This window comes from Hemitrygon akajei, chromosome 11 (assembly GCF_048418815.1).
Source record: "Hemitrygon akajei chromosome 11, sHemAka1.3, whole genome shotgun sequence".
Classification (NCBI taxonomy): domain Eukaryota; kingdom Metazoa; phylum Chordata; class Chondrichthyes; order Myliobatiformes; family Dasyatidae; genus Hemitrygon; species Hemitrygon akajei.
This window is the reverse complement of record NC_133134.1, coordinates 127,826,954-127,887,901: the sequence shown is the minus strand read 5'-3', so window position 1 is coordinate 127,887,901 and position 60,948 is coordinate 127,826,954. Positions and strand designations below refer to the sequence as shown.

Genomic DNA, 60,948 nt, shown 5'->3' with positions numbered 1-60,948 from the left:
TGAATTTCCAACATCTGCAGATTTCCTCGTGTTTGCTCTTCATCCCAGTAATTCATTTTCTTTGTCATCTCACTAAATAAAGTAAAATCTTTATGCAAAAGAGATTTGGATTCTGTAAAGAATGGCTCAATATCATGCATCAAAAAAGTAATAAAATAGCCAGCTATCATAGAATAAACATTCATGCATTTTCTCCAAGTAACAATCTTATTTACTCTTCATCTCCTCTTTTTTGCAGTTGGCATATTCTATTGATGCCCTGAATAGAAGCATTTACCTGCATGATCACTGTTCACAGATTGAGTGTTCAGGTGAGATTTCACCTTCACAGGAGCTTGTACAGCAGTGTAATGGTAGAACAGTGGAAATGCTTGAATTTTTTTTTCCAGCCCCCAACCCACAGATAGTGAAATAAACTGGAGCTCTCTCAAAAGTACTAAAGAACAGCTAATATGAGGGAGCAAACATAACATTTTCTGTTTTAAAACAAAAATCACCATCAGGTCATAAGATTATTGGTGACTGTTTTGAATGTTCTAATTTAAGACTTAATTATTGCACACAAAGATAACAACACCTGTGATTGTGACAATGCTATTCTGCATTTATTCCCATATGCCAGAAAGAATCAAGTTTACATTCAGATGTACTAAAGAAAGTTGCTAAAACATTCATGAAAGACAGCATATTCAAGACAACATGATGTAACAAAAAATCCATTTATCATGTAAACCATTTAGATTCTGTAGATTCACAGTTACCCTTATATCAGTCCTCTACCCATGAAAGCACCATGAAACTGAAATCAAAATAGGCCAAAAGTGAAGCAGTCATTTCAAATCTTCCAAAGAAAACACTGCACTGAAATGGTAGTATACTCTTCCACATAGGCAATTAAATTTTACTCAGTCTTCTAAGTCCCAAACTATTCCATCTGTAAGCCAAAAGGCAGTGTCCATTTTGTTCAGCACTCCAGTTGTACATTCAGTGTTAAACTATAGCACGCAGAAAAGGTCAAGAGAATTTCATTAAAAAATGTTTCCAATCTGTCAACAAAAGAGAACAAACTTGGTCCATTTACTGGTTTCCAACTGCACAAGGCATCTACTTAAAGCCAGTTCTTGTTACAAAAATTGGTCATAGTCTACAAAAAAGTAACCAGCATGACCAAAACAAAACACAAAAAAATTAACACACACAAAACAAGTAAATTAGAAAGTGAGGTAGTTAACAAAATTACTTCAAGTTCTGGGGCCCACCCTCCCCACTTCCCTCATATGCTACATGTGGGTCTCCTTTGGCTAAATCACAAATGGTGCACCATCCACAAATCAAACAAGTTACCGGTACCTGGTTTTAACCAGGATATGATTAAATTAATCAAGAATGCACTCTTGTTTTACTCACAATTAAACAGAAGGAAAAGGCAAATTCAAATTTAAACAAGTTGGATATTTCTAAATTTAGAAATCATTTGCATTTTCCCCCTCCTACATATATGGGGGTATATATCATCCTTCGTAATGAACACAGGCAGCTGCCAATTCTTCCATATCAAATTACCAATTGGAAGGTTTATGTCAATGCGACTTTGTTTCTATGGAGTTTCACTTCTTGCCATATCCACCCAGCAAAAACTTACCAAGACCAAATAACTATTATTTTATCCAAGTCCATGCATTATTTTCATATAGAAATGAATATACACCTTCATTTAGAAATAATATTGATTAGCTTCAAAAGTTTCAGTCCTGGAAAGGATGTGTGTTTTTCTATAAAAATTTTGCCTTTGTCTTCTCCCAATGCCACAACTTATGCCAGATCCTTATTCTGTAGATGTCTACAAACCCTTGTGCCATTGGCATCTTTACTGGATAGCATACGCAAGTTAATTTTCTGGAGGGTATCACAGCCAAGCCCAATTCTTCCCTCCCTCACAATGAACAAGGTTACTGAAATATAGTGCCGTACTGATCAGGATTATTCTGCCACTCCAGTTTACACACAGTGAGGTGAATTGTACTACTGAAACTGTTCCTTCAGCTTGGAAAGAAAACATTATTCCTATCACTTAACTCTCCTCATGTTGCTCAGTTCCAAAAATACCAAAATCTCTCTAGCCAAGTGTCAGAGAATTTGTTCAACTGGTTATTATAGTCTTGGACTAGTAATCCAAAGAAACACAAGGAAGCTTAATTCACCAAATACATAATCCTATAAACACATCTTTTTTCTAATATTTTATTTAAAACAAGAGTTCATTCAAGATTTTTTGATGGATCAGTTGTCAAATTGTAGACAGGTGGCACCAAATGACATTCTAGAACAGTTACCCGCATAAATGGTTAATGTATAAACAGCAAAATACAAATACACACATTCTCAAAGACATATCTATAGTAGTTTATGGAAACAATTCATTTCAATTTCTACTAATTTCAAAACTATTACTAGTTGCAGAACTTATTTCAATCTTTGGATTCATAAGGAATTTGCAGTAAAAATTCATGAGAAAGAGGCTGTACACTTCAAATATTGTAAACTTAAGTCATATTGTAAACGCTTCACTTTGCAAGACCCGCTTTTTTTTTTAAAAAGATAAATCCCAGAGAGTTTCATATACTAAATTTGCAAAGCAATGATTGTACTCATAACACAAATTCAGGGAGGTACCCAGCAGTTTTGTTAGAGACAGCTACAGTAAAAAAACTATTTTACATATTTGAGGATTATATGAAAATAGTAGCCATATTGAGGTCTGTGGTTGTTATTTTTCATAAAACCTAAATCTAAACCCTACTCTACTCTGCACATTTGCTAGAATGTCTTTATTAATTAACAGCTATTTTGCTTTCTTCCACAAAATGTGGAAAGTGAGGTGCTGAAACACTTTCAGAGCTAGGTTTTTCCTCATCAGCAATTGCTGGGTTGATGCCAGACTGGGATGGATCCATTTTGGAAACTGCAGTGCTGGTGCTTTCAGCAGAACCACTTCCCACACTAACTGTGATGGGAGGGATGCCACCATTCTGAATCACTGAGATCTCATTGGTTTTCAGAGCTAAGCCGTTAGTAAGCACAGTGGTGTATTGGTTCCAAACGGATGGTTCAATATTCATTGATGGGGCCATTAGATCCTTCGGGAACATCTCAGAAATCTTCTTTGGGTCATTGCCGATCAGTATCATAGGACTATCCAGTGAAAGTCGTCTCCCACGTCTAGCTGAATTATTCCACATGTGAGTTCCAACGTGGACCTGCAAAACAAAAGTGCATCTTAGTTATTAAGTGACTAATTTGTACAAGCTAGTTGCAAAGTTCCAGCAGCAGTTACTTTCTAATTAGAATCAAGGCGTGTTAAATACTTAGCTGTTGACTCTGCATCTAACAGGATGCGATTTTCCCTCCTTCTAATAAGCATGCATTAAAGATGTTTATCTAATGACAGATTCCCATATTTGTTCAAAATGGCAGACTTGAGAACAGTTCTCGTCAATGGTATGAACTTTCCTCAATTTACTGAAGTTCAGTTCATGACAATGGGAAAAGAGGGAGATCACAACACAATTGAGAGTTAGCTCTTCACCCAACACGAATTTATTTCTGTACTCTTTGCTGCAGAGTGTATCAACTGTAAAAACTGCAATATTTACCCCTCTACTGGAGCAATAAAGCAAATTTTACCACCTCTGTATTGAGATCAGTTAATTCACCACAGACCAGAGATCAAACCTGTTGTAACTTGTGTCCATGCTGCCCAGTACCACCTTAGGTAGCACATTTACCCAAAAATATTGTTGAAAATTTGCCCAAAATTATTTTTTTAAAAACATTTCATCAAGATGCAGATTAACTTTGCCCGAATTATATCTGTTTTGATAAAATGCTGGGACCATAAGCACAATCTGTTGTACAAGGTAAAATCTGTCAGCAAATTCTATGGTATGCACATGTTCAGTTAAATTCAGTGATCCAGTTATTGATAAAAATATCCTGCTTCTTGCAGGGCTGAGCCAATAGACTCAACACTGCAAAACATCGTAATGATGTGAAATCATTGATTTGATATTTTGGGTACTTGCTTCAAGCTGTCCACTAGCTCTGCCATAAAACTGGCAACTGTCAACTCAGGAGGAAGTGAATTTTTAAACAGCATAACTGTCAAAGGAAAAAAAAAACAAACTACCTGGGGAAATAAAATTTTAGAATGAATTCATTCTTTGGTTCAAGAAATAAAAAATTAATTAAGCCTCTATCTTTGTAATTTTTATGTAAGGTTCCTCTATGATTTACAATTAATTTATGCTTCCTAATTTATAGTTCTAGTTTAGATTCCATGCCTCTTAAAGTGACTAGTTGAAGAGCCTTGCTGTTTCTTGTCCAGATGCCAAAGGTCCCCTGCAGAAGCTGCTGGACTGGATGCCAGATTAGTACAGATCAGCCCCAGAAACCAGAGCAATCTATGTGGAGAGGCGTCAACCAGGTGAACGACAAGCAATGTTTCTTTGCTACTGACCAGAAAATCCAGGCCATTACTTAAGACTTTTAACATGCACTGAAGCATTTTTCTTCAATCTGAACAAGTTACCTTGAGATTTCCTTTCGTTGTAAAAGCTCTTCCACAGATGGTGCATGCAAATGGCTTTTCACCAGTGTGCGTGCGTTCGTGAATCTGGAGAGCACTTGCTGAGGAGAAGCTCTTTCCACAAGTAGGACAGTTGTGTTGTTTAGGTGTGCGACGGGGTGGAGGTGCCAATATAGGTGGCATGATTGAAGCCACAGTTGATGGGGTAAGAAACTGTGCAGTAGTTCCTGCTGGTCGTTCTCCATGGTCGCTTACTTCCACTTTAATCAGACAAGGAGGAGCCCTGATAAAGGAACCTGCAGGAACTTGAACAGCACCTAAAAACATACAACAGTTTTTCACTGTTTAGTCTAACATGGGTTGTAAGTTATACATGGTGGATCCCTTACTGTAGCCAATCTTTGGTTATTATGCTAAATTTTCCCTATCTTAGGCCAGAACAATAACGCTTCAGCAATAGCTAGGAGAAATAGAAGAAAATAGCCAATTAGAAATATACATGCATTGACCCAAAAATGTTAATTTATTTCTGTCCCCAGATTATGCCTAACCTGTTGAATATTTAAAGTAGCGTTCATTTTCATTTCAGAATTACCAGAACCTGCTTTATGGAATCATAAACCATCCCAAGTTATCTAGAACCAATGTTTCTAAAACAAAAAAAAGACAACACTAATGTACAAATTTAAAGATCCAACTCAGTTGTGCAATTCAAGCTCATTTGAACAGTACAAGAAAAGTTCCCTGTTTCTCTATAAGATATGGCCTACTTTATAATTGCAGGTTAACCATTAAATTAGCAAGAACATGTAAGCATTCTACAACCCAATTGAATAATTGTACTCAAATTATTTTTACCCATTTTCCAGAGCATCTGTATAATTATGAGATAAGGTATTTTTTCAACTTCTACCCTCTTTTAAAATCGGTTTACTAAAAGCAGGGAAATCACAGTCAGCCATACTGATTTTCTTGTTATTAAAAGGGCAGATCTCATCATTCAAAAACTAAGTTTAATAATATTTGGGTAGCAATGTGAAAGATGGTTCACCCAACCACAGTGCCATACACACAGTCTTTAATTCTGGGTCATTACTTTATTCTGAAAATGGGAGTGGAAATCAGGAAGGTGCATATCATCACAAACAGATGGCCAACATCGTGCTATGGGCAGAGATAATTGTAGCAACAAGTTAATGGAAACCGCCCTGAAAACTAAACTCTATAATATGATTAAGAAAAGCAATATGCCCAATATCCCTTTCTGGACCAAAACTGATCAATAAGATCCTCTGATCCGGTAGAAAATAAAGAACACGTTGCTTAAATAACCCAGAACAGTGAAGTTCACAACTAACTTTGCAATTGAGTTTAGTCACAGGGATCAAATTTTAAGTAAAAACTTTCCTGGTGCATGCTGTGACAAAATTGCTACTTTACCAATCAGCTTCTGAAAAGCTGCTTGAGTCATGTCACAATCTAAACAGCAAAAACTGTCCCAATTGCAATTTATTTAAAGAACTGGCTGGTGGTGTATTATCTAACCAGTATTAGTTTAAGTATTTACAACTTTTCCAAAAAAAAAGTTGCTCCGCCTGTACATCAAAAGGAGGTTTAAACCAGTGACACAGTATTTGAAGCAATTAAACTGTGCAGAAACAGCAAACTTGATGGTGGTAGATCAATGAGAAGTACTGGGAAGCATTGTAAGGAAGATTTAGGAAGCAAATGGCAACTAACTTTGAGAGGAGGATATCAATACTGGCCAATTTGCTGTTAAGATTTGAATTCTATAGGTATAATTAGAAACAAGTTCTTTTAAAATGACCCCCCCCTCCAGAAATGGATAAGGATCTTCCAAAATGATATCTGTAAAAAAAAACTGCAACGTTTAACCTGCCTTTTTTTGACAACTTAATAGATGAGCAGTGATAGAAATGTTATCAATGGTGATGCATAAAGTGTAGATGCAAATAACTATGCCCAATTCTGCGCTGGTCTATATGTTATGTCCTATAAATAGTGTATGATACAGGTGCAGACAATTTCTTGCCTGGCTTGTGTCATATGTCCTATAAATACTATAACTCCTGGGGGCAGAAGAGGTAGAATCATTGTTGGTGAAGCCAAGAAACTGCAAAGGTGAATAGACCCTGACGGAAGTTAAAAACAGACCTCCAAAAAGTAGCTAAGTTGAAGGCTACAAATTAAAGAGGGAGATAGGAAAGGACTGTACAATAGTAATGGGGGATTTTAATATAGAAACATAGAAAACCTACAGCACAACACCACAAAGCTGCACCGAACATGTCCTTATCTGAGAAATTACCTAGGGTTACCCATAGCCCTCTATTTTTCTGAGCTCCATGTACCTGATTCCCCACACTGCCAAGAGTCTTGCCATTTATAAAGCGGGCATCGGAGGAGTGGGTGACGGAGTAGAGGGAGACAGAGTAGGAAGGCTTTGGCGATAAAGGGTCAAGGCGAGTTAGGTTATCTGTGTAGAATACAGACAGGGAGTATGTATGTGAGGCCAGTTTTCTGTGCTCGGTGTCAGACATGGGAGGTCCTGGAGTCTCCCAGCCTCCCAGACGACCACATCTGCACCAGGTGTGTTGAGCTGCAGCTCCTTAGGGACCATGTCAGGGAACTAGAGATGTAGCTCGATGGCCTTCATCTGGTCAGGGAGAATGAGGAGGTGATAGCGAGCAGCTATAGGCAGGTAGTCATTCCAGGTCCTGGGGAGACAGATAAGTGGGTATCAGTCAGGAGAGGGAAGGGCAAGAGGCAGATGCTAGAGAGCACCCCAGTGGCTGTCCCTCTTAACAAGAAGTACTCCTGTTCTGAGTACTGTAGGGGGAGACAGCCTACCTGGAGGAAAGAACAGTGGTTGTGCCTCTGGCAGAGTCTGGCCCCGTGACTCAGAAGGGTAGGGAAAGGAAGAGGATGGCAGCAGTGATAGGGGACTCTATAGTTAGGGGTCAGACAGGCGATTCTGTGGACACAGGAAAGAAGCACAAATGGTAGTTTGCCTCCCAGGTGCCAGGGTCCGGGATGTTTCCGATTGTGTCCATGATAACCTGAGGTGGGAAGGAGAACAACCAGAGGTCGTGGTACATATTGGTACCGATAACATAAGTAGGAAAAGGGAGGAGCTCCTGAAAACAGACTATAGGGAGTCAGGAAGGAAGTTGAGAAGCAGGACCTCAAAAACAGTAGTATTCTCAGGATTACTGCCTGTGTCGTGTGACAGTGAGTATAGGAATAGAATGAGGTGGAGGAAAATGCATGGCTGAGGGATTGGAGCAGGGTTAGGGATTCAGATCTCTGGATCATTGGGACCTCTTTTGGGGCAGGCATGACCTGTACAGAAAGGACGGGTTGCACTTGAATCCCAGGGGGACCAATATCCTGGCAGGGAGATTTGCTAAGACTATTGGGGAGAGTTTAAACAAGAATTGCTGGGGGGTGGGAATCGAACTGATGTGACGGAGTAAAGGGAGGTTGGCTTACAAATAGAGAAAGTGTGAAAGGGAGGATAGGCAGGTGATAGAGAAGGTACGCACTCAGACCGATGGCTTGAGATGTGTCCATTTTAATGCGAGGAGTATTATGAACAAAGCAGATGAGCTTAGAGCGTGGATCAACACTTGGAGCAATGATTTTGTGGCCATTACGGAGACTTGGATGGTGCAGGGGCAGGAATGGCTACTTCAACTGCCAGGCTTTAGATGTTTCAGAAAGGACAGGCAGGGAGGCAAAAGAGGTGGGGGCGTAGCATTGTTGATCAAGGATAGTGTCACAGCTGCAGAAAAGGAGGAAGTACTTCAGCCCTGGGAAAAAGCCTGACTATCCACACGATCAATTCCTCTCATTATCTCGTACACCTCTATCAGGTCACCTCTCATCCTCCGTCGCTCCAAGGAGAAAAGGCTGAGTTCACTCAACCTATTCTCATAAGGCATACTCCCCAATCCAGGCAACATCCTTGTAAATCTCCTCTGCACCCTTTCTATGGTTTCCACATCCTTCCTGTAGTGAGGTGACCAGAACTGAGCACAGTATTCAAGTGGGGTCTGACCAGGGTCCTATATAGCTGCAACATTACCTCTTGGCTCTGAAACTCAATCCCACGATTGATGAAATTCAATGCAACATATGCCTTCTTAACCACAGAGTCAACCTGCGTAGCAGTTTTGAGTGTCCTATGGACTCGGACCCCAAGATCCCTCTGATCCTCCACACTGCCAAGAGTCTTACCATTAATGCTGTACATCATATTTGACCTACCAAAATGAACCACCTCACACTTTACCTGGGTTGAACTCCATCTGCCACTTCTCAGCCCAGTTCTGCATCCTATCAATGTCCCGCTGCAACCTCTGACAGCCCTCCACACTATCCACAACACCCCCAACCTTTGTGTCATCAGCAAATTTACTAACCCATCCCTCCACTTCCTCATCCAGGTCATTTATAAAAATCACAAAGAGAAGGGGTCCCAGAACAGATCCCTGAGGCACACCACTGGTCACCGACCTCCATGCAGAATATGACCCATCTACAACCACTCATTGCCTTCTGTGGGCAAGTCTGGATCCACAAAGCAAGGTCCCCTTGGACATGACCCCATGCCTCCTTACTTTCTCAATAACCCTTGCATGGGGAACCTTATCAAATGCCTTGCTGAAATCCATATACACTACATCTTCTGCTCTACCTTCATCGGTGTGTTTAGTCACATCCTCAATCAGGCTCGTAAGGCACGACCTGCCTTTCACAAAGCCACGCTGACTGTTCCTAATCATACTACACCTCTCCAAATGTTCATAAATCCTGCCTCTCAGGATCTTCTCCATCAACTTACCAACCAGTGAAGTAAGTCTCACTGGTCTATAATTTCCTGGGCTATCTCTACTCCCCTTCTTGAATAAGGGAACAGCATCCACAACCATCCAATCCTTCAGAACCACTCCCGTCCCCATTGATGATGCAAAGATAATCGCCAGAGGATCAGCAATCTCCCCCCTCGCCTCCACAGTAACCTGGGATACATCTCGTCCAGTCCCGGTGACTTATCCAACTTGATGCTTTCCGAACACTCCAGCACATCCTCTTCCGTAATATCTACATGCTCAAGCTTTTCAGTCTGCTGCAAGTCATCCCTACAATTGCCAAGATCCTTTTCTGCAGTGAATACTGAAGCAAAGTATTCATTCAGTACCTCTGCTATCTTCTCTGGCTCCATACACTTTTTCCACTGTCACACTTGATTGGTCCTATTCTCTCACATCTTATCCTCTTACTCTTCACATAGAATGCCTTGGGGTTTACCTGAATCCTGTCCGCCAAGGCCTCCTCATGGCCCCTTCTGGCTCTCCTAATTTCTTTCTTAAGCTCCTTCCTGCTAGCCTTATTTTCTAGATCTCGATCATTACCCTAGTGTTTGTTTTTTTAAAACCTTTCCTAAGCTCTTCTTTTCTTGAAAAGATTTTCAACAGCCTTTGTACACCACAGTTCCTGTACCCTACCATCCTTTCCCTGTTTCTTTGGAATGCACCTCCACGCAAATATCCCCTGAACATCTGCCACATTTCTTCCATACATTTCCGAGAACATCTGTTCCCAATTTAGGCTTCCAAATTCCTGCCTGATAGTCTCACATTTCCCCTTACTCCAATTAAATGCTTTTCCTAACTTGTCTGTTCCTGTCCTTCTCCAAAGCTAAGGTAAAGAAAATAGAATTATGACCACTATCTCCAAAATACTCTCCCACTGAGCGATCTGACACTTGACCAGGTTCATTTCCCAATACCAGATCAAGTACAGCCTCTCCTCTTGTAGGCTTATCTACAGATTGTGTCAGGAAACCTTCCTGTACACACCTAACAAACTACACCTCATCTAAACCCTTCACTCTAGGAAGATGCCAATCAATATAGGGGAAATTAAAATCTCTCACCACGACAACCTTGTTATTATTACACCTTTGCAGAATCTGTCTCTCCAGCTGTTCCTCGATGTCCCTGTTACTATTGGGTGGTCTATATTAAAAAAAAACACGTGGTAGATTTATTGAACCTTCCTGTTCCCAACTTCCACCCACAGAAACTCTGTAGACAATCCCTCCATGTTTCCCTCCTTCTCTACAGCCGCGACACTCTCTCTGATTTAGTATGCCACACCCCCACCTCTTTTGCCTCCTTCCCTGTCCTTTCTGAAACATCTAAAGCCTGGCACTCTAAGTAACCATTCCTGCCCCTGAGCCATCCAAGTCTCTGTAATGGCCATCATATCATATCCCCAAGTACTGATCCACGCTCTAAACTCATCCGTTTTGTTCATAATACTCCTTGCATTAAAATAGACACATCTCAAACCATCGGTATGAGCACGTCCCTTTTCTATCACCTGCCTACCCTCCCTCTCGCGCTGTCTCCAAGCTTTTTCCATTTATGAGCCAACCACCTTCACCTCCATCTCTTTTGGTTTAGTTCCCAACCCCAGCAATTAGTTTAAATTCTCCCAAATAGCCTTAGCAAGCCTCCCTGCCAGGATAATGGTCCCACTGGGATTCAAGAGCAACCCAACAATGCAGGTAGATTGGGAAAATCAGGGTGATGGTGGGTTCAAAGAGGGGATATTTACAGAATACCTACAAGATGGTTATTTAGAGCAGCTCATGTTTGAGCCCATGAGGAGAATCAGTTATTCTGGATTTGATGTAGTGCAATGAACAGAACTGATTAGAGAGTTTCAAGTAATGGAACCCTTCATGGGCAATGATCATAATATGATTGAATTCACCCCTGCAAAGAGAAGCTAATGTCAGATGTATCAGTAATGGTGTGCAGTACTGAGGCATGAGAGAGGAGCTAGCCAAAATTGATTGCAAGGGGACACTAGCAGGGACGGCAGCAGAATAGCAACGGCTGAAGTTTCTGGGAGCAATTTGAAAGGTGCACGATAAATGCATCCCAAAGAAGTAGTATTCTAAAAGCAGAACGCAACCATGGCTGACAAGAGGAGTCACAGTCAAAGCCAAAGCCAAGATAAAAACCAAAGAGAGGGCATATAATAGAGCAAAAATTAGTGGGAAGTTAGAGCATGGGAATCTTTTAAAAACTAAAAGAAGGTAACTAAAAAAAACCTTAATGATGGAAAAGGTGGAATATGAAGGCAAACTAGCCAATAACATTAAAGAGGATACCTAAAGTTTCTTCATGTATATATGAAGAGTAAAAGAGGTGAGAGGTGAGTAGATATCGGACCACTGGAAAATTATGCTCAAGAAGTAGTAATGGGGGACAAGGAAATGGTGGATGAATGGAAGTACTTTGCATCAGTCTTCCCTGAGGAAGACACTAGCAGTATGCTGAACGTTTCAGTGTCAGGAGCAGAAGTGAGTGAAGCTGCCATTACTAGGGAGCAGGTACTCAGGAACTGAAAGGTATCAAGATAGATAAATCACCTGATCTAGATGGTCTACACCCCAGCGTTCTGAAAGACGTAGCTGAGGTGGTTGTGGGTGCATATTTTGTCATGGTTTTGGAGGACTGGAATGGAGAGAGGCAAAAGAAATGTAACTATGGGCCAATTAGTATGACCTCAATAGTTGGGAAGATGTTGGAGACGATTACTAAGAATGTCTCAGGGTATTTGGAGGCACATGATAAAATAGGCCTTAGTCAGTATTCTTTCCTCAAGGGAAAATCTTGCCTGACAAATCTCTTGGAATTCTTTGAAGAAATAGCAAGCAGGATAGTCAAAGGAGAAATCAGTTGATGTTGTGTACTTTGATTTTCAGAAGGCCTTTGACAAGTTGCCACACGAGGCTGATTACCATGTAAATAGTCATGATATGATATTACAGGAAAGATACCAGCATGGATAAAAGATTGGCTGATTTGGTTTCTGGTTGGCTGCCAGTGACTAGTGTTTTTCCACAGGGGTCTGTGTTGGGGACTGTTTATTTTCTCATTATATGTCAATCATTTGGATGATGAAATTGATGGCTTTGTGGCCATATTTGCTGATGATATGAAGATAGGTGGAGGGACAGGTTGTGTTGAGGAAGCAGACAGGCTACAGAAGGACTTAGACAAATTATGAGAACGGGCAAAGAAGTGACAGATGGAATACAGTGCCTGGAATTGTATGATCATTCTCCTTGGTAGAAATAAGAGAAATGGTAGACCATTTTCTAAATGGAGAGGAAAAAAATCAATAATCTGATTGGAAAAGGACTTGGAAGTACTCATGGAGGATTCCCTAAAGGTTGAGTCGGTGGTGAGGAAGGCAAATGCGATGTTAGCATTCACTTCAAGAGGACTAGAACTTAAAAGCAAGGATGTCAAGCTGAGGCTTTATAAGGCACTGATGAGGCCTCACTTGGAGAATTGTGAGCAGGTTTGGGCCCCTTTATCTTGGAAAGGATGTACTGACATTGGAGAGGGTGCAAAAGAGGTTCACAAAAATGATTCTGAGATCGACAGGCTTACTATACAAGGAGCATTTGATGGCCTTGGGCCTGTATTCACTGGAATTCAGAAGAATGGGGGGGGGGGGCAGGTAGGGAATCTCATCAAAACCTATTGAAAACTGAAAGGCCCCAGAGTGGATATAGAGAGGCTACTTCCTATGGCAAGGAGTCTAAAACAAGAGGGATGTCCATTTAGAATAGACATTAAGATGAATTTCTTTACCCAGCAGATGGTGAACCTGTGGAATTCATTTTCACTTGTGGTTGTGGAGGCCAAATCATTGTGTATATTTAAAGCAGAGGGTGATAAGATTCTTCATTAGTCAGGGCATGAAGGGTTACAGGGAGAAGGCAGGAGACTGGAGCTGAAAGGGAAATGGACCAGCCACAATAAAGTGATGGAGAAGACTCAAAAGGCCAAATGACATAATTTTGCTCCTATATCTAATGGTCTAAAATATCTATCATGAGAGTACACAATTGTAACCCCACCCCTAGTGGACCAACAAGTATCATTCTGAATTTGAGTTACATGAGGAAATTGTAAAAATGTTGTAGTTAAAAGAGAAAGTTTAACACACAAACTTCAAAAAGATGTTTGGTAAATTTTGGCTTGTGGCATTACCAAGTCATGTGTAAAATCTGCACTCCAAAGATTTAAATATTTAAGCACAAGTACTATCCTGCTATAGTCAGAATCACTTGGGCAAGACTTCAGTGGCTTCTACTTCAAACTCTGCAAGAAGTAGGTTTCGATATTTTATCCTTCAACTAATTCAAAGAGTTAGTCAATATACCCACAAATTGAATTAATTGTGATAATATGAATGAGAGGATCAAATATATCCAAGTTTTACTGATAACTGGCTAAGAGGCAGTGAATTATGATAACTGTGCAGAGAGGTCAAGGGTATATACAGGCTAAACAAATACATAAACAAAGATATGACAGACAGGACATTATATGAAAGATGGTGGTATTCAGAAGGAAACTTGGTGTATTTACACATGAATCACTGAAAGACAGCCTGCTGGTACAGCAAGCAACTAAGGCAGCAAATGGTCATTCATTACAATAGGATCTGAACACACAGCTTAGATTGCTGACTTATGTTACCCTTTGAATTATTAGGCCCCTTCTAGCCTTGTTGCAAATAACACATCTCTCCATACACAAACTCTAAGTGAATGCCACTGGCATCCTCAACCTGGGAATGCATCCTGCATACCACGTGTACAAGAGTAGTGTCGTTTTACTGTCTGACAACAGCATTTCTAGAGTACACATCTGCTCTCCTCACTTGCTTGCACTATACAGCTGTAGCAAAAGGTTCATCAGGTTTATTCCTGGACTGATAGCTTTGTCTTACATACATTATTGATAGCTTAGAAGAAAAAAAGGAAAATCTCAAAACATGCAACATTTTTCCTGAACTGGACAGGGAAATTGCAGAGATGATATTTCTCCATCTCTACTAGAAGCGATAACTTCAAAATAGGTAACTGGTCATTCAGGACAAAGATGGAAAGAAAATCACTTTATCCAGAGGGTACTGATCTTTGGAATTCTCCATCCACAGGGGCTGTGCAGTGGAAAAATGTAATTATGTTCATATTGATGGCAGGTCAGGCATGATCCCACTCCTGCTTCTAATGTCGACATGCACAAATCAGCTACTCTTTTCATTCAAATACAACAATAAATGCATGTTTAAAATAGTTTGCAACACCCTGAAATTGGGGAAAGTAGTCATTTTGTTTCAATAATTCGGGAGTATGCTTAGAGATTGCCTAAAAAGTGTGAAGTCAATGGTGATAAATACAAGACCCTGTCTATTGAACCGCATCCCTCACAATGGAAGATTACCAATGTCTTCAGGATGATGCAAACCAAATAGATAATAGAACTTGAGAGAGATCATATTAGGCAGAGATTATATCGCTCAGAGTTTACATATAGTTATGCCCAAATGAGAAGTGCTGTTTTCCTGGAAAATGCTTCATTAAGTAAAATTCACAAAAATGCTTTAATGCATTTGTATATTTTGGTGCATTGTATTCCAATGGGCAGAAAGCAACACTATTTGCTAGAGTGAAAAATAAGATTCACAAACTGAAGTCACACACCCCAAAGGGGTTAGAGTAACAACACGAAGTTCAATGAATGATTGCATACTTGAAGATCAGTTGTTTGACAAAAAAAATCCGAGTTCAAAATCAGAAATGACAACAGTGAAAACATTTCGTTTGTGCCTTTCATGAGCGTGGGACTCCAACACAATTTTAAAAGTCAAATATCTTTGTAGTGTTAAATTTGTACAAATTATTCATTTAGTTACAATTAAAATGTTGTTTCCATTTTGTGGATTTTACTTTAAAAGAACAGGGTCAAGACCAGGAAGGAGTTGTGAAAAAGATATCCACCTCTAGTTATGAAAACACCTGGGGGGGGGGGGGGGGGGGAAGATGATCCAATGAGGAATTTAACAGGGCAAAATGTGTTTTCCAGGGCAGAATGAACTAAAGGGACCACCAAGTTGCCAGCTCCATTTCTATGGCGTACATTTCTATGAATTTTAGATTCCAAGAACCAGTTCAAGAAAAGCTGAAGGGTTCAGTTATAGATACACTATCAACTGAATGCATCATTCTCCAAGATACAACACAGAACGGAGCTTACAATATTGGAATGCATATAAATTACTACTGATCATTCATTGTCGTCAACATTTATGAGCAAAGTTTAAGCAGTGGTTAACAATTGTTCCCTCCACCCCCCCAATCTTGAGGGTGGTCCTCAATATCAGGACTATTTTTGCTATTGACCTACATAAATGACCTGCACATGTGGACGGGAACCACAATTTCTAAATGCCTGGATGACACAGAACTTGATAGCATTGCAAACTAAGAAATAATTGCAGCAGGATAAAAGAGCCTGGTGGAGTGGCAGATACATAGCAGATGGTATTTAATGTGGAAAACAGAGAGATGCTGCATTTTGACAATATAAAATAAAACTGCTTAAAACAGGTGTGAGGGGGAATAAGTATAAGAGTTCACATGTGATTGGAAGCAGTGTCACAGGTTGAGAAAATGATAAGGCTTACACAATTTGCATTTTATCTATAGAGGCACAGAATATAAAAATCAAGCTATTATGCTAAAACTTTATGAAAAACTGGTCTGGAATTTTCTGTTTATTTCTGGTCACCTCATTAGAGGAAGGATAAGATGACATTGGAGAATCCCAGAAAAGGTTTAAAGAGAATGGATCCAGGGTTGAGGACTTAGTTACAAGGAGAAATTGGGAAGGCTAGGACTGTTTCCTATAGAAATGTCTGAAGGGAGATTCAATACAAGTATGTAAACTGATCAAGTTTCTGGACAAGGTGGGTACTGGGAAATTACTTCCATTGGGGGGGTGGTTGAGAAGTTACAGATTATACAGTGAAAGATAATTAATAGTGATTTGATGAATGTTTTAGAAATAGCCTGAGATTTGATACTACAAGGCACTACTTGCAGCTGAAATACTGACATTCAAGAGGGAGAAAGGTAAATGCACTGTGAAGAAACTAAATGAGAGGCTAAGGAGAAGGGGCTAAGCAGTGTAATAATGGCTTAGCAAGGAGCTGATCCAGGTTTGAGGGCCAAATGCTACAACTGTTCTATGGTTATATTTGCATAGTGCCATTGCTGAACATATCAAAGCTGTTCTGCTCCCAAGGTCATTGATTTACATAGCTATTAAATGCTACAAGGGAAAAGATATACAAACGTACAGAACTAACTGGATACATTGATGAATCTAGATCAAGAGCAATGATCAAGCAGGGCATGATGTTTTGTGAGATGAATATCGAGGACACCAAAATCATCTTTTGAAATCTGCAAAATCAAGCAACAATTTTCCAAAGTCTTTTTTTAAAAAGCAAACCAATTTACATCATCAAATATCCAAAGAAAAGTTCTTCAGCCGAAACTATAATATATACAGAAGAGGGATGATAATCCAATTGTCTCTCAAAAGGGAAACAAAAAAATGATTTGAAAAACTCTTGCATTTTTTTTAAAGTGACTGCCTGTACAAACATGTATACTGTTCAATTGGTTATCATTGCATCTTTCAGGCCATCAATGCATTGTACATCCCCCAATTTAAATTTCTGTTGCACTATTCAAATAATTAATACATTTCCACTCCACTACTGCAGTTCAATGTAATCACCATGAGCACATACTACTAAAACCAAACATTCTATTGTGTCCTTTTATCAAATAGGATGATAATCTATAGGACACAGCAGTTAAATAGGAGGTTCAACCAGTTTTGGGTCAGAAGAGCAATTCAGTAGACATTAAACTTGCTGGGGATACTTAAAACATGAACAGGTGTACTTTAATAATGGAGTTCAAATTAACATTCAAAGTTATTAAAATTTGGGCAGAAAATTAATTGGAAAAAGGGACTTAGTGCTTTACCGGCGTACATGACAAATAAATTCTTCTCAGGCTTCCAACATAGGTACAAGTATCGAATATAACCTGTATAATTGATACCTGTAACCCCACTGGAAGCCTAAGAGCTTATTAGAAAATTAATTGTTATTCTATTAGAAAAAGTGCCAGCACTTTTCCCAAACAAAGTGGAGATGACTGGATAACTTCCATCAATTGTAGTTGACTGCTTAAGTGACATGACACATTTTATCTTGGACTTCCTCACTTGCATTTTGGACGTCTCCACTTTCTTTCCAGTCCTGAGAAAAGGTCTCTGACCATAACGTTGACTGTTTACACTTTTCCATAGATGCTGCCTGACCTGCTGAGTTCCTCCAGTATTTGTATGTGTTGCTTATGATACATTTTATGTCTATAATCATAAGACAATCATAATAACAATCTTTCATTCACTGAAAGTATCTGACATTTGTTACAAATCTTGTTCTACAATATAGCACTACCCTGACACTCAATACCTTCAGTTTCCTTGCAGTTCAGAGTGCATTGACGTGCCCACGACCATCTCTCTGATCAAATGCTGTTTAAATAGACACCTTATTTTGAAAAGTTCTCAGGTTCAATCTCTGGTCTCAAAACCACTGATCTCAGCTTGACCAGTGCTAAAGACAGTTTTAAAGCTGCTCCATAACTTCTTGAAATTGGTGGTCAAAAGGGAACTAAAATCATTTTCCTCTTCAGCAATAATACAGAAATAGTCCTGGATTAGTTACTGGACAACAATCACTGCCCAAGAAGCAGACAGTAGCAAGAGGAAATAGAACAATAGTTTTCTTCTTCCTCTTTATTTGACAGAAGGGTGGGAGTCCAGTCATCACTTGTCTTACACCACGAAACCACTTCACTTATCTCATCAGATCTCAGCATAAAGTCACAGCATACTTTAAAAGTGCTGAGATTCACTTACACAAGTTTTATTTCTGTACAAAAGGTTCCTGTTTACAATTACCAAGGCCTATTCAAATGAGCACCCAATTATAAGCTACAATGTTAATGGAGCAGAGTCACAAATAATAGACTGGAAACCATACCAAGATTAAATAGCAAAGTTTAAACTACATATATTCTTTCCATACTTACTGCAATCCCCATTGGTAAACGGAACATTAGTGACTTCTTCCTTAACTTTCCGATGAATATTGGCAGATGTTAAATCTAGCGCAGCATCATTTGTCAGTTCAGATGTCTCAACAGGCTCAGTTTTTGTTGCTACATTTTCATTAGGGAATCCTGGCGACTTGGACACGTGGCTGCCATTAAAGCTGTTAGCAGGAGACAAAGCTTGAAACAATGCTGATTCGGCTGCACCTGGGCTCTGATTATTCTGGTGTTCTTGATCTACTACCGAAAGAGAATCATTAGCCATTCCTTCACTTTCAGGAGAGCCATTCTCACTGGATTTTAAACTGCTCTGCCGCTGCAAGCTTACATTAGAATTAGAGTTAATCATTTTCATCTGACTTTCCAAAGCAGCTATATTGGAGAAAACCAGCAGAGGAGAGTTGGCCGGTAAGTCACTGTAAGGCAAAACTGGTTTTGAATACTCACTTGCTGGCACCTTTGCACTTTTCTCCCCATCCAACTCAGATTCATCCATATTTTCATCAGTAAAACTGCTGTCAAGTTCAGCATTTTCATCAGCTAAAGTTGGCTCTGGATCAGAACCATCATAGTAGCCTTCAGGCAGAGGGGTGTTTGGGATTTGACCTCCCATGTGCATTCTAATGTGCTGCTGAAGAACAACAGCATTAGTGAACCGCTTGTGGCAAATCGGGCACGAGTGCTGTACCCGCAAAGGAGGTTTTGCCCTATGAACTCCATAGTGAGTCTTGAGGTTGCCTTTTGTGGAAAAAGCTCTGCCACAAACTTTACACTTGAAAGGCCTTTCCCCAGTGTGGGTACGATAATGCATTTTCAGTGAACTCTGGCAACTTAGAATACGATGGCAAACAGCACATTCATTTGGGTCAGCTGATGTTTTGTCTATATTTTCCACTAACTGTTGAAGCTTGGATGTCTCAGATGTTTGGCTGTTATCAAGTACATTACCAAAAGGTTGCTTGGGCTTTGAGGTTTCAGACATTATGGAAGTAGGTGGATTGCCATTCTCATTTGCAGACTTCGCTTCAGCATTCGACTCATAACTGCTGATATTCGATGACAAAGATGCAGTTTCACTTACTGCTGGAGATCGCCTTCGCAGAAAATCACTTGCTGGTGCTTTATCTGAAGTGTCCTCAAAAGCAGTCGACAGATTCAATCCAATGGAATTGGGCAACGTTTGCAAGACAGGTTTGGTGTCTGCCCAATTCGCAGAAGTATCAACAGGTATAGACATACCATATGGAATCCCACTGCTGGTTGGAACATTGTCCAAATGTTCAGGAACAGGATACGGATTCATTCGGATATGTGGGTACTTTTCTTTGTGTCGCTGGAAATGAACCTTCAGATTGCCTTTAGTTGTAAAACGATTGCCGCAGATGTTGCATTTGTAAGGTCGCTCACCTGTGTGAGAACGGATGTGAATCTGCAGGGCACTGTCATTTCCAAACACTTTGCCACAGAACTTGCACTTGTGTTTGAAAAAGGACTCTTCAGAATTAGACTTTGTTTCAAAAACGGCAACATTTGGAGGCTTGCCTTTCTGATTTCGTGCTGCTGAGGCTGCAGATAGTCCAATCAGCGGGCTGTGAATAGTTGCTGTATTTGGGGACCGAGGTAGCAGGGGATTTGGAAATCTTGCAACCGAGCTGGTAAGGTTGCTGTGCTTAAGCCTGGCTGGATTTTCAGAGCACAAGATGGAATCAGGCTTGGAAGTCAGCGAAGTCAGAGTGCTCGTTGTTTGGAGAGACGCCGACTCAGAGGAATGGTGCAAGCCTTTGCTAAAATGAGTTGAACCAACAGAGGAATGAGGTACCTGTACTGGCTTAAAACCTTCTATCGAGTAGCTTTGGCTACCGACTTTCTGCCCAATTAAAGCAGCAGCAGCAGAAAGCTGCTGTGAAAGGTGTGCCCCCAGTGCCTTAAGGGGGTCTGCAGCTGCAACGATAGATGGATGAAGAGAATGAGGTGCCATCGTTGCCACCTGGATGCGGATTTGCTCGGTTAACTGTATCTGTTGGAGCTGTTGCTGCTGCAGGCAGACCAACTGCTCTAGCAAGATTGGAATGACATTGACGCTTGCAGTCGCATTTGAGTTGCTGGCAGAAGCGTCGTCCGGAACGTGCTGAGTCACTGCAACCTTAGTGTTGTGAATAGTCTCCAATGTGACATTAGTGTTTGGTATCTTAGACTGGGAAACATAGCTAACATCAGAGGCTGGATGTAAACTTGTAGCAGCATTAGAGGCACATGGTTTTTGAGATTCTACATTATCAACATTCATTTCAGCAGTTTCACTCTCCTCACGCATTCTTTCTTCGGGGCTATCGTTGCTTTTAGATTGATTGTTCATTTGGCCATTCGGAAAGTTGTCTGGACAAGACTCTGGGCAGTCCTTAGGAGGCATTTCCTTCTCGCCTTCATTCATAATCAAAACTGGTGGGTTTTTAGTGCAATTTTTCCTGTGCTCAAGGAACTTGGAAAGATCAAAGAACTCAGCACAACATTTCTTACAGATGTTGGTTTCTTCAGTCCTGCATTTCTTTGCGCTCGTTTCCCCAACTCCGTCGTTTTGACATACTTGAGAACCTGCAAAGTAATAACAGAACAGTAACTGCTTAGTATCAACAAACACCCATCATTCTTATAAACAGACTTCGCATTGCATCCTTTAGACCATTTCCCCTCACCACCACGCTGGTAATGAAACGAGCCCTCCAGTTAACAGAATTATTAGATTTAACATTACTTCTACAACTGCCAACTTTGACAAAAATAGAGAATATCAATTAAGAAAGTGCAGCATCTCTCAATTGCTTAATCAACTGAACTCGATGTTTGCCCGGAGGCTCAGGTATAGGGCCAAATCAGAAAGGTTGGTTACGGGCTGAATCAAGGCGGCAGGGTCCAGACACCAGAGTGGATCGGGACTATTGAACCCGATGTTTTTGGACAGAGATTTAAGCACAGGGCTGAATCAAGGCAGTGGAGTCCTGGCCCCAGAGCGTATCAAAGAGGTTGCACCTGATGCTTGGACATCGACTTAGGTGCTGGGCCAGGTTGAAAAGGCCAGGGTGTCGGAGCATCAAGGCGAGGGACAAGCTGGTTCAGATCGCTGTTCCGTCACTCAGCTTTGCACTGAACTATGAGATGCTCTTTGCGGACTTCAGTTCAGAACGCTATTTGCTTGCGGTTATTGTATGCAACAATGTTTTTTCCCTCTGCACACTGGGTGCTCAATGTACACATTTTATGGTTGTCTGTTGGGAGACAAATCTCAAGGTTGTATAATGTGTACATACTTTGACAGTAGGTGCAATTTGATGGAAAATATACAATTAAAATGCAAGTGCAAACCATAATGAGTTATCATTTCATTTAGTCTGTTTCATTTTGGAAGTGATAAAGTTAGTCATCTGCCTTCCAGTACTATGATAAGCTACTCACAGATACCAAGAGCAGGATTCCCAAAAAGACTACAGTCTCCTATCTACAAATACCAGTCACCTATTGCCCAGTTAAATCACACATACAATCAGTGAACATTGATTTAATCAGTGCTCTTAAATAAAAACTACATTATTATTTCTATGATCAGTCAAGTCGATTCTATTCATTTACAATCACAGTGAAATCTTTGGAGCTGTTCTGTGAACTTCACGTAGCTTAATATTTCATTAAACACAATGGGCAGAGTGGGTGGAACGATTTCCTCCAATCGTGTTTTCTTTAAACCTGCTGCAAATGGCATTCTTCCTTCAATTTCCTCACTATTCTCCCCATATCAGATCAATTATGGTTAACAAATGCAGGCAAACTAAAAACAAAACTCCATTTAATCAGGTGACTAGATTCAGGCAGTAACCAACTTCTAAAATAAATTCAAACACCGTTTCTCAGGATTTATTTCCAATTTTGATACTGTAAAAAAAGAATCCTTCTGTATTGTACAAATCCTGACTTCAGAGTTCAATTACAGTCGGCCCTCCTTATCCGCGGATTCCGTATGCGCGGATCGGGAAAACCTGGACGTTCTCTCTCCAGCACTCGTTGCTTGAGCATGTACAGACTATTTTTTCTTGTCATTATTCCCTAAACAACAGTATAACAATTATTTACATGGCATTTACATTGTATTAGGTATTATAAGTAATCTAGAAATGACTTAAAAGTACAGGCAGTCCCCGGGTTATGAATGAGTTCCATTCCTGAGTCCGTCTTTAAGTCGGATTTGAAGTCGGAACAGGTACATCCAGTGTTATTTAGCATCAGTTAGTCAAACGTTTTTCATAGTAGAAAGGTAAAAAGGTACTATATATGCATATAAAACACTTAAGAAACATATTAAACCACTGCCTTGCTTAGTAATAATTGTAGCTTTCATCGGGGCAGGGCCTTTCACATTCTCCATTCAACTTGTTCCGATTGTTGACTGACTGTAGCCTAATGCTTTTCCAATGACTGATGGCATTTCACCTCTTTCCGATCGCTTTATTACTTCCACCTTATTTTCAATCGCGATCGTGATTATTTTTGTGAACAAAAACACTGCGAATTCAGAGCTGCGCCGCCAGGTCTTAATATCCACCGCACGGAGACACGTTAAATAAAGTCCAGGTTCCGCTGGGTCCTAAAGACCACCACACTGATACATGTTAAATAAGGGACGAGCATCCGCCAATTTTGGTATCCGCCGGGGGTCCTGGAACCAATTCCCCGCGGATAAAGGAGGGCCAACTGTACTCAAGTAGATAGTATCAAAGCCAGTTGGATACTACTTATTATGTTTAACAAGCCATGCCATTACTCATACTTACAAACTACATCTTCTTTGGAATTTTAACTGCAAATTTAGAATTTCAAACAACTTCTGAATCTGTTAACAGGACAGTTTCCAGTATGACCAAATGCAATTCAGTTCTTTCCACCCCTTCTCTTTAAATGCTCCCAACTGTTCAACATTATACACAATCTCTCCATTTTATCTGAGACATCAAGATTGTGTCAACAGAAGTTCAATCCCAATGAGAAAAGATCCCAGGACAAAAGATCTTACAAACTCCCAGGATTCCCACAATTCTGTTGCATATACCTAGATGTGATGTGGCACATATATTAGAGGTAAATAAGATTCAGTCTGCATTGAAGTACAAAATCCTATGAAGTAAAAATGCATTTTTAAAAACTAAACTTGTAGAATGTGTTTTCTCTTAAAACAGATGATTACTTCGTTTACAGCATTTAACCATGGCCTGGAATTTCATCATAAGGAAGACAACATGCCTTTAAATGGAAGAAACTAAAATTAAACCATAAACAAATCAGTTTAATTACTGCCAGTTAAATCCATTAGGAAATGCCTGAAGGGATTGTCAGCAACACTAAATCACCATGCTAAATAATCACTAAACATCTGTGTATTTAAGATTAGAAACAGGATAATCAAAATGCCCATAGCTTTGTGCTCTCTTCTCACCTTCTTCCCCCCTTCAAACACACAAGTAGTGCCTTTAATTTTAAAAGTTGTGTAACCATATTACCTTGACGAGGTTTAGCTAACTGTAGAACAAACATTCTTTTACTGGTAAATGTGCAATATCCATTTTTTTTAAATCATTAGTTTACTATGTTACACTGCAGTTTGATCTATCGTCAAATCCTTGATCAAATCACATGAACAAAAGACCACAAGGTTGAAAGTGAAGTAATGGAAATAAATTAGTTGACAGGAACAGTTTAATGAGACCCAGGTTATAATGAATATGTGCGCTTGGCAGCAATGACAGGTGAATAAACAAGCACAAAAATTAAGCAACACAAAAAAAGGATGAAGGCCCTGTTTTTATACAATTCAAGCCTCTTCTTGCAAAGAATTTTGAATGCACAAATTTTTCATGAGCTATTTTAACTCTAGAGGGAGCTCCAACACATTGCAGTCCTTAAACTTGCATAGCTAATGAAAAACAGTAAGTGCAACAAAAAAAATGCTGGGCATTCTTGAAAGCAAATTAAACAATAAGTAGTATAATCCTGCAGCAGCATCAGACCCCAAAATAAAGAAAATGCAAGCCATATTCCTGAATACAAAATTAAGATAACCAATGCTTTGAAGAAAAATGTACCCACTGACCATTATTAGCAGCTTAGATGTTACCTAATAATGATGTACAATTAGTCCAGCTTTTTACACCATATAAACTTCAATTCATGCAAAACTTTTGTCATATATATCCTAACTTCCACTAAGTGCCATTTTATCAATACCTCATATATTCACTGGTCTACCCTCCCACAAATTTAAAATCACCTTCACTGGAGGCAAGAAAACACAGACGCTAGAATCGGAGGCAAAATAAAAACTAAGAAACCTGCTGAGCTCCCCCAGTTTTTTTGGCTTAAAATCTTCATTCTCATTTCCAATTCCCTCCGTAGCCCACCCACCCCACCTCATCTCAATCACTCCTGTCAGCTTGAAAACACAGCATGGTATGCATCCACGCTGCTCCTTTGCTGGCTGGCTGCACATCCTTACTTTCACAGCCCCTGCAATGATTGAATAGGCCCCCCAAGTTATAGAATTTCTTCTTCAAACCTCAGCACTGGTGGTCTCCTTTTAAAAGGTGCTCCTTAAAACCCTCCAAAGTTTCTGACCATCTTTGCGGGTCTGTATCAAGTTTTATTTGATAACACTCCAATCATCTTGGGAAGCCTTATCCTATCGAAAGACCATACAAGCAAAACTTTTTAAATTAATGAAAATAACGGGGAATTCGTCACTTCTTCCAAGGTTGCAAAATTCAAAAGTAAATGTATATATGTCCTCATGAACTACCTTGAGATTTATTATCTTGCACGAATTCACAGTAAATCAAAGAAATACAACAAATCAATGACAAACTACAAAGACTAACAAACTAACAACCAATGTGCAAAAGACAAGCTGTGAGAATACTAAATAATAAACAAATAATACTGAGAACATGATTTCTAGAGTCCTTGAAAGTGAGTCCATAGTTTGTGGAATCAGTTCAGAGTTGAGATGAGTGAGTCAATGAGATGAGACAGTAATAACCCAAATGGTGGGGATATTTAATGATGGATGCTGCTTTCCTGTGCCTGTGCTCTTTGTAAGTGTGCTTAATGGTGAGGAGTGGACTGGACTGCATTCATCACTTGTCTGTAGGCTTTTCCAGTTCTAGGCATTGGTGTTTCCATACCAGGCCATAGTGCAACCAGTCAGGTTATTCTCCACCGTTTATCTATAGAAGTGTGCTAAAGTTTAAGATGACATGCTGAATCAACACAAACTACCCCATTCAATTTCACACTCAAATCCATGAAGTACAGTATTTAAGGCAGGTTCCTTGAACAGAAAGTGAATCAGAAGACTAAGCAAATCAGATCATTCACCAACTAGACGGTGGGAGGGGAAAAAAAAGTGGTAGATTCCAATCTGGCTCTGAATGACGCAACACAATCACGACACAAAACTCTCTAGAGCAGGGTTTAACTGGTGCCCGCAAGAGGTTGCAAGGGGTTCCGTGAGAGATCATGATTTTTAAAAAAAGAGAGAAATAAACAATTTTTTTTAAAAAAAACTTCACGTAGTGTGCAAGGCTAGTGCCTGCACTGGTGGGCAGTGACCGAGCAGCCCTGTTAGCAATTTTGTTAGAGGTCTCTCGGCCCAGTATGGCAGTGCGCAGTAGGACCACGTTCATTTGGTTTATTTTATTCCTAGTTTGTGACACAAGATGGGGAGGTCTTTGATAATTGGTGAGCACTGTATCACACAGAGGAGAGGACAGCAAGTTGACAGGGAGTGTGAAATTCGTTTTCCAAGCATTGACTGGACTCACCCAACTTGGGCTGAGACGTTCAGCCTCTCCATCCCGAACTATCTCAACTAACTTCCCCTCACGCACCGCTAACTGACTTATGGGAGCAAACAAACTACAAGTGTAGTAGAAAATTGGACGGAAGATTTCATTTTAAAGGAAAATTTATTTATTTATACATGCCACAGTTCAGCTGCTGGCCTGCCACTTTGCTGTTGTTGTGAATGTTACAAGAAGGTCGATTTCGTAGATTAGAAGTGAATTGCATTGTGAAGTTTTCAGTTTTTTGTGGTTTTCTTGTTCAGATCATTATTACGCCATTCCTTTCATTATACTTTATTAACCCCTGTGTTTTACAGACATGTCTGGCTGTCCAGTGTCTGACAGTACAATCTTCTGTGTCATTTCATTGCACTAGTGCAACAACAGACATTAAAAAAGCCCATCATTACAATGAAAGCTACTGATCAATGGGTTATACACGGACTAGTGATCCAAGTCATTCTATTCCAATGTGCCTAGCCTGTGGCAAACCACTTGCAAATGTAGCAATGGCTCCAGCCAAACTGAAAAGACACTTAACTACAAATCACAGCCATATAGCCATAGAAGTGCTATTTATTTTAAATGACTATTGGGAATCTCAAAACAGAGTAAAGCTTTTGTTAATGATTTCACAGTCAGTAAAAAGATTGAGGAAGCAAGTTATTTAAGAAGCAGTACTTATTACCCAGAAAAGGGGGGGGGGGGGAGAAAATCACAGTTGGTGAGAACCTAGTAATGTAATATAGTGGGTAAAATTCTAGGACAAGATGCAGTACAAGAAATGCAGTATGATGTTGATGATGAAGTGATGACATGTCACATGATGAAGAGGTTTTGTGTGATAGTCTGAAAAACAATAGCTTCTCTATCCAGGTTGATGAGTCAATAAATTTTACCTATAAATGTCATGTTGTAGCATTTGCAGAATGGTGAAATTAAAGAAAACGTTGCTTGTTTCCGGTAGCTGTTTGCAACAGAAAAAGGCCAAGATATATTAAATGCTGTGTCTTCATATCTGAAAGCAAAAGGTCTGCCTTGGAGGAGCTGTGTGGCTTTGGTTTATGGTTTTTAGTAACTTTACCACTCAGCATTGTCAATACATTTTCATGTTGTAAATAGTATTAATTAAAATCAATTTACAATCTGTATTTAAATCTACCAAGTCAACCTTTAGAAAAATTAAATCCCATTTGTCTTAAGCCAGTTATTTAACAGAAATTTATTATGTTTGCCCTATGAGATTTTTTTTTAAGAGAAATAAAGATTAATTTCCAAGAATGGTAAACTAAGCTGAACTACCCATTTACCCCCCCCCACCCCCCAAGAAAGGTTGGCTAAAATTTCATTCTCTACTCAAAAGTGCATTGACAATTATTTTTGGATTATTATATCTACAACTTACTGATCATGCTAACATATGGTGAGCTGTAGTGATCATTAATGGAGAATGTGTGGAGCAGGTTAAGACCTACAAGTATCTGGGAGTACAGTTAGACGAGAAGCTAGACTGGACTGCCAACACAGATGCCTTGTGCAGGAAGGCACAGAGTCGACTGTACTTCCTAAGAAGGTTGGCGTCATTCAATGTCTGTAGTGAGATGCTGAAGATGTTCTATAGGTCAGTTGTGGAGAGCGCCCTCTTCTTTGTGGTGGCGTGTTGGGGAGGAAGCATTAAGAAGAGGGACGCCTCTCGTCTTAATAAGCTGGTAAGGAAGGCGGGCTCTGTCGTGGGCAAAGTACTGGAGGGTTTAACATCGGTAGCTGAGCAAAGGGCGCTGAGTAGGCTACGGTCAATTATGGATAACTTTGAACATCCTCTACATAGCACCATCCAGAGACAGAGAAGCAGTTTCAGCGACAGGTTACTATCGATGCAATGCTCCTCAGACAGGATGAAGAGGTCAATACTCCCCAATGCCATTAGGCTTTACAATTCTACCGCCAGGACTTAAGAACTTTTTAAAAGCTATTATTAATGCTTTTTGAGATAGTGATTTAGATGCATATCATATTTTTTACTGAGTTATTGTATGTAATTAGTTTTGCTACAACAAGTGTATGGGACATTGGAAAAAAAGTTGAATTTCCCCATGGGGATGAATAAAGTATCTATCTATCTATCTATCTACAAGTTTTTTTTATATAAATGCAGCGGTTCACTGAGATCTGAAAATTATTTCAAGGGTTCCTCCAGGACAAAACGGTGGAGAAAGGCTGCTCTACAGTCAGGAATTCAATGACTACCATCACACCAGGTAAAACACAACTGTATAACTCAGATATGAGAAAAGAGTAAGAAAGTTATGTATTAGTGTCCTTGAAAATGTCTTCTTCAAAAAAAATTCAAGAGAAATTGTAAAACAAACATTTAAATAATGCGCAAGATTAAACACACTCAACATCTCAAGAGTGCTTCATCACTCTGAAAAGGTCACACAACCAAATATCAATTGCTTGTGTGCAATTGTGTGCAGATGCCAATCAGATGCCAGAGTGCATGTTCATCAGATGCCAACAGCAAGGGCTCCCAATCTTTTTTTATGCCATGGACACCTACCATTAACTGAGAAATCTATAGACTCCAAGTTGGGAGCCCTTGACTTTAGAAGAATGGTGAAGAAAGCCATTGTATTACAATTTCCAACTCCAATTCTAAATGCAAATCCAATCAATCAAATCAAAAATATAATTTTAAAAATTTAATTAACTATAATACACAAGTGGATTTCTATTTACATAGAAGTGGCAGGATAGAGGAGTTGAATGTTTCACAATAGATAAAGTATCGGAAGTCCAGCTTTTTGTCAAATTTTGAAAAAATGCTACTGACTCAAGACATTGAATTATTTATGCTTCATTTATGTTGAAAAAACAACCATAAACTCTTCAGACCTGCAGAGATATTATTTCATTTCCATGCACAATGTCAGTGAGCAAAAGCAAGTTGAAACAATCAGACAAGTTTTAGTCACTACAGGCAGTGCCCAGGTTACAAAGCGGTCCCATTGCTGAGATCTGTTTATAACACAAACTGTCTGCAAGTCGGAAATGAACAAAAACAGTGTGTGGGAAAGAGTCACAGAAACAGCTGTGATGGGGGAAAACAAGCAGCCATGGGAACAGTGGCCAGCAAATGTCTTCACGGACTCAGTCAGTGAGCTAGTGAGTCTCCTCAACATCCACAGCCTTAGAAGTTGCAGCTCACGGAGGAGTGCTTCCCCCTCCCCCCAAAAGCATGGACGAGGTGAGGCATACATTCCCACTGGCAGATGCCTGCACCCCCAAAGAAAATCCATCTCCCCCCCCCCCCAGTCACTTTAACGCTTGGTAATGTGTACGGAGCTTTGGCAAATCATGTATTGCTATGCATCACTGCAGCTCATCACTTTCAAGATCAAGATACTTGAACAATAACTGTAGCTAAGTAACCACAGAAGAGCATGGAGAGGCCGCTCAGCTGTTAGAGCAGATCTACCTCAGTTCACCTTTTCAACAGTCTCCATTGCACTTCATATCCATTTTTTTGCTTGTAAATCTTTAATATACTTTATATACATTATATATATATATACACACACACACATACATACACACATACACACACCCACAGCTTTCAGATTCACATAATGCTAGCTACTCATTAATAAGAAAGGGTAAATATCTTCTAAGCAGTCAGCCTCCAGTTCAAGGCTTCAACCCCAACTCTCATCTCCCTAGCCAATTAAGTAATCCCCTCAGAATCACCTATTTATTTAAATACTGGATGAGATTAAGTAACCTCTGGAGAAATCCTTCAATAGATGCTTCCTGACCTGCTGGGTTCCTTCAGCATCTTGTAGGTCATTCTCTTTCCACACATACTACATGATGATCACACCATCATTATTCCCAACTGTGGATCCCACAAGAGCCAGAACTCAGCTACAAGTGTGGACAGGTGTGCGTAAAGAGATGCGGGGGTGGGGGGGGGGGGGGAATGGGCTGTCTGTGTGCAGGCAAAAAGAGGTCAGGGAGCCAGTAAAGAGCAAGAGGGAGAACTCCAGGTGTGAGGTTTCAAGAGGATGTGAAACAAGGAAGGAGGCAGTGGATACAATCTACTCTAGGTCCAAGCTTGCATGTGAGTGAGAGCAAATATGCATAGCACAATATACATGATTGAATACAGCTACTGAATTAACAGTGCTTAAAACAGCTTTCATATTGAAGGTTTCCATTTGCCAAGATAGCTGCTCTACCTATAAAACTGAAGGATCACTGCTTTGGGGAGAAAAACAAACTTCTTCTCTTATAATACCCTGATACCATGTCAGCAATACCCAACACGAATTCTACAAGACTTTTTTACTTTTGAATTCCAATCCCATTACAATTCAAAAGGTTAACATTATTGTTTTTCCTATTTCTAGAGATATTTCATGTTACCTTGATTCATCTACAAGATCATCCAACTGCATCAATATTTCAATCTTACTTTTTGAAGAAGCATTTTTCCCCCAATAATCAAGATGCAAATCTTGCCATTACATTTCATCAGCCACGTTTTAAATTACTCATTTCATCCATTAACGTTCTTGTGTATTTTGGTCAGTCTTACCACATAGAAACAGGCCCTTTGACCCATCAGGTCTCTAGCAACCATCAAGCACTCATATACATTTATCCTTTTTTATTCTCTCCACAGGCCCATCAATTCTCTCTAGACTCTACCACTCACCCCCAGTAGTAGGAGCCTACCTACAATGCAGTTTAATCATCTTTGGGATGTGAAAGGAAACCAGAGCACCCAAGTGGAATCTGAGAGGACATGGGGAGAAAGAACATCTAAAACTGCAGGAAGACAATATCAGAAATCAAGATCAAAACTGTGTCATGGGAAATGAGAGACATCTGATCTACCAGCTGCACCACCTTGAGCATCAATTTGCTGTTAATAAAGCCAAATGTACACCTCATTCTACGCCATTTTGAATAGAGAGGTCCAAGTAACACATAATCAGTGTCCCTGTAGTTACCATCTGCCAACTCAAGCCCCCCCCCCCCATTTATTCCTATTGTTTATCGTCGAACTGCTGGGATTGGGTGCAAAATCCCATTTTGTTCACTCAGGGGCAAGGAGGGAAATATGTCTCCCTTGCTCAGTGTACTCACATGCAACTCCAAATCCACCAACATCACTGACTCTTAAAGCCAACAACACCCCATATTCTGTTTGCGAAATAAAATATTTTTAAAAATCTGTAATAATATCAATCCCATGAACTCTGGAGTTTTAAGTGACATCTGAATCATACAATTTAAAAACTCCTGAATCATCAAAATAACATGTTCATAGCTCACTTACATGTTCAAAAGTATCATTTATAATTTCTTATTTTAAGATCTACATCAACATCCTTATTTTTAGAATTTAGTATTTCCCCCAACTAATAAGAGGCTGACTGGTTTATAGTTCCAATCCCCCCCCCACCCCCATCTTTAATTGTAGCATTATACTTCTCTTCCAATCCATGCAGAATATTTTAAAATCTTGGGCATTTTGGAGAATCATAAACTAATATACTCTGCAACTACGCCTCACTCAAAATACTCCAGCATGTATTGTAAATGATAGAGGGATTTTTGAGATCAGTTTGTTTTCTAAAGCCATTACACTTTGAGGTTATTTTAATGAGAATGCGAAACTTGCTAAAACGAAATTCAAGTTTCTAATTCTCATTGCAAGGACAAAAACATAAGTAATGGGAAATATGACATAACATCTATATTCTTCATTTACCAGTACAAAATATCTTCTTCAAAAATGGATTGTGTTTTCTTTTGCTAACCTTTTCCATACAAATTGGAAGTTTTTATTTTATTTTCCTCCTCACTAAATGTCTGGTCATCTTTTGCCAAATTCTAAAAATTCTCAAGCTTGCCTTTTAACTAATTAGAAACTTTGTATTATCTTAACTTTGATAATACCTGTTCTTTTACAATATTTCCTAGCTGTACATGCATACTCAGTACTAATTATGATTTTCTTAGATGTCTGCTATTAGCTACTAGATGGTACATTAATAGTTTCCAAGTTTATCTTAATCACAATCACTATACCCCCTACATTAGATAATTTATCCAGATGTATGACTTGCTTCAGACCAAGAAGAGAAAAATCAGTCAAACCCATTACACAATACTTCATCAAAAATACCCTCTTCCTTGGCTGGTTTACTTATTTAGAAAACTCTCCTCATTTACCAGACTGGAATCAAAGAAGAAAATGTGACTTCCCTGTAATTAGTGCATTTTAATTTGAACCAAACCTTTAAACTCCCTCAAAAAGAACGTCATTATGGTTTTCCCTTCACATGCTTCTGTCTACATCATCCAAGATAACTGATCACTACTATTTATTTAGAAATAAAGCATGGAACAGGCCCTTCAAGCCACACCACCAAGCAACCCCCAATTTAACTCTAGCCTAAACATGGGATAATTTACAAAGACCAATAACTGATGTGTCTTTGGACTGCTGGTAGGTCTTTGGCTCCAATGGTACTATATTTAAACATGGTACAATGCAGACAATACACCCTTTGGAACTCTCAGTCCACTGTTGCCAAACACCAACTACAATATCCGCCATAACACATCTGTTCCTGCTCCCATCAACTTGCGTGGCCTACTCTACTGATCAATATGCTCATTTACTCTGTAAACTTTGCTCTTATCCAAGCAGTAGGCAAGAATCTTGGGAAATGGTGAAACCAATGATTCCTACATCTGGACTTGCTTTGACATTTAACCTCACAGTCACAAATTTGTAATCCCCATTAAGCCACATTACCAAATACAGGCAACATGAAAACAAATGAAGTGCCATTTACTTCAAATGTTAGCAGAAACAATATCTTAAAGTACATGGTGCTCATACTTCCTATTTCAATAAATAATTAAGACACTCAATGAGATCTGAAATACATTGGTTAACATTCACAAACATCATGAGACAAAGGGACTGCATGAATAATACTGAACAGAAAACAGTTAACCAATCCAGAAACATGGTCATAAGCTTTTAAAAGAGGGCTCCAAACCATTCAGAAAAAAGTACTCAAAAAGCTAGTCATTGTTTATCTCTCAGCCTGAATGTTCACACTTTCTTCTCAGAGAGCAGACGTCTTCTACTCCCCTAAACTAAGAAGCCTAATTTAATTCTTCTCTAGCCTTCCTCAAAAAAGATCCTCCTTCTTGGCATCCGATTGATCAGGAATCTCTTAAGTTCACATATACAAGGCCTTCTACAACAAAAGAGAAACACAGAGGCATTGCCAGAAATTCCTAAGAATCTTGCAGCCCATCCCATTGGTGCCAATTCTTTAGGAGCTCTTTAATAAAAATTGCAGTCATTGTCAATGTAAGGAGGGAGGGCCCCTACTGTCTCAAACTGGCATCAGGTGGGTCCTTGAACTTGCATCATGCAAGAACAGTCTTTGCCTTTTGGTATTCACTCTTCCTGGTCAGAGGTGAACTGTATGATGACATCATCAGTTACTCCTTTAAGGAGTTATATCCAGCAGTTCCCAACAATGTCTCTACAAAACAACTTTCCTTTCAATTGGGTGGTGTGCAGGTGGATCTTAAAATGGTACGGGGTGTGTGTATTTTATCAGCCTCTGTACAGCTAATTACAGACAAGACTGACACACGTCCATAAAAATGTTGTAGGTTGCTGATCCAAGATCTAAACATGGTGCATAATTGCTTCCTGGTGCAAAAGTTTATTTCACTTTTTTTTAAAAAGTTCTTTTTTGAAAAAAAACAATTGCTCATTATCAAATTAGACCCATTTAGACCCCATTGAGCATTGTACCCCAATTCTTCTCTCCACAAATTTGCTACCAATTGAAGGAAATTACTTTGTTCACATTGTTTAATTGAAAAGGTGTTTTATTTTTAAAAATATAAATGAGCGCCAAAATGTCCTTAAAAGTTCAAGGATGCATTTTTCCATTAACATATTGTGAACTTACTAGTTTTACGTGAGGACCACAGAAAACAATGTGCTGTCCTTTATTGCATACACATGCAGAAGGCCAACTACCAAGAACATGTCTTTGTATCTCAAACATTCTATCAAACCAGTGTGATTGGAAAAGACATTCATGAAATCTCTTAATAACACAAAACACCAATTATATGTCTGCCAAGTACAAAAGAAACACAAAATTAACCCTTGCCAGCTCTTCTGGCTTTATTTTAATGAAGTTCAGCGACAAGATATTATTCCAACACCAATCTAATGCCCAATTGCATCTTTATGGAGTAAACCCTCAACAATGGAAGAAACGCAACACATCTTGGCATTAAATAAACCTGCCAGGTTGTGACTGCACCACTGTTAAACAGAGGACGACCATGCCAGGCCATGGGGCTTTGAATTTTACATGCTCAGTAACTAGATTATATCATTCATTTTCACTGAAGATTCACCATAAACTCGCATCAAAAAATTAGGATAAAAACTTTCATCAGAAAAGAGATCTAAAAATTTCTCCAGCAAAGAATTAAATCCTGTGAAGGCAATGCAGTGCACACCATGTCAAAGACATTTCTAGAGTGCCATTGGTGGAGCTTGGAAGATTTCCACCCATTCACTGTTTATAGTGATATTGATTGAGCACGCTCTCCAATTTCTCTCATGCAGTATTTGCAAAACCACCATTCATAGTACTGGTCGACCTTCACTAATCCAGCACCACTGGGACCTGCGGAGTGCCGGATTAGTGAAAATGCCGAACTACAGAAGGATCACATTAAGCATTAGCTAACCGCCTCATCATACCTTTAAAATATCATGCAAATCAGTGCTAGTTAGATGATAATGAAACAGAAATACTAAATGAGCAGCAAGTGAAATTTTAATAAAGTAACACACTGTACAGGCACAGATAAAATAAAGGGTACAGGTAAATGTACAGGAATTAACTTATACAGAACAGTTGAGCACTTCCGCTTCTAAAGTGAGATGTTTAATATGCCTTCAGGCAAAGTTACATGTCTGCAAGTGTGGGGTTGTCAGGATCATCAACATCTTCATGTTGAAAAATGAGTGAAGCATCAGGAACTGGTGCAGAAACGCGCACAACAGTTTCTTCAAAGACTGTTGATGTTGGTGGCAGCACATCTGGATAAGCAGAAGCAGAAGTTGGAGAAAGGAGGCCTTCTATACGTCACCTTTCATGCGACCACCAGGCGGTCAGGGATCTGGCGCTGGGCTCTTCCCTCTTCACTCACAGTTACTGAGGGAATCCTCGTTAGTTTCTTTTCCTCTGCTTAGTAATATGCTTAAATACAGCGGGTCACCATGTCTGATCTGAGGTCATAGGCAGAAGAGAACGGAGCATTGGCTGGGCGACGACGGAGGGCAGAGCATGACTGCCAGAAGGCGGGTGAGAAAGCCGACCGACCCAGCGCATGCCAGCTCCCCCGCCACAGGCGGGTGAGACGGGCCAGTGCCGGGCGGCCACACCTCACACAAATGATACTAATAAATGCAGGGAAACAAGCAGGAATCACCGGTGTGCTTACAAGAGTGCACCAACATGTGAACAGATCTAGCGCAACCAAAACAATGTGCAGCAGATTGGTATGGTGGCCCAGGAAATTTGATATCTCCTCTGTACCTACTCCCCAGCACCTTAAACTTGTGTCCTCTTGTGGCAACCATTTCAGCCCTGGGAAAAAGCCTCTGTCTATCCACACGATCAATGCCTCTCATCATCTGATACACCTCTATCAGGTTACCTCTCATCCTCCTTCGCTCTAAGGAGAAAAGGCCGAGTTCACTCAACCTATTCTCATAAGATGTGCTCCCCACTCCAGGCAACATCCTTGTAAATCTCCTCTGCACACTTTCTATGGCTTCCACATCCTTTCTGCAGTGAGGTGACCAGAAAGGAGCACAGTATTCCAAGTGGGGTCTGACCAGGGTCCTATACATCTGCAACATTACCTCTCGGCCTCTAAATTCAATTCCACGATTGATGAAGGCCAATACACCATACGCTTTCTTAACCAGAGTCAACCTGCACAGCTGCTTTGAGCGTCCTATGGATTCAGACCACAAGATCCCTCTGATCCCCAAACTGCCCAGAATCTTACCATTAATACTATATTCTGCCATCATACTTGACCTACCAAAATGAACCACCTCACACATCTGGGTTAAACTCCATCTGCCACTTCTCAGCCCAGTTTTGCATACTATCAATATCCCTCTAACCTCTGACAGCCCTCCACACTATCCACAACACCTCCAACCTTTGTATCATCAGCAAATTTACTAACCTGTCCCTCCACTTCCTCATCCAGGTCATTTATAAAAATCATGAAGAGTAAGGGTCCCAGAACAGATCCCTGAGGCACACCACTGTTCACCGACCTCCATGCAGAATATGACCCATCTACAACTACTCTTTGCCTTCTGTGGGCAAGCCAGTTCTGGGTCCACAAAGCAATGTCCCCTTGGATCCCATTCCTCCTCATTTTCTCAATAAGCCTTGCATGGAGTACCATGTTGGCGAATAGTGTTGGTGTCTTGTACAAGAATCACTAAAGATTCAGCAAACAATTAAGGCGGCAAATGGTATGCTGTCCTTTATTGTGGGAGTACAGACAGATTGCTCCAATTATATATAGCCCCAGTGAGATCACATCTGGAATGCCTGCCCAGCAAAGGAAGAAAATTTTCAATAGCCAAAATGTACAAAAGGTTCATTAAAAGATTGGATCTCTTTAGCAATTATTTTATGAGAAGTGATAAAACAGGTTGGGGCCGCCCATAAGCTCTAGGAGTTTAGCAAAATGAGTAGAGAGAGAAAATTGTTAAAAGTAAAACAGAAAAGCTTGAAACACTCAATGGGTAAGTCAGCATCCATGAAAAAGAAAATTTCAAGTCCAGGCCCTTTGTCAAATCTGGATTTTCATAATTCTTAAAAACAAATTGACAGGGTAGGTATTTTGTATTTCTAAGGCAGGGAGGTCCAGTGATTAATCTCTCAAAATAAGGGTGAATAGCCATTCAGAACAGAGCTGAGAAGTTATTCGTTCTCATGGAGTGCAATGAATTATTGGAACACATTGGAAAGGGCAGTAGAATCCAACTTTCTTGCTCTTTTCCATAGATGAGGCCTGAACTGCTGAGTTCCTCCAGCATTTTGTGTGTATTGCTTTGGATTTCCAGCATCTACAGATTTTCTTGTGTTTGCAGAATCCAACTTCCTCAGTACATTCAAAACAGCAATTATAAGATTATATTTGATTGGGGGGGGGGGGGGGGGGAGAATGGAAGAGGGTTATGGAGTTTGTGACCCAGATCAGCCATGACCTTACTGAGTGGTGCAGCCGGCACAAAAAAAAATGACATGCCTCTGCGCATGCTTAACCTCTCCCACCCACCCCCAGATCTCTTTTGTCCTCAAGCCCTCACCTTTTTCTCTGCCTTTGAAAATACTCTCCTTCCTAACTTTTGTTTTAAGAAATACTTCCAAACTAACCCCAAGGCCCTTCAATAGTGCCTAAAAGCTGATTTATACTTGTGCATACGGGCCACGCCGCAGCCTACACCGTAACCCTGATTTTCTCTTCTGCGTCGCTCTACGCTGTAGTGAGCATGCGTTGAGGCGCGCCAAAACACTAGTTGGCGGCGCGGTTTCTATGCCACTGTGTTGAGTTTCTTTGTGAGAGACATGGACGAGGAAATGCATTTCAAACATTTTCGCATGTCGGCAGGTAGCTTTGACGATTTGGTTCATCTATTTCGTATCGGCGTACATACTGCATTCAAATGTGGTAGAGAAGAAGTAACCAAAATGCGTAGGAGGAAATGCGATGCTACCGAGTGGACCAATCACAGTTGCTGCAGTCTGTAACTTTTCTGGAGACGTGCACTTTACTGCATAGGGTACGCAACACGTACGGCGTAGATGCAACACACAAGTATAAATCAGCCTTATGTGCAGTCACTGTTGTAATGAAATAATTTTAAACAAAGATCATAAGCAAAGTGAGGCAATTAGCTAAGTGAATCAGCCACTATTTTTGCTAAGAGAGCAGTAAGCAAAATATTTGACAGATCTTGAATTTCTGAGAAACTACACCTCTGCTATAATGATTCTGAGTCTATGCCAGTTATAACACAGTAATCTTACCCATCACATTGCCCTGCTCTTTCTCCATTGCCCAATTTATTCGAAAGCTATTGATTGATTCGGTTTTTATCACCTTCACTGGCAGAGAATTTGAGTAAAAAGATTACCCCGCTTCCCCGTTGTATCTTCTATTCAATATTTTTCAATCTTTCCCAAAGTCTGAACTATCTACCGTATGAGCTTTAATGTTAAATTCACTCTCAATATTCGTTGCTCCAAATGGAAAAATCACCAATTTCTCCTTTAACCTTAAAGTACAGAGCTCCCAAAGCTCTGCTATTACAACTTGCATATTAGCAGATACATTCAATTACACTTGGTCACAGATTAAATCCTGATCTTTACAGACCACAACAGTAGACTCCATTGCAAAACTACCTTTAGGACATCCTAACATTGTTAAAGGCACAATAAAATGGAATTATTTTTCTTAGAACCGCTGACACTGCATCAACCTTGCAAAAACATCTCTGAACCACTCAAGATTAAATGTGCTTGTTTAACTCTTTATTAATTCCATGTCATGCCAGCCATACTGCCGTAAAATACAAGGTTCATTTTCAACAGAGATTACAATATCCATAATCTTCTGCAGGCTCAGTGATTACATTAAATGACACAAGATGGCTTGAAGTTATCCACTGCTTTCTGTCAAGTAAATGATGATAACATTAACTTTAGTTTCTCTGCCTTATCCTAGTGAAAGGAAAACCATAATCAGGCATCATCACTGCCCACTGATGCTAAATAAATTGCCCTGGACATGCACATACATTGACATAGCAAGAGCAGAAAGACAAACTACTCTCCTGCTTTTTGCATTCATATTTAAAATATATACCATCTTGACCAAAAAAAAACCTATGTATGTTCCAGAGAACTTCTGGAACTGAATGCAGCAATGCCCTCAATAGTGTCACAAAAAAATTAACACACCATAACAAGGAAGCAAGAGAGAAAAATTTTACAAGACTTCTCCAAAATGAAGTCACGGACATTGTACAATTATACCCATACAATTGCCAGAATGGAAAGGTATAAACAAAATTTTCTAGCTATATTTTAATTGAGAAACATGCCATTTAGACACACGAGAGATATTCCAGTCATGGCACTAACAGCACTCCTTCCCCACCCTAAGTGCCGACCCACTCTGCAAAACTGTACCATTCAATAGCAGTTAGCACATAGCTGTTCACTTCACTCATGCACAACACTAAAGCTGACCAGTAAAACCCACTTCCTGTTAACCTCTTGTAACAAGATACCCTATTCAAGTCCTTAGTTCCCCAATATATACACTTACAGAGCCAAGAGGAAAGCAGCTGAACTCCATAAGCAAGTTAAAAGCCTAAGAAACAGTTGTCTTTGTCTCATTAGTGAGGCTCTCTGAATTTCCTGTACAGATTGTAATCAGTGTTCTTGCCCTCACTAGAGGCTGCTGTTCACATCCTTGTTAGCTCCGATTTCTTAGATAAGGTCAAATAAATTAAAGCTGTTCATTGATTTGGAAACAGTTTAAGTAGAACAAATATTGTGGTCTTTTACAGTAAACTCAACTAGTACATGGTGAACAGCAGCAGGTTTCTCAATCGAAATCTCATTTACAAGCAAGATGCATCAAATACTGAAGCAATTAAAACCTGGAGCTTAGAAAGCTGTATTTCATGATGACAAATTGTGCAAGTACCGTAAAACAATGATCCAAAACCTTTGAAATGCCATTATCTGAAACACTGGAAATACACGTGCAGATATTTTAGGCATGATTCTGACAAGTTTAATATTTTGCTCAGTATCCATAGCTACAATGATTATCTATAAGAATAGCTTTATGAAACATACAGTAAAATGCATCATTTGGATCAATGACCAACACAATCCAAGGATGTGGTGGGAGCAGCCTGCAAGTTTCACAATGCTTCCAGCACCAGCATTGCATGCCCACAGCTTACTAATCCTAAACATGCCAGTCCTTGTAAAGTGGAGCAGCTAGAAGAAACCTGTGCCACCGCGGGGAGAATGTACAAACTCCTCACATGCAGCAGCGGGAAGTGAACACTAATCGCTGGTGCTGTAATGCATTACACTACCTTCATTCTGCTTTAGCAATTGCTAAGCAAGCTTACTTTACAGTTATTGCAAGCTTAAACTTCACTTGCAATTACAATTAGACAACCAAATGGATTCAAGTAAACCAGAAGCAGAGAACACTTGCAGCCATCATAAATAACGTTTTTCTTTTTATGGATGAGAGCAGCAGACACAGCATAGCACTGACTAGTGTTTCATGCTCTTACTTCACGGAGAGGCCAAACAGCCTCTAATAATACAGGTTGCTTTCAGAAATGCAAGCCTGCCTGGCTTTAAACAATTAAGCAATAGTGCAACTTTCCAATAACAAGCAAAATAACACAACTACGGCTTAACAATTAAAAATCCAGAATGTATTATCTCTGCCTAACATCAATGTTTAATCAGAACACTGAGGGTGGAGAACAACAAATCAAAAAGACATTCAAAAGAAAACTTCATTGTTCCAACTTCATTCTTTTATCTAGATCCTAGAATTTCAAGAATGTAATCTCCAAGCATCCTGTAATCCAATAAATGTTGGGAATGCACCAAACTCAGCAGGGATTTGAGATCCAAGTGCTGCCAAATGGTATTAAGACAAAAAGCACTAACTGATTTCAACCCAGCCGATGCGAAGATAAGGGCAGCATTATACTTAGTCAACCAACAGAACAATTAAAAAGTTGTTCAAATTAACAGTTTAAATACCATGCACCTACACTTCATGTGGAAACAGAACACTCTAGGGAAAAATTATTTGCAGGGCTGGAGGAAGTTAAACGTTTCATACACAGCAGCACATAACCTTGATAACATTCAAGCTTTTAAATTATTAACAAAAGCATCAACTCCTCAAGCATTTCTAGTTGCTTATAGCTTGTAAACAGTATTTCTGAAAACATTATCGTTGACAAAAATGGTCCTTCAATTAAATCTCATGGAATCAAAATGCCAAAAAATCAAATTCCAGATGGAAGTGCCAGCACCCCCCCACCCCCCATGTGAGACTTTGTCACCATCTTCCCCAGTTTAGACTAATTTATGTTTATGATAGCTGTCATATAACCTATATTATTTTACATCAGGCAAATCATGACATTTGATTCAACAGAATTATATTCAACTTCTCTTGCGTTATCATGCAACTCCCCTTCAGCTTTTTAAATACTTGTTCTCTTTTTAAAAGAGTCAAATGAATACAGAAAATACATATCACAGTTGAAAAAGCCATGGCGTACAAGATAAACATTTAGCTCCAGTGCCCAAATCAGACCAAATGCATTTTCTATCTTGAAGCTTTAAGTTTCATACTGTCGCTAAAATACTCCTTAAAAATCAACGCTGCCAGTATTTAAATATCACAAAGTAAATTTGCACTTACATCCCATTTATTCAATCAGTGCAAGAAGTGCTAACGTTTAGAACACTGTTAACTTAAGGAAGCAAAATTAAAAGATTAAGACACAGTTGAAAAGCAAAGTTAATCTCAAACAGTGACTAGATCACCTGCTGGGTTGGAGAATGCTGAAAGCCCTCCAGTAAACATGTGTTCTACTTGTACATGACTTGCACAATAACTGCAACTATTAAGATTAACACAGGAGGGCACCCAAGTCAAGCAAACAGCACCGAAGTGTCCAGAAGTATGAAGACCACAAAATTAAAAAATACAACTGATACACTTTTACAACAAATTCCACTCATTTTTAAATCAACACCTCAATGGAACTGGATGCAATAAGGTGACATCTCGACTTAGTTTCTAGCCGCAGTAGGAAAACATTATAGACTATTCCTCATGAAATCTTCACATGCATGCTGTGTGGAAACTGGAAGCTCCTTGGACTGCAACAAATTGCATATTTGGGGAGGATACTCTTTTCTGCTCCTGTCCCAAAACTAGAAGTACTTCCTTTCTATGACCATTACTTCGATCGCAAAAATTTGAGCAGCAGAACACAAGGTAAATTAACAAACGGTAATGACAATCATTAACAGCCTTAATGTTGTTAATATGTTCCAAAGCACTTTACATGGGGAAAAATGTTGATATCGTTCCATGAAAAGACAGGACAGATGGTCACAAACACAGGCAGAAGTTTAAAAAACCTCCTTAAATGGAGGCAACGACATGTTGCATTCCAGTACATACGTGCCCTCACAGCTAAAGACACAGCTGTCAATGGTGGAAAGGTATGGCTCAAGATGCTAGAATCTGTGTGATATCAGGGGTTGTGGGGCTACAAAAGATTAGAGATAGGAAGTGGATTTTAAAGTAAAGCCAAAAATTAAAAATAAACAATTCCCTTGCTGGCAACAGCTTGATAAGAGATCAGGGTGATGGATGAACAGGACTAACAAGTTTGGATTTTGGTAGCAAAGGTTTTGCTGAACATCTTGGATTTGCTTACCTTCTCTGTTGGTGAAGTTACTCCAGCAGAGATGGTCCATAGCTGCTAGTGGGGTCTAGTCTTCTACTTTATTCAAACGTAGCATTATTCATACGTGAGTGGATGAAGAGAGGGAGGGTCACGAGCCATTTATCCACAAGATGCGTATCCATCCATATTTAGAGCAAAACTTATGAAAAACACCAGGTCAAAAAAAAACTCTATAATTTTAGCGCCTTTTAACATAGCACTGATAACAGCACTGACCAAGAGTCAAGCTTGGGACTTTCTGGTCAGTATAGTGCAGCTGATGAAACATAGCATGTATTGTGTTAAGGTTGTTTTTGTATTGTCAGTCAGCTAGTTCTGCCAGCTCCTGATGCATGGGCCTCACAGTGAGAGGCAAACAAAGTAAAATCTATCATGGCTATGACTGGCAGGAGAGAAACAGCCTCTCCACCAGTCAGGTTTGATAGTGAACGTAGCTAGTTCATGTGAGGTTGCTACTGTTAGCTCTTATCCAGATAAAAAAAAAGATGCACAATTCAGTAAGAGTGGCTGTGAATTATTTGATGCAAATAAAACCAATGACAAACCACAGTTACTACAATGCCATTTCTATAATAGCACAAAAATATTATTAACTGTACCGAAAGTCACAAGAGTACAACAAAAACATGCATTTTTAAAAATTACTCTTTAAGAATTAAGTTAGGATTAATCAATAAAAAACCAACATTTTAATGTTTTACTCAAAATATTTCACGTTTCAGAAAAGCTTGAAGGTCAGCTGTTGCATACTGTTATTCAACACAAGGCAATCAGTTACTTTTTAAGCTCAAAACAATTTGGAACCCTCCCTTTGTAGAAACTTACTTTAAAATGTGGCTCAAGTTAATTTTTAAATAATTAAGAGAACTATTTTCCCTTTTAAAGAAAACGTCTGATAGATACTGAACAACCTGGCAGAATACTTCTGAAAAAAGGAATTGAAAACAATGAAACCCCATCCCATCTCCAACTTTTGTTCTAAGGAAAAGTACTACTCACAAAAGATTAACGAAGCGAAAATAAAATTGGATGTTCCTGGTAACCACATCTAATATAAATGTATATCCACCAATAAGCTTTAGTTGGTAAACAACATATTCATAGTCATGCTTAACACTACCATGGTGTTAACAGTAAACTAAACAACGCAAAACCCTGCTGCCAAGGTCAATTGCTTGGGAGCCCTAATTGTTAGCTTGACATCAACTTGCCACCCAGCCGGCCTAAGAAGGCAAAGGTTACATCAGCAGTTTCTTGAAGATGTTGGTGCTCTTGCAGAAATCTGCTGTACTGTATGTCATTGAAAGGAAAACAAAGGCATGCACAAGATTTGCCTACTACTCTGCTTCAGCAGAAAGCAGGCCTATCAAACTACAATTCCTCATTTTTGTGGCAACAGCTGAATACTAATTCTCCTTCCATATGCAGACAATATTAAAATACAAACTATACATATCCTTTGAAAGGAAATCTTTTGCACACTCTTTTGGGAATTGTCAGTTGTAACAATTTATAGGCTCTGCATTGACCAATTCGTTTTATAGACCATTCTGTGTACATCTCCATGGCAATTTGGGGTTGAAATATACATAGGAAGCTATTGGGATTGGTTTGGAACTTAAAGATCGTTCATGCCACACATAAAAAAAAGACATGAACAAGCATAACTACAGGCCTTTAATAACTGCAGCAACCCATACATCTTTCTTCATTAGAGATCCACAAGCTGACTCATACAGATTACTGACGTCTCTTTTTTGTAATTAAAAATTTCCAGAATGGAAAATGGAGAAAACTTATCTGTTCTTAGAAGGCACTACCAGCCAGTTCAGCATTGAATGAAAGCAAAGAAATGCATGTTGATACCAAAACCTTTTGCCTTTTTTTCCTTCCCCCCCTCACCCATAGATGTTTCACAGCCCACTAGTGTTTTTGAACACAATTTATTTTAGATTCAAGACAACACAACATTAAACTTAAGCTAAAGTGCAAATCTTTTAGATAGTTATTGCCACTAAAAGTCTCAAAACCTCCAATCTTTCAAGAAAAGTTTTAAATTTTACGTTTGCAAGAAACTCTTTACTGGTTGGCTACATAGAGAACAACACAGGTTGAATTATCTACAATCAACAAATATTTTAACTCCACTCAGAAGTCAGAAATTGTATCAATAGCAACAACTTTCAATCCAGTATAATACTTCACATTTCATGGAGCAAGATAAAAATGGAATAATCTAGGAATCAGTTCATTTGGCAGATTGATAACATGCCACCATATTTAGAAAGTCTATGAAAGTCAAGTTTCTATGCTCTTTGCATCTTCTAATTGTATTAATGCAGCAGAGAGAGAATTTGTAAATATTCCCTTATTTAGGTTTGAAGGGGGGAAAAAAGTATCAGTGTTGTGTTTTGTATTTTTGGAAGCCGACTTCATTTGTTCCCAAGTCAGCAATGTCCATTACTCCCCATATGATTCTGAACAAAGTCAATGATGCTTTTCCTATTTGTTCACATTTTCAGTAATCCTCTGGCATGAAGACTCCTTTAATGTTGATGCAACTAGAAGCTAAACCATACATCATAAAATAAAAAGAAAATTAAAATAGGATAAAGTCACTATGCATCCTGGTAACTCAAACTGTTAATTACTGTCCAGGTGAGAGAAGAGAAGAGATACACTACTACACTGGTTTCCTGGGTGTATTGATTACAAATACAAATCTAGAGAAACCACACACAAAAAGAAATTTGATAACAAAAAGTGATCACCAATAAGTATTCCTGCCTGTGCAAATTTTCAGTACATATTGAAGGGAATAAAAGCTTATTTCAATTTTTGTTTAACTCTTTCCTAAAAGGAAAAAAAAGATGCCTTGCTTACTATATACTGTACCTCCTAATATACAGCAAATAAATAGTTTAGGAGATCATAATATTTTAAAACTATCCTTAAAATTTTTCCCAAAAACCTATCGCCACCTCAACTATATTATGACCAAAATTAAATTGGTCATAAAAATATTTATGTATTGTTCAACAGTGCACTCTAACATTTCTTTTATGCTAAAGGCAGTAAGGTCTTATTTTTAAAAAGATGACAAATTCACTAGAAATTTCTAATTTCAGAAACAAATGCATGCTGGGTATAAATAGATGTGTGATGTACAAAAAGCATAGCATTTTGAGCTCAGAAGCCCAGGGAGAGAGGAAACAAATCCCCTTCCTATTGTGAGCAGCAGATTAGTCTCAATTACCTTACACACCTCAAATTTTCAAACACTACCATAAATATTAGAGATATTTCAACACAAATCCATTTATTCTAGTATTTGCACATTCAACTGTAACAACTCATCCAACAAAATTTCTGGGAGACATGAGGTTTGATGTGTTGGACAATAGCTTTTGTTCCAAATTATATTTGTTTAAAACACACAGATCACAATGAACTAAATAAAACAAACAGCTTTAATAATGATCCACTACTGAATAGTTAGTTACAGAGCAGGATTTTCTCTTCTTCATTCAGTTGTATGTGGTAGCACAAATATTCTCTTGAATAAATGAATTACAGAATTTAATTAAGTTTACACACAATTGATTAATAACATTTAAGTGATTCTAGCAAATACCCATTTGAAAGAAATTTATCTTTAAAAAATCCCACAACATATTCAACCCACTGAAAAATACTGCACCCTAGTCTGAATGTTTATCTACCTCCCCCCCCCACTTCATCCTGCATAGAACAATGTTACTTTAAAACACAGAAACAAACTTCATATGGCCCTCCTTTAATTTCCCAATAATACAAATATTGTTACATTGGTTATTTTTAAAACTAGTGTAGTTAAGTCCATTCACTTCAACTGATGCACTTTCTTCCAAAGTATAACGATGCAGCTTTAAAGTACTTATCACAATGGCAATGATGAACATTTTGTAAATTGGAAAACAATTCACAAATGTACCACATTAAGAATGTAAATGGTCATAATTCATACTTTTGGCTTGTAATGTGCATTACTACAGACTAGCACAAATCAATATTCATCAGACACGTATGCTTTATTTACACTCAAGTCTTCCAAAGTTAAACAATGAATTCCATATGTAGTATATGCCAAGCACATATCAAGGGCATAAATGGGACTGACATCTAAAAAGTAGCTGAAGATTCATTAAGCACAATTCCAGAAAACTTACACTTTCAAAAGCAGGTAATCCAATGCAGCACTCAGATGCTGTCAAAACTGACAGAACAGACCATTATATGTTATGCTGCTAATCTCAAATTAGACATCTGCACTGTTACCTGGATTGGTTTATAACTTTTCATTTTCATCCTTGACAGTTAACAAATAATAATTAGTATACAAAACAGAAGCAAAGTTGTAATACAGTATTAACAGTTTTGCTCCATTTATGTTTTAGGTTCATTGAACAAATGATCATGTTCTGTGAAGGTACGAGTAAGACAGCAAGCATTAAGTTCTGTCAATGCAATTACTAGTGACAGCTTTACCCTCACATCTATAAAGAAATTATAATCACAAATTGGAGAAAAACATTTTAATTGTGCATTTAGCACTATCTCCAAATAAAGTTGTATTTGATTCCAAAAAAAATCAGATTTCTTACACGTGTGTGTGTGGGGTGGTGGGGCTGAGTATACAAACAACAAGACTGAAAGGAATGACCACTTAAACCACAACTCATACAAGGCTCCCACTTCCTTAACAATATCCCTCTCCCCCTCAAAAGCATTGTGTACACCAGTGCTGCCCCCTCCATATAGTGGGAGAAGGGACGCGGCTCCTGTCTTTAAAGCTAGTGTGCAGTAAGCTTCTTTGTGACAGAGAAGTCCAGGAGGTTTGCAAGTTTTTTTTGTGTGTATATAACACACACAACCCTTCCATCCCCCCACCTGAACATAAGATGCAAAGCAATGGAGAAGTTACAGAATGGTTCTTCAGAGCACATTAACATTCAAAATGCTTCTTTAAGGGATTTGCCACTGCAAACAATGGGTGGGCCACGGGATAGTTAAGCATTTGGACAATAACAAATGTTTGGAGGTGGGGGGGTGGAGGAGAAGGAAGAAAGAGTTCCACCACCAGCAACTATTGTGTAAGTTACAATTTACGTTTACAAGCAAACTGATTAAAAAGTGTGTTAGTGAGTCTGGCCATCCTTGGCTCTTGCTCACAACAGCAATTAACTGCAATACTAATGGGCTCCAGCTGTATTACATTAGAGAGATATAAATAAACCCCTTTACAGAGGGAAAATAGGGGCAAATGTGGCAATATTTTACAGCTGATGAATTTGTCAGGAAAAATATTCCTTGTGCAAAAGCTTTTGGGAAAAATATTATGGATACAACACTTCACCACCAAGAGTCCTGCCATTGAGATAATTAACAGTAAACGTGGCTGAGAGGTTTAATGCTAGGATATGTACGAATGCAAAAGTGCTCCACGTGCTCCGAATTAGACCCCCATCAATCATTTATAATGCAACGCATTTTAAAACAATCTGCAGTTACAATTCTGAAAATACTAATTTATAAAGATTAAAACTTGTATGGGCGATAAAAGGCGCAAGAACCGCCACCCACACTTAGGTATGGGAAGTGTATACAATAAAGTAGTGCGTGTGCGCTTTTGGAATAATTTTTGATATTAATTCAGGCTGATTTCACACCAATCCAATAGAATCGATCACTTTGTTGTGAACATCTTTTAAAAAAAGGTCTTACAGTGTTATGAATTAAAGTTTAAATATCGCACCATGTAAATCCAGACTGGTAACCAGACTGGAGGTAGCGCAGGTCTCATTATTTTAACGGTTAACATTTAACCTGGACATCCATTGCAATTTCAACTGCAACTTCTGTGACATTTTTTAAAACAGAACAAATGCGTCCATTGAGTGGCTGTAGGAAGTCGGAAATCAAAGATGGCTGTAGGTCACGGCTCGGAGTCCAGGGTGATCGCGATCTCGCCCTATCCCTCAGCGCGCACACACATACACAAACATACAAAGCTACAGCCACCTTTGGTATGAAATGCAACGAAACGCTGAAGAGCGCCAGAGTGAATCAGGGAAGCAGGAAAGTTTTTTTTAAGTTTGCGAAACACTATTTTTAAAACGAAACACAGCCATTTCCAACTTTTATTGCAAACAAATTTGAAGAGTACAATCGTGTTAACCTTTTCCTTTGAACAAGTTTCAACATCAACTGGTCGCCAACCCCAGGAAGCCTAAATTACTACATAAATAAGAAGGCGATAAAGAGAGAGAGGGGAAAATGAAATTTGAAACATAATTGTGACAAGATAAGATAGGATCTTCTTTGTGTTACATGTTGTAACTATTTATACCTACCTCGATCAATAGGAGTGAGTCACGCTAAGCGTGCGCACCAGACTCGACCAATAATTGGGTCAAACACCCCCAAAAATAATCCTTTTACAGTAAAACTAATCCCAGCGATCACACACAGAGAAAACGGAGTTCAATCTCATTTATGTACACAGACGGAGTGGGGTGTTATTTGAATTTTATTCGAGGAGTTTTCAATCGGTCAGTGGTCAGAGCCCGGGTCCTGCTCCCTCCGGCCATGGCAAGGGCACAAGCAATGGTCATTTTTTCCTTCCTCCCCCTCGCTCTCGCTCTCTCTCTCTCTTTCCCCTCTTCATCTTAACTTCAGCCTTTGAAACGGAATTCATAAACTTTTTTTTCCATCTCACTCAATTTCATCCCAGGGTTGCCCATGAGAGAGATAAACCTAAGAAATTAATCCGGTGCTTTTGATATTTGGTGCTTTCACATCTGATAACCAGTTCAAAGGGACATTAGGATCTGAGCGAACGCGGAGCGGACCCGCACTCCCATGAATGAGAAAACATACACACGATTTCTCTTTTTTCCCCTTTATAATCTGTTGATTAATCAAATAAACTATGAAATATGAAGTGGAAGGTCTTTTATTTGCACCCCCCCACCAGGCACTCACCGTTTCCAACTATTAGCTGTTCATCCGAGTTGATGTGCTGGGGTTTCGCCTGCTTGCGACGCGACATGGTAGATGCATCAGTAACAAATACAAAAAAAATCAAACAAATTCTTGGAGTTGCCAAATTGCTCCATTAAGTGGAGTGCGCATGTGTCATGGTAATTATGATTATCAATAATGCATTGCGATTTATCATAGGCTCCTGACAGCTGATTGGCTTGGATCCAAGTGCTCTCAGATTATTCAAATTAAAGGGAGCGCGCAATCGCGCACGCGCCTGGGGCAGTGCACTCTGGGGACTGTAGTGCCGGGTGAGCGCAGCTGCCTTTCGCTCCTCCTCAAATTAGCAATAGCATAACTGCTAGAATTACACTAATGGCAGAGTAAAACACTTACTTACCTTACCTTGACTTTAAATTTTATTGCAGAGAATCTCTGCTTTGATTATTAATTTTATGTAGATTTTGCCCTGTACGTGTAGTATCATTGCTACCAAGGGAAAGTAGAAAGTGATGCATTCATTGCTCTAAGGGACTTGATCAATTAAACTCTAATTAGTGCAAAATATTTTAATTTTTGTGAGTCAATAAACACTAATTTAGTTTTATGTGAAAACACAAATTAAAGTGCCAGCAAAACTCCAAGCTCCTCTTCATAAATTGAGGTATACTTAACAGGGGAGGGGATAGAAAAGGTCAGATATGATGAAGGGCCACTGCTTTAATAATATTTTGGGATCAAGAACAATTTTCCGAATGATTGCAGTGATAGTACGGTTGAAATAATGGCAACATTATTGATGCAGAGAGAATGGATGGCTTTGAGCCATTGGATGCCCATGAGCAGAGAATGTACACAGGATAGAGAGATTTGACAGCAAGTCTGGCCATCTTGATGTCAGCCAGTCAATAATGGGAAGAGCTGGGATGGTTAGGACTTTAAATGAACATAAAACATGATTTCTGAGATTAAAGATTAGCTTTGATTTATCATATCTAAATACAGTGAACATACTTTCCTCTACAGATAGAGAATATTGAATTAGGAACTCATTTCAGTTCAAATCAGATCATTATGTTAAATTCCTGGCACAGATTTAAAATGAACTGAAGGCACTACAGAGGAAATGTTTAACAATATTATTTTCATTAATGAAGCAAATCATTTGAGGCATTTTATTGATAATATGATCAAACAAAATTTGACACTAAACTACATCAGTGAAGACAACTATAAAGAAGGTCTAAAAGGTAGATTTTAGGAGACATCTTGAAAGAAGGAAGAGAATGGTTAGGGGGAGATTCCAAGGCTGAAGATCTTGATAACTGAAGGAACAGACACAAAATATAGAAAAGTTAAATTTGGTATTTTGAGGCAGATGGAGACGACAAATTTAAGGATAGGATAGCAATGAAGCATCTGGAAACAAAAATGGGAATTGTACAACTGAGATGTACAACCCAATTGGAAGCCAATGTTGGCTAGCAAAGACTGGGGTGATGGGTTCCCAAAATATGGTACAGGTTAGTACAATGTAAACTGTAATTTCTACACCTCCTAAATTTAAGATGAATTCAATTTTATGTGGTGTAGAAAGTTTGACTTAAAGGCGCATTGGAATGGTCAAATCCAGCAGCAATAACAGCATGGGAAAAAATATCAAAATAATTAAACAAGGGTTATCTACACAGACCAAAGAAGCTGGTGTACGTTTTCTATACAGAGTAAACACAATAAAAAGGAGACTTAGAAGGATCAGAATGGAATGGTTCTATATAATTATTAATTACTCCATAAAAAGAGAAACAACTTCCAGTGTCAAGAGGGTGATTGTCAGCTTTGACATAATTGGCAACATTTCCAGGGGAAAAGCTGATATTTTGAAATAAGTTTTTATTATGATCAGACATGCACTTCTAGCAAGGGTAAGTGTATCCGATTCATCAAAGCCTTCTGAAAGATAACTGGACTTATACTGTAATTGAAAATAAAAAATCGTCAGAGTTCCGAAGAAAGGGCGGAAGAATGGTTTGCTCCTTCAAAGTTCTAGCATAGCTAAGACACAATTAATGACATTCTTGTGTGTTATGAAAGTCCATGGTTTCTATCATTCACATTATTTTTATTTTAGGAAAGGAAGAGATGCATTGTGAGCCCATTAGAATTCAATAATTCCTGCCTTTCTGTTTTCTTTTATTAATTGATGCCAAGTGTTATGTGATTAAGTACAGGACCTATTGCTTATTTTTCTTATAAAGGAATACTATAAATGAATGATCAAGTAGAGTTTATACCTCATGCCTTTTGCTTTGTTGTCCCCTGGAAATAATTCAACATTTTTCTTCCCTACAGTTCAGCAGATAAGCAACATCTCATAGAATTGAACTTTAAACTTTTTCAAATTGTTGTCTCATGCTCTTTTCTTTGCAGATAATGTATGATTCATATGAAAACACCTTTAGAAAATGTCCAGTTATCAATCAGGACACATCTTTTTCTCTCTGTCATTTATTGTATCTCATTGGCGCTAATAATTTGATGAAAATATATGTGTAATACAGTGTTAAAACTAATGAGTATAATTTTAGTCAAAGCTTGCTAGAGACAAATTAAGCCCAGTTCATGTCACATGATGTCATCAGAATTACATCTGAATTAAATATAACCAATGGAAAAAAAACTTTGTTGCTTTGCACAGTTATACTTCATATGTGGTAAAAGTTGTGGTTATGACTTTGGAACAGTAAATATAAATTAAAATGCAGTGTTCTCAGTGATGGTAAAATAACTGAATTAAGAAGCTTAATAAGAAAAGACAGTACATTAAATATCAGGGCTTGGTTTTAGATATTCTGGAGGCAATATTTTACTGAGGTACTGTTATATTTAAAGCCAAATTTCCATTATTTTTGATGAATAGAAAAGCTCCACTCTATTAGGGGTAACTAAATCCATAATATAACAATGTGGCCTGAGAGGTTACAAACCATAATGACTTTAATCAGCAATATCACATCAGCAAAAGTATCGTCCCATACTATTGTTGCAGAAATTGTGGTACTTGCAGCTTGCAGCAAACTACAGTACATCAGATGACAATTTATTTTCCATTGGCTCTGGTTCATGTAGTTCTCAATCAGGTTACTAATGAAAAGATGGATTTTTCATGCAATAACTGACCAAATATTTTTCATAGTTGTGAGATAATGTAATAGTGAACACTTTGTTCAAACTACAAACCTGCTTTATATAAAATAAAACCAGGAAACACTGCAGATACTCAACAAATCAGGTAGCATCTGTAGAGAGAAAAAATAGAGTTATCTTTTCAATTTAATGACTTTTCATCAGGTCTCCTTATTTAATGCAAAAAGACAAAGAAATTCTCAAAATGTTATTATCAAATGGTGAAAAAAAATACTAAATGAAGATGCATAATGTTCATTCCAGTAACTTTACCTTAGTATTTTGATCCCTATTTTGTTTGTCAGGTTTATAATCTGTTAAAATCTGTATGCAGTGTGCTAGTCCTCATAAATTAGGTTAGTGCCATTATTTCCTGGAGCTCAATTTGATGGTGTCATTGTAGAGAGACAATTAGTCATTCCTGAAGCAAAACAGGAAACTATTTTGGTTGGTTTTGTAAATAACTACAAAAGAAACTTGTTTGTTTCATACTTTTTATATTAACTTAAATCTATTGACCATTAAGAAAGGTATTGGTGATTTTTAAAAATCCATTATTTTAGTTACAATGCTTATTTAATCAAAACTAAAAATGATAATAGCCTAGTTTAAAAGTCTGGCTTGAGCTTTTGTTACCAGCTAGAAGCAAACACATTGCCAACCAGTTTAATGGCCATTTGAAGATTAATAGCACTTCTTTCTTTTTTCATGCAAATTTTTTCTCAATTGTACTCTGCTTGCATCTGTTATTTCCTCAGTACATTGTAAAATGTCCACTTGTCACATGCAAACCCTGATGATACGTGCTAACTTACCATTTAATTACAGAATTCTAATTACAACAGTGTTTATAATTTATTGACCCTTTATGATATTCTGAGGTCCTATAGAAATGAAAGTTGTATCTTTATATGGGTTACCACAGCCAAACCTAATTCTGTTTTCCCTAAAATCAATGGATGGATAATCTAGTTAATTACCTTGCAAAAACAGGGTGCTAATGCCACTTCATGGATGTTCATCACTAATCTAGCTGACATTAATTTAACCAGCAAAATTGGGCATTAAACCTTAAATGAAAATCAAATAATCACAAATGCTGGAACTCTGAGATAGTTAACATTTCAAGTGGAAAACCTTTTGTCAGGATTTCAACCTGAAACATTTTCAACTTGAGGCAACTTGAACTATTTCTCCTTCCACAGATGCTGTCTGACCTGCGGAGTATTTCCAGTATTTTTTCAAAAATTTCAATTGTACGTTATTAGATAATGATTATCAAATTATATGCTTAGCTGTTCAGAGAAGTCACACACTATTGAGAGTGTTTTAAATGTCATCAATATAAACTGCAAATAAAGGTTAGAAGTTAACAGTAACACAAATGCATTTCTATTGACTGGATTGCCTTTATCACAGGAAATATAAGGTTTAATTAAAGCCATACTAAGTATCAAATAATAGAAAAATGATATTCTGGTTAATATGTACCATATCCTGACAATCAAACATGAAAAATAAATTAAGTTTCACATCATGGAGTGAAGCACTAAAACACTATATACTGTAGACAATGTATGAACATAGCTTAAGTTAAAAATCAGCATGAAGATAGTTGAAGATGTTTTGCATGCACTAAATAATCACTAGAGGGAAAAAATAACTGAATTAGAGGTAAAGAATGACATTTGTAGTAAGAAATGTACAGTGAATATGATATTTACGTCAACTGGCATCGGTCCATCCTGTATATCCCTTCAAATATTAACAATGAAAATTTGTATTATGTATATTTTATTATTGAGAACGCGAATTGAATGTTTCCTAGAAAATTTTTTATTGGATTTAGTCTCTCCTATATTTAAACAGGTAATCCAATTCCATGTTTAGTTCCCTTGATTATTATCTTTCATTTCCCCACAGTAATTTCCCAATTGTGCAATTACTTTCCCAGTCTATTTAGATTCCTTTGGGAAAGCAAAGAAAAATACTACAGGTTGTGGAATTCTGAAATAAAAGCATAAAATATTGATATAATCATGAGGTTGGTCATCATAATGTAGCCAGAGAAGTGGAGTAATTGAGACTGAGGAACTTCCACCAGAACTTTTTCCATTTCATTGGGAATGTTCGCCATTGTCAGAAGTGTTTTCTTTTAGATAAGGAATCAAATCAAGAAGAAAGACAGAATGCAGAAAATAGGAGCAGGAGACACAAGAGCCTGCAGTTACTGGAATCTGGAGCAATAACAATCTACTGGAGGGACTCAAAGGGTTGAGTAACATCTGTGGGAGTAAAGGAATTGTCAACGTTTTGGGTTCAAATAGGATCAGAAGTAGCTCATCAGGAGTACATTCAGCCAGAGACTCATTCCACCAAGATGTAACACTGAGCGACATAGGACGTCATTCCTGCCTGTGGCCATCAAACTTTACAACTCCTCCCTCGGAGTGTCAGACACCCTGAGCCAATAGGCTGGTCCTGGACTTATTTCCATTTGGCATGATTAACTTATTATTATTTAATTATTTATGGTTTTATATTGCTGTATTTCTTCACTATTCTTGGTTGGTGCGGCTGCAACAAAACCCTATTTCCCTTGGGATCAATAAAGTATGTCTGTCTGTCTTTAAGCCTGCCCAACCTGTTACCAGTCAATGGTTCACCTATACTGGTTTCAACTCCACTTTAGTGTGATTTCTTCATATATTCCATTCCTCAGCTTATCAATTATTGATCCACCACCACTTCAAATGCTTACTAGGATCCTACTTCTGCCATCCACTGGGGCAGATAGTTCCCAAGATTCACTGTCTTTTGCATGAAGAACATATCTCAGTTTTAAATAACCAGCCCCTTATCTTGTATGTATTTCCTGTTGACACCCTGTTAAGCTCCCTTAAGAAATTAAGTTTGAATTAAGTCACCCTTTATTTTCCTAAACTCCAAGGAATACAGCCCAAACAATTTAGTCTCTTATAGTAGGATATCTCATCCCAGGAACTTGCCTGGTGAATTCAAAGTCAAGTTTATGTTTGCAAGCTCAGGAACTATCAAAGGTCCTTTGATATAATTTAAAGAGCATGGACATTTTCTTGGCATCTATATAACATTCCTTATTCTTATGATTTTGATGCTGTTCTTTGGTGATATCATAAGAGATTTATTTAAATTTTCAAATTTCCATGTTGACTTCACCAACATTTTCATGACCACTTCTGCCTCTGTGATATCCAATGCGTTTCTAATTCTTGAAAATAAAACCCTCATCAATGATTCCATGCTTCATTTCTCACCAGCCTTTAGTTTCACCTTCTGCCCTCCTCATCTCATCCAAAATGCTGCCATCTCGACTTTATCCTCTCAGTAGGTCCCAGTCATCATTACCTGGGCACATGGTGGCTCATTGTAGATCTTATTTCCACTACATCCTTATCTCAATCTTATATTCAAATCTCAATCTAGCCTGGTTCTACCCTTTCAAACACTTCTCAGGTTTTACACATCAATAAGACATTCCATTCCCTTGACTGCGACTAAAAATCTATTTACCCACTTCTCTCCCCAATGAGTTCTGACGAAAAGTGTTGGATCTTTCCACAGATGCTGCCTGACTTGCTGAGTGTTTCAATATTATCTCCTTCTTATCTCAAAGTTCAAATGCCCATGGATTGAATTAAATAGGTAATGCTAGGATGCAGTGACCTGCAAGGACCTGGATGCAGTGGTAAATAATAACCTCATATGAAAATCAATTGATAAAAACTCAGGTCACAAGAACTACAGCTGCAGACACATTTGCTGCTCAATGCTATATGGCACAATCATTTAGATACCGGAAGAAAACCTCCATCGATCACTGTTATTAAATTAAATTAGCAACATGTATTCACACATTTACCATTATTCCAACACTCACAAACACTTCTCACACTTCACAAATACAATTGATTCTGGTTAATTGGGCCATTGGTTAATCAAGGCAGCCACTTATTTAGGACAACACTTCAAGAACAAAAACTAATAGAGGAAACAGCCGGGAACCCCTTTGTTTATTTGGGACACTATGCTTCTTAACTAGAAGCCGAACAGTTGCTGAACAGTTTCTAACAAGTGTCAGACACATGCACTTGTGTAGCCATTAGGCACTGCGCTATGCTTAGAGTGCACAGTTTTTAAATTGTGGCAGTTGTGTGTGCTTGTGTTCAAACAGAGGTTTTTTTTGTCACTGATAGTTGGTGATAAGTAAGCAGCAAGACAATTCAGAACTGTTTTGCTCACTGCAGCTTCAAGGATTCAGTTTGGAGATGCCAGAAATGGCTGGGAGTGAAAATGAAACTATTTCACTACTTCAACAAGTTAGGCACTATGAATAATTTGAGGTATCAGCAATCATCTAGAATGTTACAATGAAAATGAAGATTAGGAGGATGCAATCAATAGCATTTTATGATGGCATTTCATTGTCTGCACTGATTTTGTTCATTTACAGTCAATCAAAGGAACGCGGCACAATACTCTGTATGAACTCCTGTTGATAACTATTAGGAACCAAAAGTTTTATAGTATTATAGTAGCACTGATAGTGTTCTAATATATTTTAAACTTCAATTAAATACATAATTTGTTACTCAATTGAACCATAGCTTGTCATTTTTATACCTTTTTAACTATTTCCCAAAGTCCCAATTAACTGAATCCACTGTATTGTCAACACACACAACAGACACAAAATGGTGGATGAACTTAGCAGGCCAGACAGCATTAATGGAAAGAGTACAGCCGATGTTTCAATGATGTTTTGGCAGGACCTGCAAAGGGTCTCGGCCTGAAACGTCGACTGTACTCTTTTTCCATAGATGCTGCCTGGCCTGCTGAGTTCCTCGAGCGTTTTGTGTGTGTTGCTTGGAATTCTGCAGGTTTTCTCTTGTTTGCCACTGTATTGTCAACTGTTTAATCAACGCAGACATGTCACAATGCTGCAGTTGGAAATTGGAACATTATCATGATCATCTGTATCAGATTAGCATTGGGTAAACACAGTGTTACTGTTCATCACTATGATGACCAATATAGAGATGATAATGGAGCTGATTCAGCTGTAAGCATCCAACTGATTCTTTACAGTATCTTACAGTGACTGTACCTTGAAACTTCCCTCTGCTGCTGAGGAGAAATAAACTAAAGGTAAAGAACAATCAGTTAAATACTGGTCATATTCTACATGAATGTTAAAGTAGTGATCGATTTCTCAGTTCAGAGCAGTTCATGATTTATTTCTGATGTTGCATCTGTCTGCTTAACTGCTTGCTATATTTGCATATTTGCTATCACTGAATAGTGTGCAAGCTTTTGACATTTTCAATCTTAAGTCATTAATGCAGCACTCTCTCTTTTTTCAATTTTCTCCCACCAAAGTCAACAACATCTCATTGCATCTCATGCATTTACCCACTTACTCAATTTGTCTTAAGTAGCCTTGAACTTTCTTTGCATTCTTCTCACATTTCAGTATCCAACATAATTTCATGTCTGGAAGTTTTAGGAATACTAAGTTCTGAATGAGGGTTTCAGAAGTAGAATGGGATAATGATCCAGATCTTATATATTTCAGTTGTATCAAACTTTGACAAACTTTAGCCTGCAAATACATTGGTTGTCAAAGGAGTGCAAGTACAAGCTTGTAGAATATAGTGCCTCTGACGATTTACTAGGAAAAGTCTCCTCACTGATGAACATGTTTCTGCCATCTACCCCAAGGACCTTAACTCAACTTGATTGGCAAGCCAGGGCTATAATAATGCTTCCAGTATTGGAACATTGACAGTAGTGTCGGTGCAGAAAAGCCCTTTGAATAAGTATCTAGTACACAAAATTCTGGAGATAACACTCTCTGCTACAGTGGACTTCAGAAGAGCAACAAGTTCTGAAATTCCCCATTAAGTCTCCTATCAGCAGAATGCACCATTCAGTACAGAGAATGTAATAAAGCAAAGCAACATGCTTCATTTTCTTTTTTTCCTCAGCAGTCATCGTTTGAACCCTTGAGATCTGTTTGCATCAGCATGGGCAGGAATGGTCATTGCATTTGATAAGACGAAGGCAAGAAGCAGAAATTGAAGTTATGATCTTCTTCTGAAATTATGCAAATAGATTGTATCACCATAATTGAAATACCACCACATAATCCTGTATATTTATCTCATGAATCTATAATTACAATATTCCTATACTCTAAATATTTAGAATTAGTTTGAACCAACTTCCACTGGTTTACTTGGTCTTGCAAAACCAACATTAACCAGTGGTAAGAAGGTGGTCAAAGAGCTGGAGAATAGTGAAATCCACAGAGGGTGAAAAGTGAGAGAGTATCACAGGACTCCTATTGGAGAGAGGAAGAACATTTCTTTCATTTTGACACATTTTGAAGAGACTTTGCAGAGGAGTAGTACAGTCCTGATGCAAGGTTTCAACTTGAAATATCTGCAGTTCCTTTTTCTTTCCCACAGAAAGAAAATCTCCTGGAGGCTGAGCTCCCCCCACAGATTCCAGTATCTGCCATCTCTGATGTTTTCAGCATTGAGCGTTAACCATTTGATGAACAGTTTTTGAGCTAAAACAATAAATATTTCACTTTCCTTTGTTGTTCTCTGATCTGCTGACTATCCTTTTCTGTTCCTATTTCATATTTTCAGTACCCATTAATATTTTCACTATTCAATAAACTCCTTTGTGCAATTTTACTCTGAGCTTTAACCCATATTCATCCCATTAGAAATATTGCTTATTTCAAATATTATGGCATTAAAAGTTTAAAGGTTTATGGGCCAAATATCGACAAATGGTACTAGCTCAGGAAAGCACCTTAGTCAGCATGAATGAGAAAGGCTAAAAAGAATGTTTCTAAGTTGTAGTACTCTATAACTCTACATCGCTAGGATCATGTCCACTATTGCTAAAGCATATTGCCTTCTAAACAATTATCCACATATTTGTTTGCCTCTAAACTTAACCTCTCCCATGATACCAGATGATTAATGTTAGATGGTGTTTAGTCATTACCCAAAACCTGGTTCTGGTCCATAAATGGCTTTTCCCACACAATTCATGCAACAGCATCTCAGTTTTTTTTTCCTTCACATGTTTCATAACTTCCTGACCCTCACTTCCAGACGTCATACTCCTTCCAGTGCAGAATTTTAGGTTTCAATACTTAAAAGTTTTATTTAAATCTTTACTTGACAAAGAAAATGGTCACAATCTGAATTCTGAACATCAGAATGTTAGTGTACAAAAAGCATGTTGTTACAGCATCATAACTGCATGTCTGTTTGCATCTGAGTTTGAGTTGAAAAGACATTGATGAGTTAGGCACCAGTATGGTTCAGGGCCGACTGGTGCTGTAGTGGCATCAGCATTGGATTTCAAGGCAGATGGTCCTGAGTTCAAACCC

At 38.6% G+C, this 60,948-nt stretch overlaps 1 protein-coding gene across 4 annotated transcripts; it reads right to left on the bottom strand.

Moving 5' to 3' along the window:
- Positions 1–583: 583 nt before the first annotated feature.
- sall4 (spalt-like transcription factor 4) lies at positions 584–50,442 on the bottom strand. 4 transcript variants are annotated; one of them, XM_073061644.1, is made up of 4 exons: positions 50,310–50,442; positions 18,672–21,284; positions 4,589–4,902; positions 584–3,257 (listed from the first exon to the last, which is right to left on the bottom strand). In XM_073061644.1, the coding sequence occupies exons 1-4, from the start codon at positions 50,374–50,376 to the stop codon at positions 2,832–2,834; spliced, it is 3,420 nt and encodes a 1,139-aa protein (XP_072917745.1). In that variant the 5' UTR covers positions 50,377–50,442; the 3' UTR covers positions 584–2,831. The 4 variants fall into 4 exon arrangements, with proteins under 4 accessions (XP_072917745.1, XP_072917747.1, XP_072917746.1 ...); XM_073061646.1 differs by lacking the exon at positions 50,310–50,442 and adding an exon at positions 43,257–43,328; XM_073061645.1 differs by lacking the exon at positions 50,310–50,442 and adding an exon at positions 42,352–42,417.
- Positions 50,443–60,948: the final 10,506 nt, after the last annotated feature.

Bases quoted from the DNA above. Each gene is read 5' to 3' on its own strand.
- sall4 (XM_073061644.1), bottom strand. From the start codon at position 50,376: ATGTCGCGTCGCAAGCAGGCGAAACCCCAGCACATCAACTCGGATGAA. The intron at 21,285-50,309 runs GTGAGTGCCTGG...ATTACTTTGCAG, and splicing joins ACAGCTAATAGTTGGAAACG to GTTCTCAAGTATGTCAAAAC. The intron at 3,258-4,588 runs GTAACTTGTTCA...TTTGTTTTGCAG, and splicing joins CAACGAAAGGAAATCTCAAG to GTCCACGTTGGAACTCACAT.